The sequence below is a fragment of the Monodon monoceros genome, unplaced genomic scaffold (assembly GCF_005190385.1).
Source record: "Monodon monoceros isolate NGI ecotype Baffin Bay Population unplaced genomic scaffold, NGI_Narwhal_1 Super_Scaffold_11, whole genome shotgun sequence".
In the NCBI taxonomy this organism is placed as follows: Eukaryota; Metazoa; Chordata; class Mammalia; order Artiodactyla; family Monodontidae; genus Monodon; species Monodon monoceros.
In genome coordinates, this window is record NW_021703767.1 from 83,956,326 (window position 1) to 84,028,414 (window position 72,089).

The 72,089-nt window shown below is 37.5% G+C and overlaps 1 protein-coding gene across 2 annotated transcripts; it reads left to right on the top strand.

Moving 5' to 3' along the window:
- The first annotated feature begins 15,094 nt into the window (after positions 1–15,094).
- On the top strand, positions 15,095–45,485 carry DCUN1D1 (defective in cullin neddylation 1 domain containing 1). Of its 2 annotated transcripts, none has more exons than XM_029214852.1 (7): positions 15,095–15,398; positions 27,651–27,867; positions 29,093–29,261; positions 31,458–31,588; positions 41,307–41,389; positions 41,628–41,724; positions 43,084–45,485. In XM_029214852.1, exons 1-7 carry the CDS (start codon positions 15,396–15,398, stop codon positions 43,161–43,163), a joined length of 780 nt encoding a protein of 259 aa, XP_029070685.1. In that variant the 5' UTR covers positions 15,095–15,395; the 3' UTR covers positions 43,164–45,485. The 2 variants fall into 2 exon arrangements, with proteins under 2 accessions (XP_029070685.1, XP_029070686.1); XM_029214853.1 differs by lacking the exon at positions 15,095–15,398 and adding an exon at positions 16,255–16,675.
- Positions 45,486–72,089: the final 26,604 nt, after the last annotated feature.

The window sequence follows — 72,089 nt, forward strand, 5'->3', positions numbered from 1 at the left end:
ACCACACTGAGTAGCACGCCTCTGTGGCTCTCAGAAAGTGCTCCAGGTCCAGTAGGATGAGCAATAGCTGAGAACCTCTTAGAAATGCAAAGTCTCAGCCCCACCCTATACCTACTGAATCGGAAACTCTGGGGATGCAACCCAGCAATCTGTTTTAACAAGGTCTCCAGGTAAGATTTTGATACATCCTAAAATTCAACAACTACAGATCTAAAGTTATGCTTAGCTGCTTCTTACTGTTTCTGATGAGGAAATTATTGCATTTGAGATGAACCTTTGCATGTTTCTAATTTTATTCGTCTTGTGTACATTTAGACAGTTTAACTCCATTTGGGGTGGTATCTTGCTAGCACCATTGTAAAGGGTTCAGGAAACATTAGCAAGAAAGTCATCATGGAGTATTTTGGGGGAATTTGTTCTTTTTTATCTTTTTTTTTTTTTTGTCTGCACCGTGCATCATGTGGGATCTTAGTTCCCCGACCAGGGATTGAATCCGCGCCCCCTGCATTGGAAGCGTGGACAGTCTTAATCACCGGACTGCCAGGGAAGTCCCTGTTCCTTGTTATCTTTACACTTAATTTTTAAAGATCACTGAAGAAACCATTTTGTATTAATACAAGGTAATGGTTAAGATACCAATACAAATGCCCAAAGGGACCAAATAGCCAGATGACACCTGTAAGTGAAGTGATGGGTTCAGGGAGGAGCTTTGGCCTCAGAAAACAGCTGCTTCTCAGCTCCACCCAGTCAGTGCCAGGCTGTGCGGGAATGTGGGTCCAGAGTGGGTACATCTTCCAGCCGCTTAAAAGAAGTCAGAAAGCCAACTTTTCACGTGAAATCTCTTGATTTTTAAATGGTGGCAAACTATTCAGGTTTGTAAATATTCTGTGTGCCTAACAAGCTAGGCTTCTGTTAGTAACTCTACCTTGGAGAAACTAGTCCTAGTCCGGGAGGTGATAGGCTGGCCTTCTCCCTCTCTGTGCATCACTGAGACTTATGTCTGTCTCAGAAAGAAGAGAGAGCCAAGCCGAGGTCTATCCCCAGCTCTGTGGGTCCACAGCTGTGAAACCCCAGCTGAAACCACGTACCATTATCCTGTGCAAGGCCAGTCAATTCTTCCCTTTAAGTAGCTCTGAGCAGCCAAGGGCTAGTGCTCATGGAACTATTTGGAACATTCTAAATTGGGAAACGGACAGTTTTACATTGTGTAATCCATCTGGAAGCAAACAATACCTAATAGTCAGGACAGTGGTTCTAGGGGCAGATTCAGATTTTGTGGGTCCTGAAGATTATACCATTTGGGGCAACTCTAAGAAAAAAATGTGAAATTATGAATACAAAATTAGCTATGAAAGTACACAGAGGTCTTAACCAAAGGTGGGAAAATGTTTACTTTTGCAAATTTTACAGAAAGCAAATGTCCAGGCCCTGGAGCTTCCCAAGTGTCCTGGCACATCCCCTTCTGTCCTGGTGACCACTGAGGTGCAGGTAGGGGTTGGGATCAGGTCTGCAGGTGTTCTGCTGATGTTCTGTTTCTTAACCTTGGTGGGGATTCATTTTACAATAATTTATTAAGCTGTGCACTTATGTTTTTTGCACTCATGCATATTTCATAATTTAAAAAATCATTTGACCCTTTTCTAAGTCAGCAAAAATACTAATTTCAGGGACTTCCCTGGCGGTCCAGTGGTTAGGACTCCTAGCTTCCACTGCAAGGGACATGGGTTCCATCCCTGGTCAGGAACTAAGATCCCGCATTGGCCAAAAAAAGAAAACAAAAGAAAAAACTCATTTCATTGGGAAGTAGATCATCAACAAATATTTGTTGAATGAATGAACAATGAATGAGTGTTTTCAAATCTGTTCAGCCAATATATGTCAAGTGCCTAAATGTGTAAGGATCCCTGCTAGGTATTGTGTTATTAAATACTTTAGAGTATTTAATATTTAAGTAAAAAGTAAAATTTAATAAAAGAAATAAAATAATTATATTTTATTTTATTTCACCATTTTTAAAAAGTTAATCTGATTCTTTCACTATTGTTTTATATATAAATAACTAAAAATATAAATATTATATATATATATATAAGCCGGATACACACTTTTTTAATTTTTTAATATTTATTTACTTATCTATTTATTTATTTATTTTGGCTGTGCCAGGTCTTAGTTGCAGCACCCGGGATCTTCGCTGCAACATGTGGGATCTTTAGTTGCGGCATACGGGCTTCTTAGCTGTGGCATGCGGACTCTTAGTGGTAGCGTGTGAACTCTTTAGTGGCGGCCCACATGCGGGATCTAGTTCCCCAACCAGGGATTGAACCTAGGCCCCCTGCATTGGGAGTGCGAAGTCTTGCCCACTGGACTACCAGGGAAGTCCCTAAGCTGGATACACACTTTAAAACAAAGAAAATATATTTAAATTTAATACCATTTTTAGCTTTAAAATTTTTTAATTTACAATCATACAAGTTTTAAAAACTTTAGGTAGAGGGAACAGAAAAACGAAAGAAATTGTTATTTATTTAGCATATTCTAAAGGCCAGACATACAATATTTTAAAAATCATGCATAATTCCACCACACTAACATAACCACTATTATTACTTTATTGTATTTCCTTTCAGTCTTCTAGTTACAGGTACACTTTTTACATAGTTAAAATCATAATGTTCATAAAATTTCAATCCTGATTGTTTTTACCTAACACATCATAAGCATTTTCCATGTTGCTACATGGTCTTCATAATCCTAATTTTATTTTATTTTATTATTTTATTATTATTATTATTTTTGCGGTACGCGGGTCTCTCACTGTTGTGGCCTCTCCCGTTGCGGAGCACAGGCTCCAGACGCGCAGGCTTAGCGGCCATGGCTCACGGGCCCAGCTGCTCCGCGGCATGTGGGATCTTCCCGGACCAGGGCACAAACCCGTGTCCCCTGCATCGGCAGGTGGACTCTCAACCACTGCGCCACCAGGAAGCCCTATAATCCTAATTTTAAAAACATCATAATTATTTCTTAGTTATTCCTGGTAATTGAACAGAATATAATTTATATATCCATTTTCCTAATCTTAGACATTCAGATTATTTTAAGTTTTTGCTATTATAAAATGAAGCAGCACTTACTTTGATTTACAAAGCTTTCTTTTTTCCTATTAGGATCATATGCTTAAGAATATACATCCCTCATTTTTTTTTTTTCCTATAAACCCATATATTTGTCCACTCTAAAAAAGAACTAGCATTGGGGTGGAAGTGAGAGAGGGAAACAGGTGGGGAGATGATACAAAAAGGAAAATCCCTCATGCATAGATATTCAAAACTATTTACCTTGATTTAATCCAAGACAAACCTTCCATTTTTGTATTAAAATTCATAGAATGCATCTTTCTCCTATCAGGGATATTCTCTTACTTTTATTTGGTGACCTTGGACAGTATGCAAAAACTGACAGTTTCTCTCCAGAGACTCAGTTTCTCAGGTTGTCATATATTGTGATAGCCATCAAGAGATTTTTAGTAGCCAGATGTTTCAGGTTTGCGACTGCCCATGTTATATATGACATTTTCATTTCAATTTAATTCAAGAAATTGAGGCGCTATATTGTCCCTACTTCCTGTACCAAAAATCCGAACAGGTACTGTGAGGATTTTTTTCTGATTTGTGAATGTAGTTACATGGAAAGTCATAAAAAGCTCTTTTATTATGCATTTAATTAATTACCTTTACTTTGAAATCTGGGCATAAGTATCAGCAAAGCGCTCAGAAGCAGGTATAAACAAAACACAGTCTCTCTGCTCAAGGAGTTTATAATTTACTAGGAAATCAAGAACATAAACCTGAGTTAATTAACTTTCTAAGTAAAGTTTATGCTCTTCAGAAATGTGTAGATGCTCCAGGGAAATGTCGACATGAAATGGATACTTGAAGATATTAAGGAATTATTGTTAATTTTTTAGATGAGTTACTGGTATTGTGGGTTGTTTTTTTTTTTTCCTAAAGAAGAGATACTGAAATACGAATGAAATGTTTTAATAATATCTGAGATTTGCATCAAAATGATGCAGGCCATGGGAATGAGCTGGGTATGGACGAGAGAAGGCTGGCCTTGAGATGAAATTGTAGAAGTTGGGTGATGGGTATACGGGAGTTAATTATACCATTTGGTGTACTTTGTATATATTTGAGAACATTTAGAGTGAAAAATTATTACACCTTATTTAGTCTTCCTTTTATTGTGATATCAAAACACTAAATATGACTGGAGTCTCAATGATCCATCACACCATTTGGAACCCTCTCCACCTTTACCCCTGGCCAACCTGCTTGCACTTTCCTCCTGGACCTCTACCAGACCCCTATGGTTGGGTCTCAGTAGAGGCATCTACCTGGAAGGGAGATGTTGACAAAGCAGCTTGGTTAGTGAGAAACTTGACTCCTGCCTGAACTTTAAAATCTATGTTTATTTGGGAATAAAACAGAAATGATTCATCTTATGAGTTTCCTCAGGGCCAGTGAAATCCTGAATTCTCTCAGGTGAGTTTATTCATTCTGAGCTCTAATTGAAACCACAACATGGAAACCGGTTGGCTCTTCTCTTATATACTATGTCTATTAGAAGCAGTAACATCTGCCAGCACTTCAATTCCTGCCTTCCTTGGCATTGGGTTGAATTAATCAATAGAGTATATAACTAACACACACAAAAAGTCCAAATCAAAAATCTTCCAGCAAAACAAACATAAAATTTCAAAATAAAATCTTAATTTTCTGCAGTTTTTCAGGTAAGGAGAAAATGATTCATTTTTCTTTTGATTTGAATTGTTTTCAATTAAAATTGAAATTGGTAGTATAAACCTCGTACACCCTCAGAAACTACTGACATTCCTTTTCTTATATTCCCTCTTTGTTGACATTGTTCCCCTTAATTCATTGAATTACATCACTGTAATCATTCAAGTCACTGTTACTAAATAGAAAATCTGATGCCACTATTATTTGATTTTAGATTCATACTATACACAATGATCCCATCAGTGAGAAGGGAGTAAATTTTTAATATTTTGAAAGGTCAGTTTACAATATCTATTCTAATATCGATTACTATCTAGTTTAGTGGTTCCCAAGCTCTTTACCCTTTTAGATTTTCCTTAATTATTTCTATCAGCAAGGACTTTTGGTATTAAAACAATTTTCTCCTAAACAAATAACCACATGTATTTGTTAAGAAGTCATCAAGTAATTTCTCCACTTAAAAAAAAATTATTTATTTATTTATTATTTGGTTGCGTCGGGTCTTAGTTGCAGCAGGTGGGCTCCTTAGTTGCGGCATGTGGGCTCCTTTGTTGTGGCTCGCTGGTTCCTTAGTTGCAGCTCATGGGCTCCTTAGTTGCAGCAGGTGGTCTCCTTAGTTGAGGCTCGCTGACTCCTTAGTTGCAGCTCACCGGCTCCTTAATTGTAGCTTGCCAGCTCCTTAGTCGTGGCATGCGAACTCTTAGTTGCAGCATGCATATGGGATCGAGTTCCCGGACCAGGGATCGAACCCGGGCCCCCAGCATTGGGAGCACAGAGTCTTAACCACTGGGCCTCCAGGGAAGTCCCTCCACTTCTTTTTAAGTAATGAAAGAACGCATGCAGTTCATAATGAGCTTGGAGTAACATGTATTACTACCCCGAACTAAAACAGTCCCAGCTAAAAGGAAAGAATTTCAATCTTTTTAGCAGTAGAAAGCTTTTCTTTAGCTAAACCATTTCTGTTAGACTTCTTTACATATTGAAAATGGTCTGTGATCCTTATTGCTACCTTTCCAAACAGTAGTTGGGGTAATAGCTCTAATTAATAAAATTATATCATTCAAGGCTCCTATAAAAGAAACTTGGTAGCAAAAAAATAATGTACATTCTTGCAGATGACTTTTCTCCTTCTCATTGATAAGCATTATTACACATAAAATTGCATGAGCTAGTAAATAATTTTTTACTAGTATCCTTTCTCCCATTCTTTCTTTTCTGTGTTCTCTTGCTATAAGAACAATGTCCCTGGCTGTTGCCAGAGAGAAGAGGCATCCCAAAGCTTACAAGTGGACATGTGCCCGCCAGGCAGGCAAGTGGTGAAACAAGTGGTTTATATTGAAGCCCTTCATGTTCTTGCCATAGCTGAGGTATAGTTGATTTATAATATTATATTAGTCTCAGGTGTACAACATAGTGATTCAAAGTTTTTATAGATTATACTCCATTTAAATTATTATAAAACATTGGCTATATTTCCTGTGCTATATCCTTGTAGCTTATTTATTTTATACATAGTAGTTTGTACCTCTTAATCCCCTGCCCCTATATTGCCCCTCCCCCTCTTCCCTCTCCCCACTGGTAACCACTAGTTTGTTCTCTGTATCTGTGAGTCTGTTTCTATTTTGTTATATTCATTCATTTGTTTTATATTTTTTGTTTGTTTTTGTTTTTGGTTTTTTGTGCGGTATGCAGGCCTCTCACTGCTGCGGCCTCTCCCGCTGCGGAGCACAGACTCCGGACGCGCAGGCTCAGTGGCCATGGCTCACGTGCCCAGCCGCTCTGCAGCATGTGGGATCTTCCCGGACCGGGGCATGAACCCGTGTCCCCTGCATCGGCAGGCGGACTCCCAACCACTGTGCCACCAGGGAAGCCCCATTTGTTTTATTTTTTAGATTCCACATATCCGTGATAACATACAGTATTTGTCTTTCTCTGTCTGACTTATTTCACTAAGCATAATACCCTCCAGGTCTACCCATGTCGTTGCAAATGCAAAATTTCATTCTTTGTTATGGCTGAGTAGTATTCCATCGTGTGTGTGTGCGTGTGCGTGTGTGTGTGTGTGTATACAGACTCTTGCATCTTCTTTATCCACTCATCTGCTGATGGACACTTAGGTTGCTTCCGTATCTTGGCTATTGTAAATAACACTGCTGTGAACATTGGGGTGCATGTATCTTTTGGAATTAATGTGCTTTTTTTCTTTCACTATATACCCAGGAGTGGAATTGCTGTATCATGTGGTAGTTTTATGTTTAGTTTTTTGAGGAACCTCCATACTGTTTTCTACCATGGCTGTACCAATTTATAGTCCCATCAACAGTGTAGAAGTGTTCCCTTTTTTCCACATCCTCACCAACATTTATTTGTGGTCTTTTCTTGTCTAATCGACTTTTCACACAATACTCTGAGTTAGGTATTTTGGAGATAAAGGAGCTGGGGATCATATTAAGATATATGCCAACATCACCACCAAAATAAGTAGTAGACTCTTGTTCAAGCGAAGATCCAAGTAACTCGAAGCCCACGCTCTCCTGCTACACACAGCCTTGTGCCCGTAGTCCTGTTGGGTTTCCTAGATGCAGGACTTGTAGAACCTTCCCAAAGACCCTTTCTTCAACTCTCATAGCTTCCACATTGCCTGATCCTAAGTTCCTGGGGTGGGTGGGCAGTGATGCCGGGGCTGTTTGGTTCTTTCTTTATATTCCTAGTATTTCACACTGTGGCTGACACGTAGGTGTTCAATGAATGTTGAAATAAATGACTGAATGAGAACAATTATACTTCCTAGAATTTTGAGCAAAGCTCAGATTTGAAGTTGGAAGGGAACCAATAATTTATCTAATCCAAATTTGCCATTCTGAGGAATTGTGGCTCCAAGGAGACAGGTATAATTTGCCCAGTCATATGGAGATAGACTAGAACACCGTTGTCTTAGTCTGTGACTTTTTCATGTAACCCCTTGAAATTTTCATGAAATAGGCCTATTTCAAATGTTTAAAGTTGATGCCACTCCTCAGTTTGTAAGCTAAATAAGAGAAATACAAATGTAAAAAAAAAAGGGATCTGAACTTCATATAATGTAAAGAAAATATTCCAACTGCAGTATCTTCATATCTGACAATATTATTCATTATTTCTTTTGAGAAATCATCCATCTGAAAGACTGGAATCAAATCTTAGGCACTTCTCAGCCACAAGATCAACCAAACACATGAAACATCTGGCTCTGGGGGAAGTGGACTAAAGAGCCTGGGCTCTGAGCCATACACTTCACCCAAGGTATGTGGCCCTGTCACATCCGCCCAGCCTGAGCCAGGTGTTCTCTTACACATCTCACAGCTATGTTGTTACTCTGTAGCACTGTATCCTATCGATCAGGAATGAAAATAATCCCTTCCTCTCTCCTAACCCCTCCCTCCGGCTGTTCTTTCCAGCCAGACCTGATCTGCAAATTATGCTGTCACCAACACCTCCCTAGAGCTCACCCGTCAGGCCTGACCCTGGACCTTCATGCTTGCTTCCCCTCCACTCAACCGTTAACCCCCGTACCCTTCTTCCAGGTCAGACTACCAACAAAATTAAGGGACCTCTTCAAGTTCTCTAAAATTCATTATTTTGTTTCAAAGTGGTGATCTGTAGCCACATTTTCCTTTCTTTCACTTGTGGTCAATTAAGGGTGGCCAGGTCACATTTCATCTAAAAGAACTTTGCCCTGTCATCTCCTTTCCCAAATGTCCTGAAGGGTGTTTCCAGGTCTCCCACAACAGATTAACCCATTTGGGTTTCATCTTTAGATTCCTTCATTGACTTCCTCTTTCTGTATATTTATTTTCAAAATGATAATCTCACATTAACATTTTTTAATTGTTTTTCTCTTTCACAGTGCTGTAGGGCTAAACTGACCTTAATATTAACTTTTTTAGTTTTACAATATTTGCACAGAAACTCTCTCTTTCACCAAACACTTCTCTTGTCTCCAATCCCAAATAATTTCTTTGAAAAGAGTGACGTATCTTGAAAGAAATAGAAAAAAATGGCATTTACTTAGTGTGTAGCCCTGAGGAAAACACCTCAGAACTCTAAAGTGCTTGTGAAATGCATCTCAGTGTTTAATGTCTACTTTTGATTGAAAAATGCAGAAATTACATTTAATAGGATGACATATTCAGGGTCAGGCAGATTATTGGTGCTTGGTAGACATTTATTAATGCGTATAGGTGATTTTCCTAGTTTGCTATACACACTGAAAACATTTATCCCAGATATAGATGCATATTTAAAGAATAATTCTTGGGACTTCCCTGGCAGTCCAGTGGTTAAGACTCTGTGCTTCCAATGCAGGGGGTGTGGGTTTGATCTCTGGTCCGGGAACTAAGATCCTGCATGCCGCGTGGCATGGCCAAAAAATAATAATAATAATTCTTATTGCCTTCCTGCTAATTGTTTTCCTCCAATTGAACTGTGTTAGCTTCCCAAATGCTAAATATTTTTGTGCTACTCTTGGTTATATATTGATATTCCAGGTTTACTTTGGTTTTCATCTATTTCCCAGAAGTAAGAGTACTTATTACTCCCATTTGTTGGGCATCCACTGCAGGCCAGCCACTGCCTAAGCCAGTGCTGACCAATATAGTAGCCGTTCACCATATGTGCAACTGAGCACTTGAAATGTAACTAGTCCAAATTAAGATGACTTTAAGTGTAACATACACATCAGATTTCAAAGACTTACTATGAAAAAAAAGTAAAATATCTCAATAATATTTTCTATTGAGTACATGTTGAAATGCTGATATCTTGGCTATCTTGGATTAAATAAAATACTAAAAACAAAACAGGTGAAGCCTTTTTCTTTTTTAAAAAATTTCAATACTAGAAAAACTTAAATGTCATATGTGCCTCACGTTTGTGGCTTGCATTGTATTTGTCAGTGCGGTGCTAGCTTAGGTGCTTCATACTCTGCACAATGAATGAACGAGGGAATAAGTGAGACAAGCTCTGCTTTCCTGATATTCGAGGACAGCTCATAATAGTCTACCAGAAAGGAATCAAACAAACTTAGGGGTTGATAGAAACTTACTACAGTTCAGCCCAGTCTCTTCATGTTGAGAATACTGAGTCCCAGAGAAATCTGCATGCCTTATTAGCTATCCACTGAATAAAGACAGAAAAGCAAGGTTTTGATTCAGTTCCAGCTTTTCCTGTGTCATCCTCAGTGGAAAATGATGAGGACACCAAAAGTACCTAGGAACAAACGCCTGGGATTCTAGTTGATCATCTAGCCTGCTACCTGTAGAACTGTTTCAGTCATTATGATTTCAATGAATTCACTCCTTGCAACTGAGCAGAATTGTTCTAGACAGATACCTGGGCTGAGCCACAGTATCATGTAGGAAGGACCAAGCTGAGCCAGGCAGGGAGGTCCAAGATGGACCTCCTGGGACAGTAGGGCATTGTGACATCATCAGTGATGGTCTCAGACGGTTTCCCGTTGCTGGCCCTCCAGTCTCAGCTGTTACTGCAAATTCCGTTCCTCTACCATGAGTGTGGAGCAGCTAAAATCAACAGATTCACATGTACCTTGAGGTGAATATTCCCATTTTCCTATTTAGAAGGTGACCCACTGGAATACTGCTTTTATTGGCTCTTTTGTGTGAAGAGGACAATGGTGTCCAGTTTCCTAGGGACACTCCTTGAAGTTTATTCCCTTGTCCTGATTAAGGATTCCTTTACAAATGGTTCCGAATGTTGGGGAAAGAGTCTCAGGCAGTCATTTCTTTGGCTTCACTGGTAACATTTATCAGGGACAGGAGTGCCCAAAGCCTTCCACCTCTTCCCCTACTCCGGTGAGTTTGGTGTGAATTTGGGACCGCGGTTCTCACATTAGACATCCCTGTCCTTGAGGCCTAATCCTGTCTGCTGTACCTTTAAAAAGTTATAATTCTGGACTGATAAAATCTAAATGTCATGTTTCGCTCTAACTAAAATAGGTTGCATTGGTCAGTCTCATTTACTCTTACATATTTATAAATAGGCAAGCTTGAATTCAATAAGCACGTTTATGTAAATGTTGGGCAAAACTGAGTCCACCCAAGTTAAGTGTGGGAGGGTGGTGGCTGTGTGTCCCAGACTAGTGCCTTTGAACTGTAACTATGTCTACATAGTTACCCTGCAAGCTTAATTTTAGCTAGATGAACTACCAGAAATGTTAGCAATCTGTCTTTTCAGATTACTTATGCTCTTTCTCTTTGCTGAAAGATAGATTTTAAAAGTATGGAATCCTTGGTTTTACATGTTTCTTTAAACAGACTTGTAACAATTTTATCAGCAAATATATCTTAACATGAATTTTAAACATCTGAGGCAACAATTATTTTCAAATAGTTGCATGTTTTACCTAGAAAAATTATGCTATGTACAAATACTGTATACTTGTCTATGTATCTATAAGTATACAGTGACTATATATGTGTGTATGCGTTTTCTCTCTATATATATACACACACACATATGTGTGTGTATATATATACATATGTGTATCTATATATCGATATATTTTTTCATATCTATGTATAGATACAGATATCTATCTTGTGGGGGAAAGGGAGAATGATAGTGGATTTCAGCTAGATGTTTCTATCTTATTTTTCTTGTTATATTGAGATTGTCACTGCAGAAAATCTTTACAAATTCTCTACTTAAGAAACCTCAGGGCTTCCCTGGTGGTGCAGTGGTTGAGCATCCGCCTGCCGATGCAGGGGACACGGGTTCGTGCCCCGGTCCGGGAAGATCCCACATGCTGTGGAGCGGCTGGGCCTGTGAGCCATGGCCACTGAGCCTGCGCGTCCGGAGCCTGTACTCCGCAACGGGAGAGGCCACAACAGTGAGCGGCCCGCGCACCGCAAAAAAAAAAAAAAAAAGTAATCAGGACAATTTTAACAAGTATGTTTCTCTAACTCAATAACGATTGAGTAATAATTCTCCACTTCACATTCAGTACTGTAGCTTGGAAGTGCAGTAATGGGTACCGTTGCTACTACATTTACCATCTGACCATATGGTATAACATACATCTGCCAAGGACGAAAGACATTCCATTACAATAACAAACAATATAGGCACAGTCTTAAGGCAGGTAAGACATCAATTAGATAACTTCTTTCTTTTAATTTATCCAAGTATTACCACATAGCATATATATATATATATATATATATATATATATCTCCTATATGATGCTTGGCACTCATTTTTTAAAATATTTATTTATTTTTTTACTTTGGCTGCATCGGGTCTTAGTTGTGGCACACAGGAGCTTCATTGCGGCACGTGGGCTCTCTAGTTGTGGCCCTCGTGCTCAGTAGTTGCAGCACGTGGGCTTAGTTGCCCCCGCGGCATGTGGGATCTTAGTTCCTGACCAGGGATCAAACCCGCATCCCCTGCATTGGAAAGCGGATTCTTAACCACTGGACCACCAGGGAAGTCCCTCGGCACTCATTTTGACACTGAAAACTCAAAGATGTGTGCAACTGGGTCTCTGGCCTGGAGCAGTGCACAACCTGGCAGGGAAAGTCATGACGGCTAATAATTATCATAGGTCATAAGTGTAATAGAAGTGTATACAGGCAGTCACAGAAGTACAGAAGGAGAAACATACCTACCAGCTGGAATCCAGGTGATGAGGTCAGCAGATAATCACAGAGAAGATGGTCTTTGAGTTGAGTGTGAGGTCTTGGTAGGAAATACAGTGTGGTGGTTAAGAGAATAGAGTCTGTAGCCAGACTATCTGGGTTTAAGTACCAGCTCTACTACATATCAGCTGAGGAACATTTGGCATGTTATTTAACCTCCCCATTCTTCAGTTTCTTCCTTGGTAGAATGGGCATAATCATTGGTCATAGTTCATAGGTTGAAGTGAGGATTATGTGAGTTAGAATGTGTCATGGGTTTAAAACAGTGCCTGGTACATGGAAAGCCCTCAGTCAGTGTTAGCCAGTCCTCCAGGGATAGCAGAATGAGAAATGGCAGGCTTGGATTGTTAAAACTGAAATATGAGGTGTATTTGTGTGGGAGGTGGTGGAAAACAGCAAGGTGACTGGACAGATTATGGGGAGAGAGCCTTGTATGCCACACCAAAGAGGCTCATGTTTATGGAGCCCAAGGAGAGTTTTAAGGATGAAATTCAGATTTGTGTTATAGAAAGAGAACTCTGGAGCGGTGGGGAAAGAGTAGAGGCCAGAACATTGGTTAAGAGGCTGTTGACGAGAAGAGAGATAATATAGGCTTGGCTGAGGGATAGAGAATAGAATGCAAATGCAAAGTTATTTAGGTGGTAAAACTGATGAGGTTTGGTGAGCGATTAGATTACGGTGGATGAAGTAGTTGTGAATGACTCTTAGATTTCTGGCTTGGATGATCTGGTAAAAAGACAGGAGGAAAAGCAGGTTTGGGGATAAGGTTTTGGATTTGTCAAGATTGACAGGCCTGTGGAGTAACCAAAATTAGTGTGTAGGCCTGCCACTCAGGACCTTAGAAGTCAAGATTTAGGACTCCTCAAGACACAGGTAGTAGCTGACATTGTGCGAATGTGAGTGAGAGTGTGACACAGCTCATATACAGGAAGAGATTCAGGGATAGTTCTGGAAATCCCACGATTTAAGAGCCAAAGAGAGCTGAGCCAGCCAAGGAGAGCGGTCACAGAGGAAGGAGGAAACACAGAAGAAAGTGGATCATGGAAAATGATGGAGAGGGAATTTAAGGAAGAAGTGTTCTAATGCAGGAGATAGGTCAAGTAGAATGAGAACTAAGAGCTGTTCGCTGGAGTTGGCAATTAGGAAAAAGAGCTTAAAACCCATGAGGTATTACCTCAGTGAAGTATAACAGTATGGGGAAAGAGATACAGTGAATCCTCTTCATTAAGACCCTAGATGTTAGTTGATATTTCAGGTCAAATGCTAGGTGAATTCCTGGAGAACATCCATGGATGTGGTCCAGCTTCAGGCTTGCTCCACAAGGCAGATCTGGCCTGTCCTGACCAAGCTGTTTTCCCAGAGCCTAGCAAGGAGACTGGCACATTAATATGTATACACTGAAGGTTGTTGAGAAGAATGGATGTATGCTTAGTGGTGGCCCAGGATCTGTTCTGGTAGAGTCCCAGGAGCTCCTGATACATGGCTGCTCCAGGAAGTGTTAGGAGGCCCCCAGGAGCTGCCAAAGAAGTTCTGTTGCTTTGATAAGAATTTCAAAGCCATAAAGTTATAGGGTTGATCTGGCAGATTATGCCAGGGTTGGGGGGAAAAGGATGTTGCCGAGTACAGTGATAACAGGTGAGGGTGATAACGCTTCCACTCAGGTTGGCTCTGTTCTGAAACACAGATTTTTTGGCTCAGTCTTAGATGTGATTTTCTGATGTTTGCTTTATTACCTGTTTTTCTTATTTCCTTCCTTTGTGTGTGAAAGTGTCTCATCTCTTCAATTGGATAGTCAATTTCTTAAGGGCAGGGACCACTCCAAAGAGTCTTTTCTACTCCCTGCAGCACATACTTGTCCACTTGACCCTTAGCAGAGAATCCTGGTACCCTCAGCCTTAGCAGACTTAGAACCAAAATTAGGACAAGCCTGACATCAACCCTCGGTAAAAAAAGATGTTCGTTAGCACATACTTGTCCACTTGACCCTTAGCAGAGAATCCTGGTACCCTCAGCCTTAGCAGACTTAGAACCAAAATTAGGACAAGCCTGACATCAACCCTCGGTAAAAAAAGATGTTCGTTACTTCCCAAAACTTTACCCTAGGTAGGTTGAACTAAGTGGATATTTAGAGAAAGTGGTAGGCGCTGATATCTGCCACCAGTGTGGCATGAATGGGGCCCTGAATCCTCAGCCTTCCTCGCCTGGAACCCTAGGGCCATCCCACCAGTCTTCCTGTGGACACAGGTCTGGTTAGAGTCTGGGCCATGCCAAAGGGCATTCCAGCTCCCACATGGCTAGACTAAGGTCTCCTCTGGCATGTTCACGTGGGGGACCCGACGCAGTCCAGACACTGGACTGGGAGAAGAAAACACTTGGGGGTCGAGGTGTTTTTACTGTTTTCTTCCGGGTTTTTTTTTGGATATTTATGGGGAGGGGTGGTTTGGGACAGATCTAGCGCCGCAGTCCTAGCCCTTCCAGTCGCCCCCAGCTGCATAAGTTATCAGCCACAGCTCTTCCCCTCCTCGAGACAGTGTAGACACGACCCTGGCCATCGGACGGCGGAAGGAGCGCGTAGGAAGCGGAGGTGGTGTCGCCCGGGCCGGGCGCGGCGGGAGGATGTCGGCGCGCGCAGCGTGTGCGTCGCCCCCTGGCCCCCCCCCGCGCCCCCCGCCCGGGGGGACCCTCGCGCCCAGGGGAAGCCCCGCGCGGGGCGCCAGCCGCCCGCCCCAGTCCCTCCGCCTCCCGGAGGCCCGGGGCTGCCTCTTCGGGCCGCGCTGGGGCCGCCCCGCACTGCGCATGAGCGGGAGCCCGGCGAGCCCGTGAGAGGAGCCGCCGCCGCCGCCGCCGTCCATTCGCTGCGGAGCCGGAGGAGGAGGGGAGAGGCCTGGAGGACACCAACATGGTGAGGCACTGCGGCCGCCCGCCCCGCCGGCTGGGGGCCGGCGCAGCCGCGCACCCCCGCCCCGGCCGCCCTCCGCCCCGCGGCGACCCTGCCGCCCCGAGCTTCGGCCCGCGGCCTCCGTCCAGCTCCCCGGCGGGGCTCTCCTCCCCGCCTCTCCCTTCCTCCTTCGCCCCTTCCCGCCCGGGCGCCGCTGCTACGCGAGAGCCGAGGAGGCGGAGCGGAGCCGGGCCTAGTCGGGAGCCCCGGGTAGTTTGGGGCGCGGGGAGCGGCCGCGGGTGCCCCTTGCTGGGCCCGGCGTGGCTGGGGGGGTGTTGGGGCGGGGGGAGGGGATGGGGCAACGGCTCCGTCTCTGCCCGGCCCCCACGCCTGCTCCATTGTGTCTGGCCGGGGACCGGGGTCCGGGGTTCCGGGTGAGGAGCCTCCCCCCGCCCGGAGCCGGGGCTTCCCCCTCCGCTCCGCCGGGGAGAAGGAAAGACTTTCCCGGCTCTCCCCTCCCTCCTCCGCTCCGGCTCCAACACCCCTCAAGTCTCCAGGCAGTTTTGCTTGGGGCGGGGTAACAGCCCTGTTCCTTTCTCCATCACCTCTCGATGCGCCCCGTAGTCCTGGAAAATGGGAGTTTCACTGGCCAGTTGGTGGAGGTTATATTTACCTCTCTACTGAGAACATGGGAGACCGCTGAGCTTGGGGGACGTGGGGGGAGGGGGGAGTACGGAAGTGCAACCTGTTCTTATTTCATAAAATTAGGAGAAACAGACTTGCTACCTTTTGGGCACATATTTTATTTCCTTGGGGTGGGAGGAGTAATTGCTTTATTATGCCAGTTAAAAACCATTCGTGATGTTTAAAAAACAGTTTGTCAAGTTAGTCTCCTCTCCCTTTTTTGCTTGGAAAATGTCTTACAAGCTTGAAGACGTGGTATTCAAGTTATCTGTTTACATTTTGGTAATTATGTACCTGATTCTTGGACATTCTGTTTTTCAGAAGCTATGTTTAGTATTATAATCTGAGCATGAGTTGAATTCCATGCAGGTTACTGTATGAATAGACAGTAAAAATGATGTTCTTCTCTTTTTGCTCATGGGGAGCATAAAGGCCTCTTTGAGGAGGGTGTATGTGTGTGTCTGTTAAGGGAATGCCCCGGTGTCTTGTTTTTAGCTGGTCTTATTTCTGCTGAATGACACTTACCTAGTCTCAGCCTCCAACTTGGCAGAATTTTGGTGTCGCGCGTATGGATATGTGGTTTAGTTTGCCATATACTCAAGAACGTAGGTTCTGTGGTAAGTTCCATGAAAGTTTACCATTTGTATTTGTAAGAAAACTTTGCTATAAAGTACAGGTGATTGTTTAGATTGATGTTACAGTGTTTAAAGATCCACCAGGGCGGCTAAACAGTTTCCAATTTCTCAAGCATTTTGACGGTCATAGACATTACTCCTGAAGTTTCCAGACTCTTGGCTTGTAAGAGTATGCTTGAAGTAATGAAATGTAATTCCCCGGTAAACACTCTGTGAGAGCATTGAAATGTGTTCCGCTCATAATAGTCTCCAATCAGCATCATCCTCTGGAATCCAAAGTGTTGATAATGCTCGTTACTTGTTATGAATTCAGGAGTCATGTGGTTCATATGAGAGTTCAGCTTGTATTGGAGCTTGTAAGCTTCTGTCCTTTTACTACTATTAAATGAGCTAGTTTTGGAACTTAGCCATAACTATTTAATTACACTACTAATGACAAGATATCACTAATTTAAAACACTTTTTGTGGCTGAACTCAGAACATGTCACTATAATTGTCTTGGTATGCTCTTGTTAGTTTGGAAACTAAATTATCATGGGCCCTAATAGAAGTTAGGCCATAAGAATTTTCTAGTTAAGTTTTTCATTGTAAATTTATTTTACTTATAATTATTTCTTGATACAATTTTGGGGCTAATGTTTTTCAGTGTGTGTAATGCAGCCCATTTCTAGAGCACATGTTATATTGTCAATTCTGGGGCAAATTTAAATGACAGGATATCTGAACATGTTGTGTAAGAAAAAAAAATTGTTCATTTAACCTACCTGACACCCACGTAGAAAGACCAAAAATAACTCCAAAACTAGACAATATTCTGTTACCCCTGAAAATCTTTTTAAAAAGTGTTTGATTTTTGGCTTGTTTTCTTATTTGTAAGAGGACAGGATTTGATGATTTCCAAAGTTACATTCAGCTAAAAATTTTGATTTTAATTATTTTTCTTAGATGTGTGAGAAGTTTGTAGACTGTGTAACCTACTAGATTTTTATAGACTCACAGCATCATAGAATTTTTAGACCTGAAATGGCTTCAGAGATCATCTAATTTACTCCTCTTCCCTTTTACAGAAGAAGAAATTGAAGATCAAGGAGGTTTTGAGGTTCAAGTTTGCAAAATTGTTAGTTGCAGAACTGAAACTAACTTTTCCTGGTTTTACTATTTCCCCCAGTATTTGTGGTACATGTAATCTTTTAACTCACATGAAATCTAAAGAAATGGTTGAAAATTGGATTTGAAATTAATTTACTCATTTAAACAGAGGGAAACCCAAGTGTTATTAATGAAAATGTTAAATAACAAAATTCAAATTAATGGTGTTAATTTACTATGTTTTTAATGTTTTTTAAAAAAAATGTATGGACTTTGAAATTTAAGATTATATTTTCAACAAATATCAGAGTTTGCAAGTCCAGATTAATGTAGGCCTGTTGAAGGTTGTCTCTGTAGAACTCGTTTCACATTGTTTTGCATATACATAAGTAAATTAAGGGAGGGCCTTAATTAATTTTAATAATTATTTCTTAAATGCCTAATGTGCCAGGCACTGTTCTAGGCACTGAGGATATAGATATACATACATGTATTTTTATATAAATAAATACATATATATATATATATATATATATATATATATCCCCCCACTGAAAAAATAAAAATCCCTGCCCTGGTGAGGGTTACATTTTAGTAGGGAGAGACAAATAATAAACATAGCATATATTTTTCTTCCTTGCTATGTTAGAAGGTGTTAAGGGCTATGGGAGAAAAGCAGTGTCAGGGAGGAGAATTGGGAGTGTTGGGGCACAGTGGATTTGGGGTTGCAAAATGGTGTTTGCACCACTGATGAAGTGGGTTTTGAGCTGACTAGGAGATGAAGGAGTAAGCCATGCACAGATGTGGTCAGAGAGAGTTTGAGGAGCACTGAGTCCAGTGTGGCTGGGGTAACGTGGTGGGGGGAGGGGGGCATGTTGGGCGTTGGAGCAGATGAGGTCTGAGTGGTAAGGAGTGGAGATGGGCATGGGTGGCTATTGTAAGGATATTGTGTTTTTTTACTCCAAGAGAAATGGGAAGCCAGTGAAGGATTCTGAGTAGTATGATAGACCTTGTTTCTACTCTCTCATAGTGTCCTATTAAAATTATAGTATACATAATTATCTTCAAAGCAGTTTTTAAAGACAACTTATGCAGTTTCTGTGTGCAGAGTTTTGAATTCTGATTAAGATGACTGTCCAATATTCAATAAAAACTAGTTGAACATCAAGTTTACCTAGCCATGCTGGTTAATAAAAACAACACAACACAGTCTCTTTTGTAGATTGCTTTTGAGTATGTTCTTGTAGTTTGCATGTTTAATGACTGTATGCAGAAAACTGGGCCTTTGGGAAGGAAGAAGTACCTTAATCTTTACTGAGAACATAACGTCTGCTAGTCAGACAATTCACAACTCTTATATTATCTCCACCCCTGTTTGTGAGATAGGTATTGCTACCATCTTTTAACATACCTGAAAAAGAGGTTTAGTGTTTCTGAAGAGATTGCCAAGGTAAAGAGCTAGTATATGACAGAGCAGGGATTAGCAGCCTGGTCTCTGGTTCCACAGTTTATTTACTCCTCTTCTTTTTTTTTTTAAACACCCAGCAAGCACCCCTTCCGTATAGGTGTGGAACTTTTGATTGGTTTCACTCTGGTTTCTTCCTTATATTGAATAGTGACCTAGTTGTTCCCATATCAAATCAGATGATCTGATGTAAACATTTAATTGAAAAATTAGAACTTTTTTGGTACATATGGTAAAAAAAAAAAGTTGAAAGTAAAATTAACTTGTAGTTTTTTTGTTTTGTTTTTTAAGTTTTAAAAGAGCTGAGCTCATGTGAGTCAAGTGGCTCTTTTGATTTTGGCTTTGTAGTTTGGGTCAAGCATAATGAAAATCTGTGAGAAAGCCCCCTTTTAAATTTGAGTGTGTTGTTGTTCAAGTTGTGATAGTATTAGCCATGACATTTGATGAAGAGAGATAGTTCCAAATAGGATTCAGTTGCTTTGTGGACACAAACAAGCTCTTGAATAACCTGCTGACTATCTAGTTTACCTAGTCACTTTAGGTGTATACCCCCCACCTAAGAAAAAGCAAAAGCAGAAGGGGAAAATGCCACTGAAATGTCTTTCATCACTTTGTTGAATCCATTTTATATGATGAGTACCTAATCATTTAGAGTGATTAAACTGCTTATTTGCATTGTAAAATTTTAAGAGAGATTTACTTTTCAACAGTTCTTTGCTGAAGAATTCTATTGCATTATACTTTCGAATCCCTCAACACTGAATAGTGTTCAGCAACAGAGATTAAGTTGAAGTACGTGGCCCATTCCTTTGTTATAGGATATTTTTGTTTCAGTAAACATTTAAAGCACTTATTATACATAGGATTTTACTATTTCTAGATTTAGGGCTTGAGTAGATACCAAATCTTAGAATTAGGAAATTTCATTTTTCGAGGATCATTTATTCTCTTTATGAAACAAATATCCATGACTGTAGAATGCTAGTCATTATTATAAGTTCTTTAACTGTGGAACTTTAAAAATCTCATTTAATTCTTTTTTGTTGTTGTTTTGTTTTCACCTCAGTAATCTTTTAGTTAATTCAAGATTTCTTTAGAAAAGATGTTTATGGAGAGGAGGAGCAAATTTAAATTAGCTACCTTGACTACTTGTTAAATGTTCAAGCAATAAGTTTGGGAGAATCAGTTGAAAGACGATGGCTAACACAAGTATTTTAAGGAGGTTATTTCTATCCCATTATCAAAGATAATCAGGAATTAGCAAAAATAACTTTTTAATAGTCAAAACAGTCTGCTGTAAACCAGAATCAAAACATTTATTCCATTTACAGTGGTAGTCATGTTTTGAAAAATAATTCTGAGGATGGGGAGGAGAAAACCCTTTAAATTTTCATTAATGGAATATTTTTTTTAAAACTTTGAGGAAAATTATTTAAAAGCCTACAAAACCAGTTTGAATCTTACAGATATACTTCTGAAATATTTTTTCAGGTGAATTGCCATTATATCAATATAAAACATAATTGGGTACAACGATTACACAGTATAGTATATTATTCCACTTATGACTTAGAAGTAATGCAGCTCCTCTCAAAGAAGAGTTCGTTGTAACTGTCATTCAAAGCGCAGGAAGTGTAGGGATGAATGATAAGACCCACAGGCCTACCATGAGTAACTATTCTAAACTGCAGATTATAATTTACATGAATACTGAGGGTTTGGGTTTTTGTTTTTGTTTTGCTTAATATTTGAAATTGTATACATTTGCTTATGTTATCTGGCTATAACCTGTACATGTTTTTTTTTTTCCCCCTCTGGGTTTCAAGCCTTCTCATTGGAAAAGGAAACCCTGACTTTCAGTGCCCCTAATTTTCCACCTCTGTATAGTTAAAGCTATAGATTTTGGCCATCTTTTTAAAAATAGACTATGACAGGACTATAAACACATTTTTCCTTCCTGATGAATTACTTGTCTTAAAAATAACCAATCCACCTCTTATCCCCTCCCCCCTTCCCAAAAAACCCTGAAAGGAAGTTCTATCCTTAAATTAGTCTTTTAGTTAGTAAGGGAATGCTTAATTTGCAATTTTTAGTCAGAATACAAATTGTTTACATTTGAAAGGGAAAAGGTCAGTTGATTACTTATTTAACTTTTCCATAAAAATAGGTGAAGAAATATTGTTCACAATTCCCCTCTCTCCCCAGTGCACACAATAATTACTCAGTGGTTGCATTTTTGCCCTTTTTGTTTTTTCTCTTACTTGACAACAATGTAGAAGAAATGGAAAACTGCATGCCTTGGAGCCAGGCACCAGGGTTTCATTTCTGGCTCTGCTACTTTTTGGATAAGTCTGTTTAGATAAAATGAGCTCTGAGGCTTGGTCTCCTCATTGGTAAAACAGAATCAGTGATAACCACCTTGCAGAATTGTTAATAATTAAATACCTAGCACAGAGTTGGCACACAGTAGGAGCTCAAATAAACGTTAGCTGCCAGTGTTCTGATTATGGTGGTTGTTATTCTTCTTATTTACATAAAATTACTTTTTTCTCTGGAGTATATTCTTTGTGAACTTGTAAGGAGTCCTTACTATGTGCTAGTTACAGTTCTAAGAGTTTAACTTGAATTAGTTCAGATAACCTTCACACCCTATTTACAAATGAAGAAATTGAAGCACACAGAGATTAAGTAATTTTCCCGAAGTCACACAGCAATTAGGGGGCACAGGTGGAATTAAAATCCTGCCAGTTTGATTTGAGAGTCTGCACTCTTCATCTCTCTGCTGCAGGTGGAAGGGAAGAGAGTTTCTAGCTACTCCTACCTAGATTCTTAGCCTGGCTTTCTGGTAGAACTTTACCCCTAGGTGAAAGTCTTCTCTAGGAGTAGGTAGTCTGGTTAGTTGAATTGATTTTTCTTATACTTTTGACTTCAGACCTATAATCTGTGAGAAGGCCTTTTATAGATGAGTGGTTTGGGATATTGGTAACATTTGGCTATATCTGCTGCATACTATGTATCATATGTGGAAAGTATGATTTTCTGGACTTAAACCAGCTCTTCTAAATTTCAGATGAAGTTAAACTGTTAATCATATGGTAAACACATGAGAACAACATACAGAGCTTTTAATGAAAATTATGGGTGATCATTACAGTGTTTGATTTTTTAAACATTTTTTTTTGTGAGCTAGATTCATCAAATCCTGAGATAACTAGAATTGAGTTAGGAAATTAATTCCTTTAAAAATATAAAGGCCTTGGGGCTTCCCTGGTGGCGCAGTGGTTGAGAGTCTGCCTGCCGATGCAGGGGACACGGGTTCGTGCCCCGGTCCGGGAAGATCCCACATGCCGCAGAGCGGCTGGGCCCGTGAGCCATGGCCGCTGAGCCTGTGCATCCGGAGCCTGTGCTCCGCAACGGGAGAGGCCACAACAGTGAGAGGCCCGCGTACAGCCAAAAAAAAAAAAAAAATATATATATATATATATATATATATATATATATAAAGGCCTTGGTGTCTTTTTTTCTGGAGTTTAGACTGAATTTGAAACTTAAGGGTGAGAGATTGAAACTTAAGGGTGAGATTCTATTCAGAGTAATAGAAATAATGAATCTTAATTTTTTGCTTTTAAAAATGTTACCTGTTAAAATTATTTTTATTTAACTAGAAAATAATTTTCCATGTTTATTGTTTTTCTTGATGGAAATACTTAAAAGAGGAATTTTATAACTTTATGAGCTTTTTTTTTTTTTTTTTTAAGCCGTAGTTCCATTTATTATCCAGCAAACAGTAGGAGGACCAGAGGAGGGGCCCAGCCTCCACACCCTCCCATTATTGCCATGGATTGCTTCCCCAACCTCGAGGGCCTAGAGGCGCTTGGCCTAGGGGGCGGGTGGACCCAGCCCCGACTGCTGGGATGGAGCAGAGTCCAGATGGCCCTGGCCCTAGCACCAACTCATGAACCCTGACCCCAGGCCTGTCTACCGAGGGCCAGCAGAGCCCCTCTTGGAGCCAGGCCGACCAGACTCTGGGCTGCTGGATCCAGCTCCAGACAGGCTGGACTCTGAGTTCTGGACCCCAGGCTGGCTGGACCCTGGGATCCCAATTCCAGGTTCCAAGTGGGGTGGACTTAAGTCCCAGACTCCGGGCTAGGCCTGGGGTCTTCAGGGATGCAGCAGGTAGCTGCCTTCACGGCTGAGCTGGGCCGGGGGTGCCTTCTTGGGACAGGGGCCAGGGCTGGAGTTGGGACTGGATTTGGAGAGGGAGTCGATGTTGGCAGAGTGGGAGTGGCAGGCCCAGCAGAGAATGACCCAGAGCAGCAGCAGCAAGAAGCCTAGGAGGCCGTTGCAGATGATGGCGATGAGGGCCCCCTGGGAGATGGCTGCCCCCGTGCCATGATGGGCAGCATCCTCAGACAGGCACAGACTGAGAAGCTGCTTCCATGGCAAGGCCCATGTTGAGGCGGGACTCTGGTATAGCCGGCCTTCCAAGGAGGCTGTCCTGTCCACACACTCAATGATTCCCGGGCAGTGAAGATGTTCACCTGCAGTTCCGAGCCTAAGTTGAGCCCGGTGGGAGGTTCCCGGGCAGCGGGATGCTGGGCGCGACTGCTGCTTGGGAGCCTGCGGGTGGGGGGCGGGGCAGTGGGAGGCGGGCAGGGGTGACGTCCCCTCCCCCGGCCCTCCCCGTGGCCGCTCCCCGGGGCGCGCAGCATTATTTTTTTATTATAGAGTTTTTCTGAATCCCTATTCTTCTATCGCAGTAGACTTTGTAAGTTCAGTGGTCATACACTTGACTATATGATACTTGGCTACATCCAAAGTATTTGATTTTTTTTTTCCCAGATAAACTGTTATTTTAAATGTAACTCTTAAATTTCTTGAGTGGAAAACAATTGCAAACATGCTAGATTTAAGTATTAAACAATGTATATTGATAACCAAATTTTCTTTTATTTTGGAAAGATGAGTAAGTAGGTGCTTTTTACTGTTTAGATTATAGTAATAATAGTATTTCTAACTTTGGTAATCTTTGATGCAGTTATTAGCTTTCTATTACAAGAGACAGCATTTCTTTATCTCCCTCCTCCTCTTTCCTCCCTTCTTCCTTTCTCCTTCCCCCCGTTTTTGCTAGAATTATAAATAATCAGGGTATATTCTGTATTTTATACATTTTACATACTTAACCAATATTGAATTTCCTTGAAAATTTGATAATCTCCAGATAGTTTTCACGTTTGAGTCCTGAAGATTGTATTGCCTAATCTTATTTAATGACCACTCTAGTTCCTTTTAAATAAGTCTTAAATAGTATGTACTATATTTGAGTGCTGAATCATTGTAGTTGTCATATGTTTTTGCTCTTAGGAAGATACCCACTGGGTTTGTAGTAGAAACAAAGACAACCCATCTGTTATTTCTTCCACCTCAGTTTTCTATCCACCCTCTCATCCCCTATAAAATAATTCTTTGCTGGCTAGATACCCTTTTTCTCTTCCTTAAGTTGATAGAAATTTAAACCTTTGAGCTGTACTCAGAAAATCAGAACACCTTGCCTGGTGCCCTCTTGTGGCCTGGGAAAAGGGGGTGGGAGTGTTTTAGCTCTCCTAAATAGGCTTGGGAAAAGGGCAGGTCTGTGTAGCCCACTCCAACTTTCCTCTAGGACAGCCTTTGGGACTACAGAATTGAGTACATCCTCCGTAGTAGGAGAACAAGTGTTAAGATTTATTCTAGGCACAGAGAGCTGACAGAGAAATGGTCAGAGTACATTTTAAGTACAAGAAAGTGGAGGGTACTTATCAGACTTTGCAGAAATGGAATTGCTTATTACTACTTGGCCTAGCAGGAACTCAGACTATCAGTTCTCTGCGAGGTATCACTCATTAGCCTCTGTGGTGTTGGAAATGGGTAGCTGCAACCCTTTTTCTTAAAAAATATTGATATTGCCCCATGTACTGGAAATTTAAACCAGTTAAAATAGTTTCTATTTGCATATACATAGACATTATTGATTACATATACTTTTATTTCAAATAAGATACGAAATGGAGTTAAAGAATTCACTTACATAATTCTGTTATTAGTTTTTATGGATAAGACTGTTTTTTAATTTGGTCCCCCCGATTTTCTAATATTTTGCTTTCCAACAGGAAGTCATTAGTAGAGTGAACAACTCTTTTAGGCTTGCACAAGCGACTTAAGCTGTGTTTTTCCTCCCTCTCTTCAACAAAACCGATTCAAGCTTCAGGGGATAACACTGGATTTAATACTGTATGGTAAAACCCCCAATAATCCTGATTGTTTTGCTGCCTTTAACTTTTAGGAGAATGGAAAAAGGTTATACAGAGAAGTTATGTCAGGTTTAATTATAAAATAATTTACAGGTTGTGGCCTGTAGTTGTTATACTTCTAGGTTAATCTCCAGTACTTTGTACAGCATTATACAGTGGTCAGTGATGATCATAGTGACCCTTAGGTACTTCCCTGTTCTTCAAAGGATTAAAACATATGTCAGCGTACTATATCTCTTAGATACTGTATCTCTTATGTATACTATATCTCTTAGAAAAGTATACTAATTTAAAAAATAGCTCTCAGTAACAAAAGTTGAAATCCAAGTGGTTTCCTTTCAGTTAAACAGTATATTAAAATAAGACAGGTATCTTCCTTGGCATTTGATTTCATTGTGGGTTTGTTGCAATTGAATAACATCTTGAGGAGATACTTTTCAAGAGGGAAGACTCCTAGACATTTGAGAGATGTGTCCCATAATAAGATATGAGTTATCAGGTGTCCAGAAGTGGTAGAGTTATTTGTGAAATAACGGGAGGTTAGTGAATTTATAGTTTCTCAATTTTAATGGAGAACAGAGATTGAGATTTTAATCTTTAATCCTAAGCAATAACATATTTACAGAGAGAGAAGAGTATGGCTGACAGATTAGACTCCAGGGTATAAAAGATAGGGTTGGTTTTCATATCTGATTTTGCATAGTCTTATTTTTACTCTGTGGTAGGTAGAAATATTTATATCTTTGGTAGCCTTTTTCCTGAAAACCTAACAAGGTTTATAAATATGTACAGCAAGCAGTGTGATTTATGGAAAGATTACTAAGACCCAGATTCATGAGAGCTTTCTGTTCTTGTCCCATTTCTACTAATAGTAACCTGGGTGATTTTTTAAAATAAATTCCTTAACCTTTGGGGTCTGTTCTCTCATCTGTACAATCAGGTGGTTGAGGTTTGTGATCTGTCAGTTTGGGCCAGATCAAAAATGCTGGGGTTTTCAGATGTGCTGCTTAAACCACAGAACACTGTATCTATTAATGTGTGTCCTCCTCACATGCTTTTTTCCCCCTTCATTTGCAATAATAGCTCAGGAAGAACCCAAGTATTTTGCTGAGAGATGGTATTAGGACTTGCGAGAGGGAAGAGTAATACTGGGGAGGCTGAAATTTCACAGGAGACCAGCTTGGGTGAGAGGAGAAAACGAACATGGCCCTTGATACTGGGAGAGAGTGGAGGGCCTAATTGCCTTGCTGCATTTTGCTTAGGGCTTAGATGAGAAATGAATATGTGTCAATACAAGGCCAGTGAGAGAAGGTTATTACAGTAGGCCTGAGGGTTAGAGAGAACGTCTACTAGATTCAGGCTAAGGGAAAGAGATGATTCTTTCAGGGTGAAAAAGAGAGAATTCTGTTAAAAATTACCTTTGTTGGAAGGATGCGGGGGGTGCTTGTTCATATTTCGCTGCTTCTGATTTGACTGAAAATATGAGGAAATTCTGTGGATAATTATCTTGGTTCCTGGACATGCGAGGAGAAATGCAGAGTTCTCACATTCTGTTGCTTTCTCACATTGGTAAAAATAGCAAGAAAACAAGGGGGTAGGGTGGGGGTGAGGTTGGGGAGAATTGCACCCCATATTCTTTATAATGGGTTTTAGGACTGCAACAAATACCTGTTAATCTCATTGTTCCTCAGGGTCACTTGACTGTTGTGACTGGCTAAATAATGTCACCATTAGTGACATTAGTGGTGGTCTTCCTCACCACTCCTTACGCATCTCTTAGAGCTTTGTTGCTTGGTTAAGGTTTTGAGAGTAGCTCTCCTTCCCTTCGAGAGCCTTTGTACATGCTCACAGGACCCAATTTTAGGAGAAATGCAGGGTGGGTGAACTTCTGTTGCCTCTGTCCTAGTTTCTTTCCCCAAATGATACCAATTTTGTGTTTTAGATTTTTTAAAAATTTGTCTTTCTGATTAATAGATCGAAAATAAGTCTTGAACTAAACGTTTTAATATTTTATGAGGAAAAAGTACTGCTAAAAATGATTTAGTCAGCAGTATAGAAATACTTAGTCTTTTGTGATGTTACACAGAGTTTCAGTTGATTTTCTGGTTTCAATAGAACAAGTTGAAATCATCGCAGAAGGATAAAGTTCGTCAGTTTATGATCTTCACACAATCTAGTGAAAAAACAGCAGTAAGTTGTCTGTCTCAAAATGACTGGAAGTTAGATGTTGCAACAGACAATTTTTTCCAAAATCCTGAACTTTATATACGAGAGAGTGTAAAAGGATCATTGGACAGGAAGAAGTTAGAACAACTATACAATAGATACAAAGGTGAGTGTTTGCTTGTGACTTTAAATATTTTGAACGAGGTTTTCCAAATTTACATGCTTCCTGTGAGAAATCAAATGATACAGAGACCATTAATTGGGTGGATACAGAGCTCTTTAGATCTTAGAATTACTTTAAGAAATCTGAAAAATTATTTTCCTCTTTTCACTAAAATTTCTTCTTAGTGTCTTTATTTCCTCCCCCTTTATCCGCACCCCCCCCCCCCCCCGCCTTTCCTCCTTTGTGATCCAATTTGAGAACGGGGGCTGGGGGACTAGGTTTTTTCCCTCATTTTCTTATAAAACTCAGCTGAGCGGATTTTAAGAAAACCTGCCTAATAATTTTAATAACCTTTAAATAATTATAAAGTAATATACACTTAAAAAGTTAATGCAGAATAGATTGAATAAAGAAAATGTTAATAGTTTCTCCATCTTTTGCTTATTTATTCTCCTGAGGGAACCAATATTTAATAGCCTGGTGTCCAACTTTCTGTGTCTTTTATGTTTATGCAGAAATATATATGCAAAAAAAAATTTCAAAATTTTTCCAAAAGTGGAATTATATTTTATGCATAGCTCATGCCCCAAAAATCAAAGGCTGTGCAAATTTTTTATTCCTAGAGATGTTAGCAAATCACATTTGACAACAGTGTATGAGTGCCTCTTTCTTCTTGAATTTAAATTTTTGCTGTCTGAAAAGTAAATATTGATAGTTGGGGGTTTTCTTCTTTAATATGAACAACAGATGTTTGTATTGTGATTAAAATTGAATTGCAGAGTTTATGTTTTTTTCGATATTCTTTAAGAAGTGATTTCTGTAGTGAAATGAACTTTAAGAAAAAAAGAATTTCTGTGTATAATACTGTTTAGAATGCCTCTGTAAAATGTGGCTATGTTCAGTAAAAATCCTTTATCCCTATATAGGAATGTCTGATTTTCTGAATGTGTGTTAAGTATAGAACTTTTTTCATATGAATAAATGAGACTTAAAAATCAGGTGCCTATCTGGATATATATCTTGCTGTTAATTGTAAGAATGCTGTTTTAGGGGCAAAGTGGCTTTAAATATTACAGGGGGAAAATATCTCATAGAGCAGTATTGCTTCATATTTTTGGTCTATCGTGATCATTTAAAAAAATGGAATATAAAGCAATACCTTTCTCAGTTTCAGGAGTAGCACAGTAAAGTATGGCACTGATTTCATATTGCATTGTTGTTTTTGAAGATCCTCAAGATGAAAATAAAATTGGAATAGATGGTATACAGCAGTTCTGTGATGACCTGGCACTGGATCCGGCCAGCATTAGTGTGTTGATCATCGCGTGGAAGTTCAGAGCAGCAACACAGTGCGAGTTCTCCAAACAGGAGTTCATGGACGGCATGACAGAATTAGGGTGAGTGTATAATTACCGTAGGAAATTAGGTACGTTACTGTGAGAATTACTGTGGAACTGACATTCATGCCCCCAAACATTGGTATAGATAGAAATGGGCTAATATGCTAGTTCCTTCCCATGTCAAGTTATTTGTGTAGTTAGTACAACCTACTCTATTTGCATTATGCTTTTATCATTTGTTTCTAAGGGAGATTGACTAATGTTAAAATTACTATGCTTTAATATTTTACATGGGTAAGTGAAATGAGCAAGTTTTAAGTTATTTCCTAATGTGAGGCTGTGAACTCTGAATTTATAAACAAACTCCTAGAATTTAAAATCTTGGAGTTACTAATCACTTTTTGTTCTGCATAGACCTGGACAACTGATTAGCTAAATGTCTTGGTATAAATAGATTGAAAAGTCACAGGTAGCGGTTTTACCTGTGGCCTTTAGTTGCAGTATTTGATGAAGCTCCAGAAGTATTCAATTTGTGGATCGGTAACAGGCTGCCCTTTCTGTTTTTAGTGGGTGCTTTTGAATGATAATAGCTAAACACTTCTTGAACGTTTATTTTCTTTCAGGAACTATGCTAAATAAGTACTTCACCTACCACTTCACAACAACTTTGTGAGAGAAGTGGTGTTTATATCCGCATTTTAGAGATGAGGAAATGGAGGTACAGAGAAACTAGAGAGGTAGTATTAAAGCCAGGATTTGGGCTCAGGCATTTTGATTCTTGGGCCTGAGGGACATTGTAATCAGTCAGGGTCCAGGCAAGACACACAAACCATACCAGTAATTTGAGCAGGGTAAATTTAAAAAATTGTTTTATTGTGTAAATGGGGTAAAAGAAAACTCTAAGCATAACAAAGGTGGCAGTTGCAAGAAGCTGCCATCACCCCTGGAACGGAGGGAAGGAAACAAGGAAGGAGCCTAGACACTTAAGAGGATCCCCACAAGGCTGAGATTCCGACTGCAGAAAACAGTGCGTAGCTGCTGTAGGAGCACGCTGCTTGCCTTGCCTGCTTCTCTGGTGGAGAAGAAGCTCGCTAGGGGCCACTTGCTGCAGAGCCATGCAAGTTGCCTCCATTGGTGAACACTGCAGGGACCTCCCAACACGCTGAAACCCTTGCTCTCTGCAGAAAACAGACTGGGATAAGAAAAGTTCCTTCGTCCTCTTCCAGCCTTTCATCGCCCTCTCTTGGTAGAACCTAATAGTGAACCAGCTGGCAAGAAAAATGAAGTTTCACAATTTGTGGTCCACTGCAGATAGTCACAAAGTAGGGCAGAGAAGGGTGAGTTTAAAGCCGAGAGACAATAAATTAATAACTGGCCTAGCCACTGTGTTCTACAGCCAAAGCCTGCCTTATCCTGAACTTGCTGAAATGTTCTATGCCAGGACAGGTTTCATTAGAACTCTTTTTTTTTTTTTCCATTTAAAAGTGAGTTCATGTAAAATGTAATGAACTTCCAAATCAAAATTTTAATTTACAAACTAATCTGGGAGCTGTTATAAAGAGCATGGAAGGAACATAAAAGCAAAAATGATTTGAAGGAAAAAAAGTGGAATGCTTGGTTTGTGGAATCTATAACAGATTGAAGATTTCTACCTTATGGCTGTTATGTGGAAAGTAGGACTTGGTACTTGGACCCTTTCAGCTCCTTGGAAATTGAATGCTTTGCACATATAAAGTTTAATATTGATTTGAGGTAACTTCAGTTGGAGATGGTTGGAGATGATGTTTATTATGATACTTTGTATATATCAAGAAGTTTTCAAGAGGAATGCTTGTTTCCTCACCTAGTCAAGACAGTATGCTTTCAATTTGTTTGGAAGCTAGACATGTGATTTGTTACCATGTAAGGAATATCTGCTACAGTTTGAACTGATGACTGTAAAGCTGATTACTATACATTCTCATCTGTTCACTACAGCGGACTTCTACAATTTGGGTGTGTTGACAGTCCAGTGAATTACATAATTAAAAGTAATAGCCCATTTCTTTTAAAAATAGTAGTTATTTCTAACATTGAATCACCCCAGATCTTTTCTTCCTCCATCTAACCCCATACTTGTTTATGTAATGTAAAAAGATGAAAATTTAATGGAGTTTTTAAGAAGTTCTATGAAATATAAACTGTTGTAGGAATAAATGTTCTTAATATATAGTGAAAAAGTTTATCTTTTATAAACTTAATTTTACAATATAGATGTGACAGCATAGAAAAACTAAAGGCCCAGATACCCAAGATGGAACAAGAATTGAAAGAACCAGGACGATTTAAGGATTTTTACCAGTTTACTTTTAATTTTGCAAAGAATCCAGGACAAAAAGGATTAGGTAAGAATTTTTAAAAATTATATTTGGTGTTTCAGATATATTCAAATACATTGACAGCGTCACGTTTGTAATAGAAAGTTCTGTGTTTTGAGCATAAAGTCATTATCAGTTACTGAAAAATAACTGAGAAACAGTGAACTTCTAGTTAATCAGAAAATACCCTGCCTATTCAATAACAGTGTTACCCTGGATACTATATGTGAAACACTGATTTTTTTTTTTTTTTTAAGAACTACAATACAGAAAATAGTTGTTAAAATTCCACTGACATAGGTATGTATGTTTGATCGTTTATTTTTCAGAAGATATTATAGGATCTTAGGCTCATAAGTTTTTCACTATGTATCTGTTGAAATAGCATTGTAAGATTTCTGAGTCACAGAATGCCAGATAAATGTATTCTTTTTTGGTGTGAATTATTTGGAAACTATAAGAAAGAATAAAAAAATGATTGTCATTCATAATCTTATCCAGAAATAGCCACCGTTAACAGTTTAGATCAGTCAGTTTATACTGTAGAAACAACCACACATTTGCTTTGGGGATGGCTAAGGGAAGTGGAGGTAAAAGCTACAGTGTAATTTGCAGATTATTCAGAAAAAGTAGACAGTAGCACATAATGCAAAATAATAAATATGAGTGTGAGGGTTTTAGATAAAAGGAGAAATGAGTAAAAGCAGGAATGGTTGGGAAATGCTTCCTGGGCAAGAAGTGATGAGAACTAAAGGATTTGATATTTGCACAAGGGATGATGAAAAATGTTCCAGGGAGAGGATAGTTATTAACGAAGGTCTAAGACTTCAGAAATAAGCTTGGCTTCTTTGTGGAAGAGAGAAAATGATTTGATTTTAGTGGGAATGTTTGTTTGGAGCTTAAATTGGTGAGATAAGCCTTCTTTTAAAAACAGGACAGAAAGGCTTAAATTGGAATTTATGGGCAATGGGGATGCACTGAAGATGATGGTGGCAGTAACAGCCATTTAATGTGGGGTTTTGGTGTGCCTGGCAGTGTGCTAAATACTTTACATACACTGCCTCATTTAGTGTTTAACAACTTTATGAGTTATTCATTCTTTCATTCAGTAATTCACCAGCTGCCATGTGCCAGTCATAGAGTGCTAGACATTTTTTATCCTTATTTGGCAGATGAGGAAACTGAGGCACAGCAAGTTAAATAACTTACCCAAATGATGGAAGTGAGTTTTTGATTTTGAAGATACAGTAGTTGGAGAGGCTAATAGGGGCCTCTTGTACTAATCATTCTTTTTTAAAACATAATTCCTCCGTCATTTTGTTTGTTTATTTATTTTTGGCTGTGTTGGGTCTTCGTTTCTGTGCGAGGGCTCTCTCCAGTTGCGGCAAATGGGGGCCACCCTTCATCGCGGTGCGCGGGCCTCTCACTCTGGCGGCCCCTCTTGTTGTGGAGCACAGGCTCCAGACGCGCAGGCTGAGTAATTGTGGCTCACGGGCCTAGTCGCTCCACGGCATGTGGGATCCTCCCAGACCAGGGCTCGAACCCGTGTCCCCTGCATTGGCAGGCAGATTCTCAACCACTGCGCCACCAGGGAAGCCCCTGTACTAATCATTCTTTATATTTTAGATTAGAAAAAAAGCTTTGAGAAAAGGATTATGTGACTAGGAATTAGACTGGAAGAAGTGACTGAAAGCTAGTAGAAGGGATGAATATACAACATTTGTATTTGAGAATTGGCCTAAAGAGTGACTAAATGTGACTGAATTAAGACTTACAAAATACCTATTAAGCAAAATTCGAAATAATGAAGTCTCCTTTCCAATTAATTTAGGTTGCATCTTATTCTTACAGGAAAATTCTTCATTTTGCAGGCAAAGTAAGCTGGGATACCTAGTGTTAGTTTCTTTATCTTGTATCTGTGGCCACAAGTAAACTGGGCTAGTTTTTCTAGTCTCCTCTTTTCTTCCCACAAATAAAAACCAATTAACGGGGGCTTTCCTGGTGGCGCAGTGGTTGAGAGTCCGCCTGCCGATGCAGGGGACACGGGTTCATGCCCCGGTCCAGGAGGATCCCACATGCCACGGAGCGGCTGGGCCCGTGAGCCATGGCCGCTGAGCCTGCGTGTCCGGAACCTGTGCTCCGCAACGGGAGAGGCCACAACAGTGAGAGGCCTGCGTACCGCAAAAAACACAAAAAAACAATTAACGTCTTTGAACTTACATGTATATACTAAAAGAATTATTTCTTTGTGTTTAGAAATGTAGCACAATGTTTTGATACCATTAGAGAAAATGTTTTGAATCTCAAGTGTTGATTTAAAGGGGCTGAACCGATTCCTTAGTTATAACCCTACCCCTTACTAGAGCACAAAATAAATGATGTTTTTGGGTGACTATGTAGTCTTGATATTGAATCTTAGTTTTTATTATATTTGGTGAAGATAAAGCAAAATTAACATTTTTATAGCTGTTCGATATATCAATATGATGGTAAATTGGAATTTTAGATTACAGGAAAAGTTGAGAAAAATATTGTGCTGAAGAATTCGATTTTAAAATTATGTTTTATTCTATTATGTAGTAAGTATTGAGCTTAAGAAAAATGTAACATTGTTTAATGGGTATAGAGTTCCTGTTTTGTAAGACGAAGAGTTCTGGAGATTCATTGTACAACACCGTGAATGTAACTAACACTACTGAACTGTACACTGAAAAATGGTTAAGATGATACATTTTATGTGTATTTAACCACAATTTAGAAGTTGTTTTAAATAAAAGCCCTGAACCATAGAATATACAGCACAGAGTGAGCCCTGATGTAAAATACTGGACTTTAGTTAATAATATTGGCTTATCAGTTATAAGAAATATACCACACTAAAACAGTATCTTAAAAATAGTGGAAATGGGGGGAAGATGGGGTAAAGGTATATGGGAACTCTGTACTTTCTGCTCAGTTTTTCCATAAACCTAAAACTAAAAAAGTCTTAATTTAAAAAAAAGAAAAAATGTAATAAAAGACAAATCATAATTTCTCTTTTTGTTTTGCATTGGTATTGGATGTCAGGAAATGTAATGACTTGCTTAGTTGAAGAACTTAATTAAAAAGAAAACAGTTTTCTTGACAGCCTTTCTAAGGGTTCACAGCGCTCTTAAATTATAATATTTGGCAGAAAGGAATTAGGAGATCGTAGGAGAGGAGGTGAGGCCCAAACAAATTGGCAAAGAGCGACAGTGACAGCACTGCGGTTTATTTATAAATAGCTGTGCTAATTCTAATGAGAGCTGGTGTTTTCCATATTTTCTCATTTTCTATAACCTTATTTCTTGTGACACCAGGATAGGGTACTTCCTCTGTCACCATCTGCTTCAGTCACCTGCCATTTCTGATGGTCTTCTGAATCTTAAATTTGAAAGGAATTTCATAAGTCCTGTGTTAAATCTAACCTATGCAAAGTAGCACCTGTACCTGATGCTCATATGGCTTTTATGTTTGAATATACAGGGCGGGGATTGAACACACATTGTTTTAGAAAGTGGTCCATTCTTATCACAGAATACTCTTCCTTTGTCTTTATAACTTTTACCATTGTTCTTATTTGACCTTTGCTGCAGCACAAAGGAAGTCTAACCATTTTTTTTCTCATTTATCCCTTCTCCTTTTTTTCAGGTCAGCATTCCAAATTTTAACTGTTCTTCATTTGAGAAGACCTTTGTTATTCCGTTGCTGTCACCCCTAGATAACATTCCCAATTTCTCAGTTTCTCTCAAAATAGAGTTCTTAAAGCTGAACATAATACTCCAGAAGGAGGCTATTTAATGTAGAATACTGTGGATCTGTTATTTTTTGCGAGACTGTTCATTCTATTAATTTGTTCAAAAATTACATTTGTTTTTTACAGCCATGGTATTTTTAGGACCGTGCTGAACTTTCTTAAAGTCTGTAGGTAATTTTCTTATGAACTGTTGTGGTTCAGCTAGAATGTTATTACCTGTGCAGTTGATTTAAACATTTTTAACATTACTTGTTAAACATTCATTTAATATTCAGAAATAATTTTATAGAGTGTTTTTAATGTGTATTTTCATTTACGTAATCCCATTTGTTTCTCATAACAGCCCTTGGAGCTAAGTAAAAAACCTCTTTGTCATAAAAATGAGGAAACTCATGGTCAGAGAGCCTGAGTTATTAAGGTCACATAACTTTAGAGTTGGTAGAATTGGGACTCAACCTCAGATCTTCTGATTCCACATTTTATATTCTTTTTATTATATTATGTTGTGCTAACTATAGATATCTTTAGGTAAATTAAGACTTTGTGAATAGCATTTTAAATCCCCATTCATCCTCCCTAGTGAGTTGGCAACATTTTGTTCCCCTTAGGGATGGTTTTTGGATCCAGTCTCAATTCATTTCCATATTCATCTGTCACTCAATTGATCATCTTTTATGAAACACATTGCCCTTGTTGATTCAGTTTGAAAGAATGACACTGGGATTACCTCTGTTTGCATTTTTAATTTTATTATAAGGGCTTAAGGATTCATTCTGCAAGTATCTCAATTTTAGGTAATACTATTATTAAGACTTGCTTGTGTCTTTTTTTCTGTGTTATCCTTCTGTTTATTCTAACTGCTGTTGTTGCTTCTTGTTACATTATTATTGACTTTGTTCTCTTTCCAATACTGCTTCAGAATCTATAATAATAATTTTTAAAATTATTAAAAATAAACAATAGTAATAGTAAGGACACGTTATTTACCAGGCACTGTTCCAGTGTTTTAGGTGTATTCACTCGTTTAATTATTACAACAACCCTGTGAGGGTAGATACTGTTATCTTTTTTTAAACTGAATTACCAAGAGGTGAACTTAGTTGCCGGAGGCTACTTAATTAGTGGTGGAGTTGAGATTTAAGAAGCTAAACTACTATATTAAACCACTTCTCTCTAGCTGGGCTATTCGTTTGTCACTCAGACATTTCTAACTAAAGGGCAGCTTTCCTTCCTCTCCTCTCCTCTCCTCTCCTCTCCTCCCCTCCCCTCCCCTCCGCTCCCCTCCCCTCCCCTCCCCTCCTCTCCTTTCTGTTTGTGTGTGTGTGTGTGTGTGTGTGTGTGTGTGTGGCCGTACCGTGCGGCTTATGGGATTTTAGTTCCCTGACCAGGGATTGAACCTGGGGCCCTGGCAGTGAAAGTGCTGAATCCTAACCACTGGACCACCAGGGAATTCCCTAAAGGGCAGTTTTTCATATGCTTGTGGCAATTGACATTTTATCCCTGTACAACTTAATCTTATGTGTTTCAGCTCCTAATAATGACTTATTAATCTTTTTGAATATTCCTGTTTCATCCAAAAACATTTATTGGCTGGTTACTCTGAGAGCATAGAGTTAGGAACATCTTAAGTCTGTCTGGGTGAGTTTGCAAAGTCTTCAGAAAGATTATAATTTTTGAGCCTTGAAGAATGAATATATGTTTTCAAAGCCAAAAGAAAAAGAAGCCATCTCTAATGTGGAGAGATTAGCAAGTTCAGTTGCTTAGAGGTGAGAGACATAGCACCTTTGAGAAACTGCAAGTAAGTTCATTTGACTAGAAATGGAGATTTTTATCTGAAGGCAGTAGGAAATATTGCAGATTTAAAAAAAGTTAATAGACTTTATTTTTTGAACTGCTTTAGATTTACAGCAAAATTGAGCAGAAGGTACAGAGATTTCCCAACTACTCCCTTCCCCCACACTACATAGCTTCTCCCATTATCAAATCCCCACCAGAATGGTACATTTGTTGCAGTTGTACCTACATTGACACATCATTATCATCCAAAGTTCAACTTCACAGTAGGGTTCACTCTTTTTTTCTTTTTTAAATTTTATTGAAATATAGTTGATGTACAATGTTGTGTTAGTTTCTGGTGTATAGCAAAGTAATTCAGTTATATATATATGGGATACATATAAGATTCTTTTCCATTATAGGTTATTACAAGATATTGAGTATAGTTCCCTGTGCTATACAGTTGGTCCTTGTTGGTTCTCTACTCCATATATAGTAGTGTGTATATCTTAATCCCATACTCCTAATTTATCCCTCCCCTAGGGTTCACTGTTAATGTTGTACATTCTATGAGTTTGGACAAATGTATAATGACATGTATCCACCATAATAGCTTCATACAGAGAAGTTTCACTCTCCCTAATAAACCTCTGTGCTCTGCCTGTTCATCCTTTCCTCCCTCCTAACCCCTGGCAACCACTGATCTTTTTACTCTCTCCATAGCTTTGCCTTTTCCAGAATGTCATATAGTTGGAATCATGCAGTATGTAGCCTTTGCAGATTGACTTCTTCACTTAATAACATTATTATGCATTTGTTTTCCTCCGTATCTTTTCATGGCTTGAAAGCTCATTTCATTTTGGCACTGAATAATTTTCCTTCATCTGGATGTACCACAGTTTATATATCTGTCTACCTACTAAAGGACATCTTGGTTGCTTCTAAGTTTTGGCAGTTATGACTTCTGTAAACATCCATGTGCAGGTTTCTGTGTGGATGTGAGTTTTCAGTTCATTTGGGAAAATACCCAGGAGTGTGATTGCTGGATCACGTGGTAAGCGTATGTTTAGTTTTGTAAGAAACTGCCAAACTGTTCCAAAGTGGCTGTACTATTTTGCATTCCCACCAGCAATGAATGAGAGCTCCTGTTGCTTCACATCCTCGCCAGCATTTGGTGTTGTCAGTGTTTTGGATTTTGGCCCTTCCAAAAGGTGTGTAGTGGTATCTCATTGTTGTTTTAATCATTGAAGAATTTTAACATGGAAGTGAAACCAAATTTATATGCCTGAAAGGTCCATCTGAAAGCAGTGTAGTCCTTTAAAAGGTGTGGAGGCAGAACTAGAGGAAGAGAAATTGGTTATGAAGCTGTTGCAGTGATTTAGCTAGACATGAAGAGGACCCTAGCATAGGCCCTAGCAAGGGATGGAGAAAAGAGAGAGATTTAAAAGGTGCTTAGAAGCCAAAATGAGAAAGCTTTGATTGAAAGTGTGATGAGGAAGTTAGTCTTAACCCCCATTTGGGGATATTTGGAAATGTGGGGGGGTATTTTTGGTATTGTTATAACGACTGAGGGCTTCTACTGGGATTAGGGGTCTGCTAAATGACCTGCAGTGCATAGGACTTCATTTCCTTACAATGAAAAATTGTGTTTCATTGAGAAATACTGTAGGGTGATGACATTCATTGAGAGAAAAGAAAATGGTAGGTCTATAGTTCAGTTTGAGCCCTGTTGAATTTGAGTTGTTTGTGGATATCCAGTTGAAGATGTCCTTAGGCAATTAGATGTAAGAATCTAGAATATAGAAAGAGCAGTTTCAGATTTAGGACTTGTTAGAGATGGTTTGAGCATATAACTTGAAGAAAGGTAAAGGTTTGAAAAATCTACTGAGAGAAGTAGAGGTGGTTATTGCTGACGTACAGAGTTATAGAACATCAACATTTAAAGGACAAATGGAGGAAGAGGAGCAGTAAAAGAAAATAAGGCCAGAGAGGACAGAGGAAAATCAATAGAGTGATACCATTAAAGCTGAGAGAAGCGACAGTTCCATCCAGAAGGTGTACTCAGTTTTGTCAAATACGGCAGAGAGCCAAGTAAATTAAGGACTTAAAGGTTTATTTGGCAACCAGAAGGGCTTGGTGACCCTTCAGAAATTACTTTCAGTGGGGTGAGTGACGGAGGTGGACACTAGTTTATAGAACTAAAATGTGTGGTAGGTGAGGAAATTGGACAATGAATGTAGATTACAAAAAGTTCTTTTAACTACCTGAACTTTCAAACATCATATATGTACACTCCTATTCTTGTAAGATTCTTAGGTTAGTATATCAGCTGAGAAATGGGCCTTTATAGGTGTCTCATGGTTTACAGTTATTTGAATATTTCATTGTTTCTCATCCTTATTTTCTAAAAATTAATTGAAAAGGGAAAAAAATGCTAACACTAGTAATAAGCTTAGTTCTCATAAATTTAATGCATTTGAAGTGAAGAAGGATATCATTAAGCATGCTAATAACAGCAAATCCTACTATACATGCTAATAAGAGCGATCTTACTGCACTTAAGCTAGACAATTATATGTTTGGTTGGTAAAGAAAAGAATAAAATTGAAGAACCTGGAAGGAATATTTGGTATAGAGCTTTAAAGACTGCAAAGATTGAAAAGGAATTGTGATTAGTTAGGGATTGTTGTCATATTTCTAGTTCTCTTAAAACATGGGGATCTGAACTTGACTTTCAGACATGTTTTCATGAGCACATTAAAAATAAAAGTAGAAGACTCCATGTACTCTCCCAAGATGATCTGTGAAGGGAAGGAGAAAGAGGGTAGCTTGTAAGGGAATGGAGAGATACAAGAAAGATTTATTAAAGATAGGTGATAACTTGAGCGTGTTCCTTTGTGGAGGGGAAAGCTGGAAGACAGGGCAAAGTTGAAGATACAGGGAGAGAAGAAAATTAATCAGTAGACCAGATTCCTTGAAAAGGCAGGATGGCATATTGGATCCATAATAATGGTGTTAGGGGCTTAACCTTGGATGGGAGAAGAGGCACCTTTTCCAAGGAAACTTGTTCATTCAGCAGTTTCTGAATGCCTACTGTGTGTTTCAGTCTGCTAGTTTGGGGATATGTAGTCCCTATCCTTGAAGAGGTTAGGGTCTAGTGAAGATGGGGGATTTTTTGCCTTATGTCCTATATGTTTTTTTTCAGGTAGGATGTGAGCCTTTTTGGAGTCTTTCCTAGTCTTTCATGATTCCTCAGATTATCCAGAGTAGTTTGGAGATCATATCTAAAAGGACTTTTAAGTTACTTGGGGTGTAATTTTTCCTGACCTGGAAATGTAAATTTACTCATAAAAGCTTGACCTAACTACTTTAGTTCTTTGAAAGAGATCATAGTTCTTTCTCTCTGTTGTTATGACAGATATAGTTTTTTGTCATGTGGTAATATTGCTTCTTTATCCTTATCGGCTCCAAAACCAGTTAAATAGTCATTTATATCCTCTTCATCAAACTTTTAAAAAGACAAATCTTAGTTTATTATTAATTTTAAATTTTTAATATTCTTAATGGTCTCCTTGAGGATCAGTCAGCCAACAACTTGGAGCGTAAGATTGGTTAGGATTGTGGGTAGTAATTCTTTGCATTACAGCTTATAGGTGTACCTCAGTGATTTACAGCTGGGGGCAGTTTTGCCTCCCAGGGGACCTTTGTTAATATGTGGAGATACTTTTGGTTGTCACCACTGGGGATGGGGCAGGACTGCTACTGGCATCTAGTGGATAGAGGCCAGGGATGCTGCTAGTGCTGTAATGCACAGGACAGCTTCCCACAACAAAAAATTATCTGCCCCAAAATGTCAAAAGTGCTGAGGTCAAGAAATACTGGTGTACATTAATATTTGAACACTTATGAGCTAGTCAAACATGCTTACCTACGTTATCTTATTTAAACTTCAGAAACCCCTTATGAGGTAAGTGATATCCTTCTTGCCCTGAAGGCACCATTCATTTGTGATGGAAGCAGGATACAAAGCTTGGACTTAACTCTATAGGAAATTTTTATTATGTAAGTATTCAGGACACAAGCCTTTTTTTTTTTTTTTTTTTAAAGGCTATCTTTTGTCTTACCTGGTGTTTTTTTTTTCAGGGACAAATATTCCTGACATTTGAAGTATATAATTTATTTTTAATATTACAGATCTAGAAATGGCCATTGCCTACTGGAATTTAGTGCTTAATGGAAGATTTAAATTCTTAGACTTATGGAATAAATTTTTGTTGGTAAGTTCATATTTTCTGCAGTTTGGTGTTTTCTCTAAACTTTTGCTTTGTTTGAAGATAAATTAACATTTTAAAGCATAACTAACTCATTTCAGAGCATGTAATGGACATAGAATGAAAAATTTGATTTCCAGAATTTTATTACATAGGTTGTTTTGCATTCTTGTATTTGGCATCATCTGGACTGTTTTTTTGAAACTCTTTTTAGTGATTTGGATGCTTCTTTTTTTTTTAATAGGAACATCATAAACGATCAATACCGAAAGATACTTGGAATCTTCTTTTAGACTTCAGTACAATGATTGCAGATGACATGTCTAATTATGATGAAGAAGGTAATGAACATTTTGCTCTATCAGTTTTTTGAAAAATTTGTCTTCTTTTATCACACACTCTTGAACTTCTTGTCTACTTCTGTTTTTCTTGGAGTTAATTTCCTTCTTCTGAGCTTTTATTTGTGCTCTTCTGAATGTATGAAATGCCTTCATCCTCTTTACCAATCTGCATTGTTTCCTTAAATACCAATTCTGTGTATTCATGTCTTCCAGAAAGGCATGAGTACTTTTCATCCATGTTTTAGATTTTCAGTTTACTTTAGGAACCTATTCTTTTCTTAATGTGCTTTTATAGTACTTGTATATGTATTTTTTGTTGTTGTCTGTTTGTTTTGTCTGTGAACTTGATTGTAAACTCCTTAAGTTTAGTGACCTTGTCCAAATGGAAACGGACTTTAGTTTCCTACTGTAGTACTCTTGGCATTCAGTAAATATTCACTGATTGAATGCTTTTCTGCTGTTTCTTCATGTATGTATAAGGATGATTTTGCCATCCACTATCAGGACATGTGCTTTTGTTTTTCTGGAACTGGCAGTGATTTACATTCGTTTCTTCATGCATACTTACCTAGTTCCCCTTAAGAATTAGCAGGATTTTTTTTTTTTGATATTGTTGAATAGGCAGAGGTATTTTTTGAAAAATTTCTAGTAACCTTGGTCTCCTTAAAAGTGTCCTGGAACTACTTAATGTAACCAAAGATAGTGTTATTTCCTTATCTTTGTTTTCATTGTCATGTATTGTCTTCTTTAAGAAGTGAGAAATGACTGATAATTGATAATTGTGCTTTCTGTTAGACCTTACACAAAAGTGAAGAACTTCCTGATTTGGAGGTTGGCATAGAGAAGAGGCATGTATAGAGGCATGCATATATGTAATTTAAAATCCTTTAGTAATTTATTATCATGAAATAGGTTAGAGTTTGATCCTTGCTGTTAATTTCCTTTGTAAGATTGCCACAAAGTGCAAAAAAAGATTAACTCCAACCTACTGTGCTTTCAGCAGCACTGGCAGCATGTCATCATATCAAGGTCAGATTTGACCAACTTACTTCAGTGGCCTGGCTTCAGTGGCCTTCAGAAAACCATAATATTATTAGTTACCAGAAGGGTTATTTTTTTATCATTCAAGGAATTATCAAGTATTGGAATAATAGAGAAGAGAGAAAGGAATACTCTAGGTAGAAACTCTAAAGAGCTAGAAATTTGGAAGTCCTATCAGTGGGAATACTTATAATGACATACTTTAACAATTATGGGGAAGATATTTTTAAAAAAATAAAGGATTCTATTAAAATGTTAGCCTTATTTCTGCTTTTCTTTCTTTCCTTTCTCCCATCCCTGCCCCCCCCCCCCCCACAGGAGCATGGCCTGTTCTTATTGATGACTTTGTGGAATTTGCACGCCCTCAAATTGCTGGGACAAAAAGTACAACAGTGTAGCACTAAAGGAACCTTCTAGAATGTACATAGTCTGTACAATAAATACAATGGAAAATTGCACAGTCAATTTCTGCTGGCTGGACTGAACTGAAGATCAATCCTCACAATTCAGACTGAGGGTTGAGACAAAACTTTAAGGATACATCTTGGACCATATCGTATTTCATTCTTCTAATGGTGGTTTGGGCTTGTCTTCTAGTCTGGGCCGCTCTAAACATTTATTATTCCAACATTGTGGATTTCATCTTATATCTGTGGACCATCCTAGTTTATTCTCCCATAAGTCTTAGAAGCTTTATGGTGATTCTTTTGAAGTTTCCATTCTTGCATAAAGCACAATGCTGTCTTCATCAGAAAACAGTTTGGCATAAGAATTAAACATGTGAACATCACAATTTATAAAAACTTCTTAAATATATGCTTTGGGCTAGTTGCAAAGACTATGCTGATAGCACTTCCAGTGAGAGTGATATATTTAAGTGCACCAGATCTGGAATGGTGTTTTGGTATGGGGGGATTTTTTTTTTTCCTGGCAAATCACATGTATTGTTAACGTGAGTAGAGTATCTGTTGAAAAAAAAGTCAAAATAACCAACGTGAAAAATTTTTAGGATAACTTGGTGTGCCTACCCAAAATTTTACTGTGTTTTAGACCCTCGATTTCAGAAGGTTCCACAGAACTAGTCTGCACTTATCTTACCCATGTTTATATATAGTTGTCTTACAGGGGGGTTTATTTAGAAAAACATCTGCATAATGTTAGATTCTACTCCTGTCTACATTATGCACTCCATAATTGGATTTCATTATGATTTTGAAACGCTTATATGCCTGTCAAGTAAGTTAAACTATTTAATTTGTTTTGAATGTTTTAGATTGCTACATAATACAATATTCTAAATTTAGGCATGAGGGTTTATTTTTGTTTTTGGGGGCTTTTTGGTCAGCACACTATGGAACACAAATGAAATTCTCTTAATTTATAAGAAGATAGTAGGAATTAAATTTTGAAAATGGTTGTAATGAGCCATAAAGTTCAATTCTTATAATATAGGTACTGCTCTTTCAGACAAATAGTCCATTTTTGATGACTTCTTATTTTGTTGAAGTTGCTTTAACTGCTAATCACTGTGGTTGCCAAATATTTCAGGAGCAAAGATTTTCAAGCAGGCATGCACTTGATGCAAAGTACCAATCTGGCTTCTATTTTCGTAAATTATTTAATTTTTACTGTTCTTTGTTTCACTCAGATTAGCTCAATTTTCACATCAAAGCAGAACTCTGTCTTGTATTTTTTTTTTTTTCTTCATTACAAGACCCATGAACTGCTTTCATGCTGAAAATGCTCATTTCTTTGTTCACTTCTTGACCTGTGAAGAAGGGTTTATTGCTTTCTTAAACATTTCTATAAGGCAGGTTAAAAAATGTAAAATTTCTGATATTGGATGACTGGTTTTTAGCAGGAGTAGATTTTGCTTGGTGTATCCAGGCACTCTAAGTTCTAATGTTGAAATTATCAAAGGTATGTACTTCAGAATAGCAGTACATTATAAGGTATATGTGGAAATGATTTTAAGAAACAATGATATATTAAAACTACTTTTTATTTACGATTTTGAAATTGACTAGAAAGCTTTCCCCATAGATATTAATATTCTAATCATAACTTTAATTCAAGAATATGATTCTATCAAAAGAAAATTTTGAAAATTTCTATTCAGGTTACTGGAATTGGTTATTAAAAAAAGAAAAGAAAAAAGAAGAATCCTGCTGCTTTCAGTATTTCCTGATTTCATATTTGTAAATATTAAGAGGAACTTCAATTATGAAAAATTTTTAAAAGATATATATATATAAATGTACTATTTTGTTTCCTGTCTTGAAGATTTTGAGTTATGGTATTGTTTTTGAATTGATTAATTAATTCCGGTATGCTGTGTTTTGAAATGAGATCCGATTAGCTTTTTTTCCCCAATATAAATTGTTTTTCATAAAAGTCTGATATTGATTCGTGGCCTAGTGCCTTGGGTTTTACAGACTTTTCCTTTTAAATGCAAGACCTTTTCAACAAAATAGTGTTTGTCATCAGTTTGGTACTAAACATTTATAATTACTATGTAATTATAAACAGAAAAATACATAAAGCTTTGAATATAATCATGTAGCATAAAAGTTAAGGTTGTTAACTCTATGATGGCATCTTAGAATTAAACAATACTATTAATAGGGCTGAAAAGAGAAGACTGATTTAATGTGGTGTGGTTATTCTGAGGATACATGTCTGGTTACAGGGAATATTTTGTACTAAAAAATGCTTACACATAATGGCCATGTGTGTGTGAGTGTGTGTGAAAGAGAGAGATTGACAGGTTGAAAGAGACACACATGCTCACACACACACACACACGCACACACACACACACACACACACAACTTGAATTGCTTTAATTCATTAGTGTTTCAGTCTTCATTCTGGTAAACTCCCCATGCTGATTCTTTGTTTTAAACTGAACCACAGGTACAGTTTCCTTTTTGCCAAATGTCAAAACAGGTACACATTTTACAATGTAATGCTTTTTAAATAGTAAAGTGTATAAAATTAGAAGTGCCCACATATAAAAATACTTGAGATCAAGATTATCTTTAGTGACGATCATCTGCATATCTCTGTAAGTTCAATTGTGTTTCTTACATCCCTGTCATATTACCAACAGAGGCAATAAAAGCTTCAGTGAAATTGCCATGACTAAATCTTTTCACATATTATTTCAGTGTAATACTTTTAAAGACTAAAATATACCGGAAAACTTTTCCAGAAAGGATAATTATTTATGGAGAGAGCATTATAATGGCAAGTTTTGGGGAGAAAAGACATGCCAAGTCTTGTTTACTACATTTAAAATGTTTACAACTATACTGGGCTGCTTTATTTAATTAACAGTACTGTAGTTGTGTAATACGGCTTTGTAAGTATGTGTTCTTCATTAGACTTTTAAAAAGTTTTAATGAGAGAAAGAAAACTTAATAAAATAACATGGGAAATCTTTTATATAATATGCTTACTGGGGAATTCTTATTTAAGCAAGGTATACTATTTTTTTTCCTCAGAAAGATTTAAGTGAATGAAGTGTTCATCTATTTTTTATTTGACGATAATCAAGAGGTTTGAGTAGTTGTAGCCAGTTTAATGTGCACTTTGCTTAGATTTTTAAAAACATGTTACAATGAAGACTACGTATTGTAAACCTTCTGTAACTTTTACGTATGAATGACAGAAGAAAGTTAAACCTAATGAAAGAATTTTGGAATAAAAGAAAGTGGTGCTGGGGAAATTTATTATAGTTCACGAAGTATGCCTTTGTAAACCTGAATCAACTTTTAGCAAGAATTAATTTATGGAGTTCTAAATGTTAAATTGTGTATATTTAATAGAAAATACTTACTTGACACCTCAGCAGTTTTCTTTAAATGTTACTTTATACTTTTAACAATATGATTTATATTGCATACATAGATGTTTTGATAAGATTTTATCAAATTTGATAATGTAATGATAAAATGTTTTTAAAATGTGAACTATTTAACATATAACTTAATATCTGAGGACGCAATACCTGAATTGTGATTTCTACATAATGTGATAATTAGGGTTCCAATTATGGCTCATCATTTAATTGATTATAAACGAGTATATTTCTAAACTCTTTACTTGCCTCCATTTTTACAATCATATAGCAATAATTTCTATTTTTATTTTATAAAAATGTGGTGAAGTTATATATCATGATACCTTTACCTTTGATTTCTGAAGGGGAAGGGGTTTATATTTTGTAGTTGATAAATTTGAAAATTCCTAATAGTACAAATCCCCTTTTCCAGGTTTACCCTTACTATTTGTCCCTATTTTGGTTGAATATTTGCTTGATTTGTACCTGATTCTGGAGGCAGATAGTCCTGTTTTTTTTTTTTTTTTCTTAATTCATAATACAGTTACATAAATGGTTTTACCAGAGCATTCTTGCCATCTATTTTCTTTACTGCCTGTTGGGTAATTGGCATTTCTTACTGACAAACTCATTTATTTGACACTTTTCCACTAGGCTCAGTGTTTTGTGTTAATGTGGCTTTTGACTTCTCTTTTGTTGGTCTTTTTTTAATCTGTCATAATAAGGAAATTATGATAAAATGTGCACAGCCTTTCTAGTAAATGGAATTCCCAAAAAGTAATGTCTTCATTTATGGAGCTTTAAAGACAAATTATTTGGGGAATCATTTTATAATTAATCCATTTAAAAAATTGAGTTCCTAATATATTTTTAATCAAGTTTATCCAAGTTTTTCTTAAAAGTATTGCTTATGTATTTTCAGCTTACCTTTTCTGTATTTGTGCTGTGCAGAAGTCAGTGTAGCTTGTAACTTAAAGCATTTGTTTTCAAGCCATACCTTGAGGCTGCTGTATTTATGAGTTTGGAAGCTTTCTATTTTATCTCTTGTAGGTTATTGGCGTTTCATATGAGATTTGGTTTGGGGGAAAAATGTTTGGTTAAAACAATGTTTGTTTTAATGACTGGCTTATAGGGAACATAACCTCTTTGGCAGATTTTTTAGTGGAATGGGAAGAGATGGAGTCAGAATCCATCAAATAAGTTTAAAACAATAATTTTTAACCAAAATAGTGAAAACAAAGCTTGATTTGAAACTTCATTGTTTCAAAGTTTGGAAACTTAACAGACGGCAGCATGTGAGTAACTTAATGAACAAAGCAAAGAAAAAAAGGATAATATTCATTTTATATTTAGAATGTATATATGTATTTAGGTAGATGTTTAATATAACTAAATTTTTATTTCAGGTTATGAAGTATTTTAAGAAAACATTGGATCTAATGGAAAACTTGAGCGGTGCCAAATGAGATTTTTATGGAAACGAACGCTGTAGGGCATAAGTTTAGGGGAAAACAAAATGGCTAAGGGGAAATACTAAGGAAAGCTCTAGACAGTGATTTTTGTCACATGACACAGAGCTTAAAGAGCAATATTTGATCAGTAAGGTTTAGAGATGTGTGTACTTGGAATCCTTTGAAAATAGCCAGTTTAGTTTTCAATATTCTTAATCCTGAGAGTATGTTAGAATTAAATATATTGAAATTATATGAAATGAAAGCCAGAGCTTTAAAATAGTCATTCTTATTGTGATGGTACTCAACAACAACTTTATTGAGCTATAATTTACACACCGTAAAATCCACCCATTGTAAGTGTATAATTCAGTGGTTTTAGTAAATTCATGGAGTTGCAAAACCATCATCACAGTCCAGTTTTAGAAAATTTCCATCAGCCCATAAAAGTTGCCCTCCTGGTCCTTTGCAGTTAGTTCCTGTTCCTACCCCAAGCCCCAGGTAGCCACACTAATCTGTTTCTATAAATTTTCCCTGTCTAGAAATTACCTGTGAATAGAACCATACAGTTTGAAGACTTTTGTATCTGGCTTATTTCCCTTGGCATAATGTTTCTGAGGTTCATCCGTGTTACAGCATATACCTGTACTTTAGTTCTTTTAGTTGCTATATAGTATTCCATTGTATGGATATACTACATTTTGTTTATTCATTCACCAGTCGGACATTTGGATTGTTTACATTTTTGGTTATGAATAGTAACTCTGTGAACATTCCCCGTTATTTGTCATTGTGTGGACATATACTTTCATTTCTTTTAGGTAGATTCCTAGGAGTGTAATTGTCGGGTTGTTTGGAAATTTTGTTTGACTTTCTAAACTGCCAAACTGTTTTCCAAAGTGGCTGTACCATTTAAAAATATTCCTATCACAATGCATAAGGGTTGCAGCTTCTCTAAATCCTTGTGAATGTTTATTATTATTACTATTATTATTGTCATTCTGGTGGATGTGTATCTTAAGTGTGCAAGTTATATATATATATCTAGCTATCCTAATTGACATGTCTGTAGGATGTGCAATTTGGGTAAGTACTGGGTTGGCCAAAACGTTCGTTTGGGTTTCCCATACGATGTAATGGAAAATCCCCAATGAACGTTTTGGCCAACCCAACATAAGGTGGTCTGAGAGATTGCTGTAAAATTACTTGCAATGTACTTATACTTACTTGAAGGCAGTATTTTCTGTAACCAGTGAGGGTAGTTGTTATACCCTTCCAGTGGGAGTTCCAGTCCCTTAGTGAACTCTGGTGAGGAGATAAACTGTGTAGGTAAAGAGTGATGCTGATGGCTGTTGCTTTGTGCTATTGTGTGTACGGTGATATAACTACCCAGTTAGCCTGTGACTGGTGGTAATACTTGAAACGTTGTATACGTAATTTGTACAGATATGTCAGTCTCATTATTAATTTTCTCAGAGCTCTTTTGAGAAATTAATTTCTTAAGTTTGTAAAACTTTAGTTGATTCTGTTTAGTTGCTGCCAGCCACCTGTGCTCTTAATACATAGTGGACATTGGCGTAGTGTTTATTTTATTTTTAATGCTAAATTTCAGAATATACAAAATAGTATGATGAACTTACTTCAACGTAATCAATTCATGGCCGATCTTGATTTATCTATATGCCACCCATCTTCCCAACTCTGATTTATTTTGAAGCAAATCCCAGGTAGCAAATAGTTTCATTTGTAAATATTTCAGTTATGTATGTCTGAAAGAAAAAGCTCTTAAAGATAACCACAATACTGTTATCACACTTAAATGTTAACAATTTATTAGTAATTATTCAGTTAGCATTTAAAATTGTCTCATAATTAATTTTCCAGTTCAAGTCAGGTTTCAAATAAGGTCCATATGTTGTATATATCTCTGAATTTCTTTTAACTTATGGATCCCCGTACCTGCCTCTCCTCAGCTCGGAATTCATTTGTTTGAAAATGTAGTGGTTGCTTTAAATTTTTAAACTTCTATGCAATTATATTTAAGGTGACATTTGATGTACTTAATCAAAAAATACTGTTAACTTGAAAATATTTTGGAAGTTAATGAAGTGTGGTCTAGAAAGCCACAATAATTGTATCAACAGACATTACCTTAACTTTAAAATATAAGGGGACTTGTATCCAGAATATATAAAAAACTCTTACAACTTAAGAATAGAAAGACAACACAATTTACAAATGAGCAAAGTATTTGAATAAACCTTTCTCCAAAACGTATATACAAATGGCTAATGAGCACATGAAAAAATGCTCAACCTCATTAGTCATTAGGGAAATGAAAATCAAAACCACAGTGAGTTATCACTTCACACCTTCAAGGATTACTTTAATAAAAATGGACAAGTATTGAAGAGCATGTAGATGAATAGGAACCCTTGTACATTGGTGAGAATGTAACATGGTGCAGCAGCTGTGGAACACGGTTTGGCTGTTCCTCAAAAAGTTAAACATAGAGTTAACATATGACTCAGCAATCCCACTCCTACAAATAGACTTGAAAACATATTCATATTCCAGTCCCTGGTAACCACTATCTTAATTTGTGTGTCTATGAATTTGATTATTTTAGGTACTTCATGTAAATGAAATCACACAGTATTTATCTTTTTTGTGATTGGCTTGTTTCACTTAGCATAATGTCCTCAAGCTTCACCCTTGTTGCAGAATGTGACAGGAATTCATTCCCTTTAAAGGCTGAATAATATTCCATTGTAAGTATATATCACATTTTATTTTGCTTATCCATTTATCTGTCAGTGGACATTTGGCTATTGTGAACAGTGCTGCTGTGAACATACATGTGCAAGTATCTCTTTGAGATCGTTTCAGTTCTTTAGGTTACATACCCAGAAGTGCTGTTGCTGGATCCTATGGCAGTTCTAGTTTAAATTTTTTGTGGAACTTCTATACTGTTTTCCACAGCAGTCACACCATTTTACAATCCTACCAACAGTGCACAAGGGTTCCAGTTTCTCCACATCTTCATCATTACTTATTTCCTCCCTCCCTCCCTTCCTTCCCTTTTTTTTTTTTTTATACTAGACATCCTAATGGATATGAGGTAATATCTCATTGTGGTTTTGAATTGCATTTCTCTGGTTAGTGATATTGAGCATCTTTTCACATGCTTGTTGGTCATTTGTATATCATCTTTGGAAAGATGACTATTCAAGTCTTTTGCCCATTTTTGAATTGGGTTATTTGATTTTTTTGGTGTTGAGTTGTAGGAGTTCTTTTGATATTCTAGATATTAAGCATTTGGCCTTATGTTATTAAGTCCAATGTGTCTATATTGATTTTCTGTCTGGATGATTTCTGTCTGGATGATTGATGAAAATGGGATATTGAAGTCCCCTACCATTATTATATTGCTGTCTATTTCTCTCTTTAGATTTCTTCTTTTATTTTGCTTTATATTAAAACAAAATAAGGGTTTGTGTGTATGTGTATGGGATCTTGGATTTTCAACATGAAAGATAATATCTGCAAACATGATTTTTCTTCTTTCCAATTTCAATGATTTTAAATTCTTTTTCTTTCCTAATTGCTCTGACTAGGACTTCAAAAAACATGTAGAATAGAAGTGGCAAGAGTGGGCATCCTTGTCTTGTTCCTGATCTTAGAGGAAAAGCTTTGCATCTTTTACCACTGAAGTATAATGTTAGCAGTGGGATTTTCCTATATGGTCTTTATTATGCTGAGGTAGTTTCCTTCTATTCCTGATTTGTTGATTTTTTCTTGCGGGGGGGGGGTGTCAGGAAAGGGTGTTGAGTCTTATCAAATGCTTTTCTGCATCAATTAATATGATCATGTGGTTTTTGTCCTTCACTCTGTTAATGTGGTATATTAGAATGATTGATTTTCATGTGTTGAACCATCCTTGCATTCCAGGAATAACTCCCACTTTGTCATGTTGTATAATTCCTACTGGAACTCTCCACAGAATGTAATCACTAAATGTTATACCTCTTTAAGTCTCTTTATTATTGTTGGGTGTCTGTTGCAGCAGTATGGCCGTATCTAACTACTACATGCACTGAATGTGAAAGTTTTCGAAGGGAAACAAGAAAAATTATTGAATTGGATCCTCAGGTACTTTTTACTTCCAGGCTCATTAACAAATCTGTAACTTGCTTAGAGACATGAGGAAGAGAAAGTTTAGCTCACTGGTTCACAAACTTTAGTGTATCTAAGTTTTTTAGTTTACTTATTTTTAAGGTAACCACCTTAGTCCTACTTCTGGAGATTCTGAATTGGTTCAGCAGGGCCAGAGCTCCAAAAGAAAAGGAGCCGCCCATGTGATCTAGATCTAGCAGAGAACAGTACTTCGAAGTCCCTGAGTCACGAATGAACTTGGCAAGTTTGAGGAATGGAAGGTAAGGCAGTGAGGTGGCACAGTGGCTGAGGAGCAGAGTGCCATGAGATGAGAAGAGGCAGGCAGGAGGCACATCACGTATGATTTTGTGAACTAACACAAGGGGTCTGAATTCCTACGTGCAATGAGACACCTTTGGAGATTTTAAAACGGAAGAAAAAATTTTTGAGTTTTGCTTTTAAAAGATGACTGGCTGCTGTGTGGAGAATCGTTTCCAGGGAGTTAGGAGGTTGCTGTCTAGACTAGAGGTGATGCTCCTTTGAACTAGTGTGACAGTGATAGAAGAGAGGTTGGCAGACTAGGGATATATTTTAAAGGTGGCATCAAATAATTTAATGATGGATTGTATGTTGGGGGGAGGGAAGGAAATATGTCTAGTTGGAACAATTGTGTGGATGATGGTGTCATTTATCATAATGGGAAACAGATTAGAAATGGGGGGGGATCAAGTATTCTGTTAGACGTGAATGTTTCTTATTCTCTCAAACAAGTAAAAATAAGTGATGCCCCAAAGTATAGCCAGATAGTTTTAGTGCCTCCAATCTGGGTGCTATTAGCATTTTTGGGTAGGACAATTCTGCATCGGAGCTGTACATTTTACCACAGGAAACAAAAAACTGCCCCCCCCCAATGTGATGGTCTAAATTGCACACATATTTTTAAATGCCAGGTAGGGTAGTTCTACTACAGGTTGTACCTCTGGTGTACCTTTGGTCGTGCAAGGGGTCTTTACACCCTTACATGTGTCTTTTCTCAGGCGATGGACACTAAAAAATACAACTTATACTGTGAATTCTGTTAAAATTTTTTATATTAAAGTTCTTATAAAAGATTTTGCATTATGAACTGGCACCGTAGTCCACTCTACTTTGTGCAGGCCAGTTCATTCTATTATTCTCATTCTTAATTATCCTTCGTATGCCACCACTGTGAATCCACAATTAATTTTACATTTTTACTAACAAGAAATTTAAAATATTGGAAAATGTACCATATAAAAATCACAATCTAGTGATACTTGTTAGTTTTTGAGAAAGTACAGATCTGGAAATAATGAAGCATGTTGGAAATGGTAAAATTAGATAAATGTAAAATGCTTAAAATTTTTTATTTAATATAATTCTGTTTAAAGCAAAAAGTGTTTAGTTGGGCTTATAAGATGTAAAAGTAAAATACATGACAATAGTACAAAAGATTGGATGAGGAATAAATGGAATTTTACTGTTGGAAGATTCTTATAAATGAAGTGGTATAATAAATACAGACTGGTTCAATGTAAGGATGACATATTATAAGTCATAGGAGTTACCACTGAAAACAGGTATAAGCAAAAAGCCAAACTAGGAGATTGAATGCTAAAAAGTAATCCAAACGAAGGCAGAAAAGGAATAAGAAAGGCACAAGAAGAGGTGGAATAGAGAAGAAAGAGCAAGATGGAAAGTTTAAATACAAATATATCAGTAATCATATTGAACATCAATGGGCTTAAACATTCCAATTAAAAGAGGCTGTTGGAACAGATAAAAAGCAAGGCCCAAGTAGAGGCTTTTGTTGTTGTATACAAGAGTCATGCTTTAAATATAAAGACACAGATGGGCTAGAAGTAAAAGGATAGAAAAAGATGTACTATGTAAACAAGCATAAGAAAAGTAGTGTGGCTGTGTTAATATAAGGTATAAAAAAAGGACATTTCACATTGATAAAAGGATCAATTTCATCAAAATGTAATCCTAAATGTGTATGTACCTAATGTACCTTCAAAATGTATGAAGCAAAAAATGACAGAAATGGGAAAATCCACAATTACTGTTGGAGATTTTACTACTCATTTAATAATTGATAGACTTGATCAAAAGCTACACACACACACACACACGTATACACACACACATATGAATATAGATTTGAAAATCACAACTAATTGATGTTTATAGAACATATTCAGCAACTGTAGAATACTAATTCTATAGCTGTTACATGCTACACATTCTATAGTGCACTTGGTGGAATTTCAACTGGGATTACATTGAATGTATAGATCAATTTAGGAAGAACTGAAATCTTGACAATATTGAGTCTTCCTATCCATGAACATAGAATAACTCTATTTAGATCTTTGATATCATTCATTAGATCCTCATACAGATTGTATGCATATTTTGTTAGATTTACACCTAATATTATTTTTGAGGTCCTAATGTAAATGGTATTGTGTTTTTAATTTCAAGTCTCACTTGCTCATTGCTGGTAAATAAAAAAGGTTGACTTTTGTATGTTAACCTTTAACCTACAAAGTTGTTATAATCAATTATTAGTTCCAGGAGTTGGTTTTTTTTTTTTTTTTGGTCAATTCTTTTGGATTTTCTTCATAGATGATCATGTCATCTGTGAACAAAGGCAGTTTTATTTTTTTCTTGTCTTGTTGCATTACCTGGAACTTCCAGTGTAATGTTGAAAGGAGTAGTGGGAGGAGATATCTTTGTCTTGTACCTGATCTTAGTAGGAAAGCTTTGATTTTGCACTGTTAAGTATGTTAGCTGTAGGTTTTTGTAGATATTCTTTATCAAGTTGAGGAAATTCCTCTCTATTCCTAGTTTACTGGGTGTTGGATTTTGTCAAGTGCTTTTTCTGCATCTGTTGATAGGATCATGTAATTTTTCTTCTTTAGCCTTTTTTGTTTGTTTTTTATTTTTTTGGGTGTGAGGCACAGCTTTCAGGATCTTAGTTCCCTGACCAGGGATCAAATCCGTGCCCCCTGCAGTGGAAGCACGAGTCCTAACTACTGAACTGCCAGGGAATTCCCTAGCCTGTTGATGTGACATTAATTGGTTTTTTTCTTTCAGTTTTATTAAGATATAATTTACATAGAACACTATATAAGTTGAAGGTGTACAGCATAATGGCCTGACTTTGACTTCATTAATTGATTTTCAAATGTTGAATGAGCCTTGCATACCTGGGATAAATTGGATTTGATTTACTGATTTTATATATATATATATATATATATATATATATATATATATATACACACACACACACACACGTACACACACATACATATTTGTTTTACCATTTTTATAAACTTATTTGAACAAATTTGACATATAACGTGTAAATTTAAGGTGCACAGTGTTACTTTGATACATTTATATATTGTAATATAATTGTTATAGTGATTTATCACATTACATAATTTTAGTACAATATTATTATCTATGTTCATTATACTGTGCGTTAGATCTCTTTGGCTTATGACTACGTGCTACAAGCTTGTATCCTTAAACACCATCAGTCTTATCCTGCTGTCCCCCAATCCCCTAATAACTACCATTTTACTCTTTTTCTTAAAAAACAGGTTTGACTTTTAGATTCTATGTATAAGTGATATTGTATAATGTCTTCCTCTGTCTGACTTATCTCACTTAGCACAATAAGCTCAAGATCCATTGAAGTTGTTGCAAGTGGCAGGATATCCTTTCTCATGGCTGAATAATATTCCATTGTGTATATGTACCATATCTTTTTTTATCCATTCATCCATTGATGGGCATTTGGGTTGTTTCCATATCTTTGCTATTGTGAATGATGCTGCATTTAACAAGGAAGTGCATTTTTCTTGTCAGAATCCTGTTTTCATTTCTTTTGGGTATATACCAAGAAGTGGAATTGCTGGATCAAATGTTAGATCTATTTTTAATTTTTTAAGGAAACTCCATACTGTTTTCCATAGTGGTTGGACCTATTTACATCCCCATCAACAATGTATTAGGGTTTCCTTTTTACCACACCCTCACTAGCACCTTTTTTCTCTTGTCTTCTTGATGATAGCTATTCTGACGTGTGACATGATGTCTTACTGTGGTTTTGATTTCCATTTCCCTGATGACTAGTGACGTTAAACATCTTTTCATGTGCTTGTTGACTATTTTGATGTCCTATTTGGAAAAATGTGTATTTAATTCTGCCCATTTGTTAATTAGATTTTTGTTACTTTTTTAACATCTTTATTGGAGTATAATTGCTTTACAATATTGTGTTAGTTTCTCCTGTATAACAAAGTGAATCAGCTATATGTATACATATATCCCCATATCCCCTCCCTCTTGCATCTCCCACCCTCACTGTCCCACCCTCCCTAACCCACCCTTCTGGGTGGTCAGAAAGCACCAAGCTGATCTCCCCATACAATGCAATTGCTTTCCACTAGCTATCTGTTTTACATTTGGTAGTGTATATATGTCAATGTTACTCTCTCACTTTGTCCCAGCTTACCCTTCCCCCTCCCCGTGTCCTCAAGTCCATTCTCTATGTGTTTTTTTTTTTTTTTTTTGTGGTACGCGGGCCTCTCACTGTTGTGGCCTTCTCCTGTTGCGGAGCACAGGCTCCGGACGCGTAGACTCAGCGGCCATGGCTCACGGGCCTAGCTGCTCTGCAGCATGTGGGATCTTCCTGGACCAGGGCATGAACCCGTGTCCCCTGCATCGGCAGGCGGACTCTCAACCACTGCACCACCAGGGAAGCCCCCATTCTCTTATGTTTGTGTGTTTATTCCTGTCCTGCCCCTAGGTTCTTCAGAACTTTTTTTTTTTTTAGATTCCATATATATGTGTTAGCATATGGTATATGTTTTTCTCTTTCTGACTTACTTCACTCTGTATGACAGACTCTAGGTCCATTCAGCTCACTACAAATAACTCAATTTCGTTTCTTTTTATGGCTGAGTAATATTCCATTGTATATATATGCGATTTTTGTTATTGTTGTTAAGTTGTATGATCCCTTTATATATTTTGGATATTAACCCCTTATCTGATATATGGTTTGCAATTTTTTCTCCCATTCTGTTATTTTTTCATTTTGTTCTTTTTGCTGTGCAGAAGATTTTGAGTTAGATGTACTCCCATGTGTTGATTTTTGCTTTTATTGTTTGTGCTTTTGCTGTCATTATCCCGAAAATTATTGCCAAGACAAATATTGATGAACATCTTCTCTACATTTTCTTCTAGGAGTTTTATGGTATCAAGTCTGATGTTTAAGTCTTTGATCCATTTCGAGTTTATTATTATTATTATTTTGCCCACATGGCATGTGGGTTCTTAGTTCCCTGACCAGGGATCAAACACCTGCCACCTGCAGTGGAAGCACGGAGTCTTTTTTTTTTTTTTTTAAATATTTATTTATTTAGGCTGTTCTGGGTATTAGCTGTGGCACATGGGATCTTCGTTGCGCCATGTGGGATGTTTAGTTGCAGCATGTGGGATCTTTTAGTTGCAGCATGCGGACTTCATAGTTGTGGCATGTGGACTCTTAGTTGCAGCATGCATTTGGGATCTAGCTCCCTGACCAGGGGAAAAACCCAGGCCCCCTGCATTGGGAGCATGAAGTCTTACCCACTGGACCACCAGGGAAGTCCCAGAAGTGCGGAGTCTTAACCATTCGACTGCCAGGGAAGTCCCTCAAATTTGTTTGTTTGTTTTTGAGTGATGTGAGATAGGGGACTAATTTCATTGCTCTACATGTGTTTCTCCAGTTTTCTCAGCACCATTTGTTGAAAAGACTATCCTTTCCACATTTGGTGTTCTTGGCTCCTTTGTGGAATACTACTTGACCATATATGCTGAGGTTTAATTCTGGGCTCTCTATTCTGTTCCATTGGTTGATGTGTCTTTTTTTGTGCCAGTATATATATAGCATACTGCTTTTATTACTATGGCTTTTAATATAGTTTGAAACCTGGAAGCATGATACCTCTGGCTTTTTTCTTTTTTTTTTTTTTCATTATTGCTTGGCTATTTAGGGTCTTTTGTGTTCTTACATAAATTCTAGGATGATTTCTTCTATTTCTGTAAAGAATATCATTGATATTTTGATGGGGATTGCATTAAATCTGTAGATGTATTTGGGTGTTATGGCCATTTTAACAATATTCTTCCAATCCATGAACATGGGATGTCTTTCTATTTGTTTCTTTTTGCAAAGTCTTGTAGTTTTTCATTGTACAGATCTTTCTTGGTTAACTTTATTCCTAAGTGTTTTATTTTTTTCGATGTTATTGTAAATGAGATAGTTTTCTTTCTTTTTTAGATGTTTCATCATAAGTGTAAAGGAATCCAACTGATTTTTGTATGTTAATTTTGTATTGTCACTTTACTGAAATTGTTAATATCAACAATTTTTTGACTGACTCTTTGGGATTTTCTATATGTAAATTCATATCATCAGCAAATGATGACAATTTTACTTCTTCCTTTCTGATTTGGATGCCTTTCATTCCTTTTTTTTTTTTTTTTTTTTTTTTTTTCGGTACGCAGTCCTCTCACTGTTGTGGCCTCTCCCGTTGCGGAGCACAGGCTCCAGACGCGCAGGCTTAGTGGCCATGGCTCACGGGCCTAGCTGCTCCATGGCATGTGGGATCATCCTGGACTGGGGCACGAACCCATGTCCCCTGCATCAGCAGGTGGGACTCCCAACCACTGCACCACCAGGGAAGCCCCATTACTTTGTTTTGCTTAATTGCTCTAGCTAGTATAGTAATTCCATTATGATATTGAATAGAAGTGGTGAGAATGGGCATCCTTGCCTTGTTCCTGATCTTAGAGGAAACGCTTTCAATTTTTCTCCATTGGGTATAATAATATTAGCTGTGGGTTTGTCATATATGGCCTTAATTAAGTTCCTTCTATACCCAATCTGTTAAGGGCTTTTTTTCTTTTCAATCAGAATTATTGATCTTTTCTTTTGTTATCCTTATCTGGTTTTGCTATCAAGGTTATGCTGATTTTGTAGAATGAGTTTGGAAGTGTTTCTATTCCTTGATATTTTCGAATTTTGAGGAAGATTGGTGTTAATTCTTCTTTAAATGTTTGGTAGCAATCTCCAGAAGCCATTTGGTCCTGGAGTTTTCTGTGTTAGGAGTTTGTTGATTACTAATTCAATCTCTTTACTTACTATTGGTCTGTTCAGATATTCTGTTTCTTCCTGCTTCAGTCTTGGTAGGTTTGTGTTTCTAGAAATATATCTATTTTGTCTAGGTTATGTAATTTGTAGCACATAATTGTTCATAATAGTGTCTTGTGATCCTCTGTATCTCTGCAATATCAGCTGTCACATCTCCTTTCGTTTCTAATTTTATTTGTCTTTTTTTTCTTAGTCTAGCTAAAGTTTTGTTAATATTTGTTATCTTTTCAGAGAACCAGCCCTTAGTTTTGCTTATTCTTTCTATTGTTTTTCTGGTCTCTATTTTGTTTTCGTTCACTCTAATCTGTATTATTTCCTTCTGCTAACTTTGGGCTTGATTTGTTCTTTTTCTGGTACGTTTAAGTTAGGTTATTTATTTGATATCTCTCTAATTTCTTTTTTTTAACATAAATTTATTATTTTATTTTAGTTTTAAAATTTTTGGCTGCGTTGGGTCTTCGTTGCTGTGTGCAGGCTTTCTCTAGTTGTGACGAGTGGGGGCTACTCTTCATTGTGGTGCACAGGCTTCTCATTGCAGTGGCTTCTCTTGTTGCAGTGCATGGGCTCTAGGCACATGGGCTTCAGTAGGTGTGGCGTGTGGGCTCAGTAGTTGTGGCTCACGGGCTCTAGAGCACAGGCTCAGTAGTTGTGGCACACGGGCTTAGTTGCTCCGCGGCATGTGGGATCTTCCTGGACCAGGGCTCGAAACCATGTGCCCTGCGTTGGCAGGTGGGTTCTTAACCACTGTGCCACCAGGGAAGCCCTCTAATTTCTTAATATGTATTTATTGCTATAAACTTTCCTCTCTGTTTTTGCTGTATCCCACCATATTGATAGGTTGTATTTTCCATTTTCATTTGTTTTGAGTTTTTTGTTTTTTGTTTTTTTTGGCTGCTCCACATGTTTTGTGGGATCTTAGTTCCCCCACCAGGGATTGAACCTGCACCCTTGGCAGTGAAAGTGTGAAGTCCTAACCACTGGACCACCAGGGAATTCCCAGAGGTAATTTTATATTTCCCTTTTGATTTCTTCTTTGACCCATTGTGCTGTTTAGTTTCCACACATTTGTAGGTCTTCTTTCTTTCTTTTTGTTGATTTTTAGTTTCATACCCTTTTGGTCAGAAAAGGTAGCTGGTATGATTTCAATTTTCTTAAATTTGCTAAGATTCGTGTTCTATTATATGATCTATTCTGGAGAATGTTCCACATGCACCTGAAAAGAATGTGTATTCTGCTGCTGCTGCATAGAGTGTTATGTATATGACTGTTAAGTCAATTTATTCTAATGTGTGGTTCAATTCCAACATTTTCTTATTGATTTTCTGCCTGGACAATTTATTCATTGCTGACAGTGGGATATTGACCTTCCCTACTATTATTGTATTGTTGTCTACTTCTCCCTTAAAGTGTTAGTATTTGCTTAATATGTTTGGTTACTTGGGTGTTGAGAGCATATGCATTTATGATTGCTATATATTCTTGATGTATGGACTCTTTTATCGTTATATAATAACCTTCTTTGACTTTTGATACCACATTTGGCTTGAAGTCTATTTTGTTTCATATAAGTATAGTTTCACCATCTTTTGGTTTCCATTTGCTTAGAATATATTTTTCCATCCTTTTACCTTAAGGCTATTAGTGTCTTTAGAGCTGAAATAAGTCTCCTGTAAGCAGTATACAGTTGAGTCTTTTTTTTCAATCCATACAGTCTGTGCCTCATGATTGGTGAATTCAATCCATTTACACTTAGGGAGATTATTGATATGTAAGGATGTACTACTGCCATTTTATCTTTTGCCTTCTGGTTATTTTGTCTCTTCATTGTTTCTTTTTCCTTCTGTTTCTACTTTTGTAAGTTGGCAATTTTCCATGGTGATTTGCTCACTCTTTTATATGTTTGTGTCTCTGCTCTAGCTTTTTGCTTTGTGGTTACCATGAGGTTTACATAAAACATCTCATAGATACAATAGTCCTTTTCCTGCTGATAGCACTTTATTTCCATTTGTCTAAATATGTTCCATCCTTTTACTCTTCCCCTTTTGTATTTTTGATTTCACAAATTATCTTTTTATGCTGTGATTTTTGTTACCGAGTTTTAGTAGCTATAGTTATTTTAAATGTTCTTCCTCTTTTAACCTTTATGCTTTTAACCTTTAATATACTATTCTAGAAAATTTACAGTTTTCCAATTCTGACTATCACCTTAATCACTTTTGTGTACTTTTGTCTTTTCATTTTACCTTGAAGAGCTCTGATCAACGTTTCTTTTAAGGCAGGTATAGTGGTGGTAAACTCCCTCAGGTTTTGTTTGTCTGGGAAAGCTCTTATTTCTCCTTTCTATCTGAAGGATAACTTTGCTGGATAGGGTATTTTTTTTTTATTGAAGTATAGTTGATTTACAATGTTGTGATAGTTTCTGCTATACAGCAAAGTGAATCAGTTATACATATATCCACTCTTTTTTAGATTCTTTTCCCATATAGGTTATTACAGAGAATTAAGTAGAGTTCCCTGTGCTATACAGTAGGTCCTTATTAGTTATCTGTTTTATATATAGTAGTGTGTATGTGTCAATCTGGGTAGGGTATTCTTGACTGACAATTTTTATCTTTCAATACTTTGAATATGTCATCCCACTCTCTCCTGGTGTGTAGAATTCCTGTTGAGAAATCTGCTGATTGCATAATAGGGGTTCCTTTGTAGGTTGCTATCCTTTTCACTGGATGCTTTTAAAATTCTTTATCACTGACTTTTGACAGTTTTAATGTGTCTTGGAGAAGGTCTTTTTCATTGAGATAAAGTGTTCTATTAGCTTCGTGGACCTGTATATCCAGTTCCTTCCCCAGGTTAGGAAGGTCTCAGCTATTATTTCCTTAAATATGCTCTCAGCTCCTTTCTCTCTCTCTTCTCCTTATGGTATACCCATAAATCTTATGTTGGCTCTTCTAATGGAGTCTGAAAATTCTCATGGGGTTTCTTCACTTTTAAAAAATCTTAGTTCTCTCTCCTTTTCCACCTGAAACTTCTATATTGCTATCCTTGAGCTCACTTATTCTTTCTTCCATCTGACCTGCTCTATTTCCAATGCTTTTTAATGCATTCTTCATCTCATTTATTGAGTTCTTGAGCCCCGGAATTTGTTTTGTTCTTTTTTAGAATTTCAGTCCCTTTGGTAGATCATTGTATTACCTTTCTGAGTTATCTTGTAGCTTGTTGAATTTCTTCATAACAACTATTTTGAATTCTTTATCAGTTAGATCACAATATTCCACATCTTTGGGTTCGGTTCCTGTAAAACTGTCATTTTCTTTTTGTGCTACTGTAATACCATGATTTTTTCAATAGTATTTGATGAAAAGTGCCTTTGCCACTGCATCTGAAGTAGAGAACACCTTTCTTATCAAAACTTTGTTTACTTTGATTCTAACAGTTCAACAGGTTGGTAATTAGGAAACTTCCTTTTGTTTTTTTTTTCAGAATGTGGCACTATACCACAAGTTTTTGATTTCTCTTCCCAAAGCTGACTCACCACTAAGGAGGTTGGGAATGTGCACATTAAAAAAAAAAAAAAAACGCTGGCAGAAATAAAAGGGTGGAAAATGGCAATGGCAGAGCTGGGGGAGGTATATGCTTGGCACCTGGGGCTTTGGGGTGCCTACAGCCTGGTACGGGGATCCTTGAATGTGTGTGGGGAGTGTCTCAGGTTTGTGGGCAGTCCTCTTGCCAGAATCCCGGGCAGACAGCAGGAAATGCATCCTTTCAGTTCTCTTTGCTGTCTTTTTATTTTTTTATTTTAATTTTATTGGAGTATAGTTGATTTACAATGTTGTGTTACTTTCAGGTGTATAGCAAAGTGAATCAGTTACACATATGTTCGTTCTTTTTCAGATTCTTTTCTCATATGGGTTATCACAGAATATTGACTAGAGTTCCCTGTGCTATATGGTAGGTCCTCATTGTTATCTATCTTATATATAGTAGTGTGTGTATATTCATCCCAAGCTCCTGATTTATCCCTCCCCCCGCCATTTCCCCTTTGGTAACCATAAGTTTGTTTTTGAAATCTGTGAGTCTGTTTCTATTTTGTAAATAAGTTCATTTATATCATTTTAAAATTAGATTCTACATATGAGTGATATCATATGATATTTGTCTTTGACTTACTTCACTTAGTATGATAATCTCTAGGTCCATCCATGTTGCTGCCAATGGCATTATTATTATTTTTTTATGGCTGAGTAATATCCCATGGTATATATGTATCACATCTTCTTTATCCATTCCTCTGTAGCTGGGCATTTAGGTTCTCTTTGCCTTCTTCTTTTTCCTTTCTGTCCTCTCAGTCACTGCAACCTCTCCTCAGAGAGAGCAATGGGTCCTTCCAGCTCCAGCATGCATGGCCAGCGAGACCCCCACTCACTACTTTTACCCTCCATCTCCATTGCCCAAATGGCATGCTGGCCCACTGCTGCTCCTGCTGCCACCAATGTACTGGGTCCTCAGCTTCCTCTGAGGTTCCAGTCCACCCACATTCGGGTGCAAGGTGGATGGATCTCTCAGGTAGCCTGGTGTGCTGTGTAGAGGTACTTTTTCTGGATTATGGATGTCCAGTTAGATGTAAATCAAAGGGGAGAGGAGATGCTGCCACGAGGCTGACATCACCCCTCCTGATTTGCTAAAACTTATTGAGGATTTTACATCTATGTTCATGAGAGATATTGGTATGTAGTTTTCTTTTTTCTATAATGTGTATAATGTCTTTATCTGGCATTGGTATTAGGGTAATGCTGGGCTCAAAGAATGTTTTAGGAAGTATTTCCCCTGCTTCTATTTTCTAAAGTAGATTGCAGAGAATTGGTGTAATTTCCTCCTTAAATGTTTGGTAGAATTTACAGGTGAAACCATCTGACCTTGCTGCTGTTTTAGAAGCTTATTAATGTTTGATTCACTTTCTTTAGTAGATATGGGCCTATTCAGATTGTTTGTCTCTTCTTATGTATTAGGCAATTGTGTCTTTTTTTTTCTTTTAACATCTTCATTGGAGTATAATTGCTTTAAAATGTTGTGTTAGTTTCTGCTGTATAACAAAGTGAATCAGCTATATGTATACATATATCCCCGTATCCCCTCCCTCTGCGTCTCCCTCCCTTTACCACCCTTCCAGGTGGTCACAAAGCACCAAGCTGATCTCCCTGCGCTATGAAGCTGCTTCCCACTAGCTATCTATTTTACATTTGGTAGTGTATATATGTCAATGCTACACTCTCACTTCATCCCAGCTTCCCCCCCTCACCCGTGACCTCAAATCCGTTCTCTATGTCTGTGTCTTTATTCCTGTCCTGCCCCTAGGTTCATCAGAACCATTTTTTTTTGAAGATTCCATATATATGTGTTAGCATACAGTATTTGTTTTCCTCTTTCTGACTTACTTCACTCTGTATGACAGACACTAGGTCTATCCACCTCATTACAAATAACTCAATTTGGTTTCTTTTTCTGGCTGAGTAATATTCCATTGTATATACGTGTCACATCTTCTATATCCATTCACCTGTCAGTGGATGCTTAGGTTGCTTCCATGTCATGGCTATTGTAAATAGAGCTGCAATGAACATTGTCTCTTTTTGAATTATGGTTTTAACAGGGTATATGCCCAGTAGTGGGATTGCTGGGTCATATGGTAGTTCTATTTTTAGTTTTTAACCTCCATACTGTTCTCCATAGTGGTTGTATCAATTTACATTTCCACTAACAGTGAAAGACGGTTCCCTTTTCTCCACAACCTCTCCAGCATTTATTGTTTGTAGATGTTTTGATGATGGCCATTCTGACCAGTGTGAGGTGATTGATACTTCACTGTAGTTTTGAGTTGCATTTCTCTAATGATTAGTGGTGTTGAGCACCCTTTCATGTGTTTGTTGGCAATCTGTATATCTTCTTTGGAGAAATGTCTATGTAGGTCTTCTGCCCATTTTCGGATTGGGTTGTTTGGTTTTTTTGATATTGAGCCACATGAGCTGCTTGTATATTTTGGTGACTAATCCTTTGTCAGTAGCTTCATTTACAAATATTTTCTCCCATTCTGAGGGTTGTTTTTTCATCTTATTTATAGTTTCCTTTGCTGTGCAAAAGCTTTTAAGTGTCATTAGGTCCCATTTGTTTATTTCCATTTCTCTAGGAGGTGGGTCAAAAAGGATCTTGCTGTGATTTATGTCGTAGAGTGTTCTGCCTATGCTTTCCTCTAAGAGTTTTATAGTGTCTGGCCTTACATTTAGGTCTTTAATCCATTTTGAATTTATTTTTGTGTATGGTGTTAGGGAGTGTTCTAATTTCGTACTTTTACATGTAGCTGTCTAGTTTCCCCAGCACCACTTATTGAAGAGGCTGTTTTTTCTCCATTGTACATTCTTGTCTCCTTTATCAACGATAAGGTGACCATGTGTGGGTTTATCTCTGTCCTTTCTATCCTGTTCCATTGATCTCTATTTCTGTTTTTGTGCCAGTACCATACTGTCTTGATTACTGTAGCTTTGTAGTATAGTCTGAAGTCAGGTTGCCTAATTCCTCCAGCTCCATTTTTGTTTCTCAAGATTGCTTTGGCTATTCGGGGTCTTTTGTGTTTCCATACAAATTGTGCAAGTTTTTGTTCTAGTTCTGTGAAAAATGCCATTGGTAGTTTGATAGGGATTGCACTGAATCTCTAGATTGCTTTGGGTAGTAAAGTCATTTTCACAACATTGATTCTTCCAATCCAAGAACATGGTATATCTCTCCATCTGTTTCTATCATCTTTAATTTCTTTCATCAGTGTCTTATAGTTTTCTGCATACAGGTCTTTTGACTCCTTAGGAAGGTTTATTGCTAGGTATTTTATTCTTTTTGTTGCAATGGTGAATGAGATTGTTTCCTTAATTTCTCTTTCAGATTTTTCGTTGTTAGTGTATAGGAATGCAAGAGATTTCTGTGCATTAATTTTGTATCCTGCTACTTTACCAAATTCATTGATTAGCTCTAGTAGTTTTCTGGTAGCATCTCTAGGATTCTCTATGTATAGTATCATGTCATCTGCAAACAGTGACAGTTTTACTTCTTTTCCAATTTGGATTCCTTTTATTTCTTTTCTGTCTCTGATTGCTGTGGCTAAAACGTCCAAAACTATGTTGAATAATAGTGGTGAGAGTGGGCAAACTTGTCCTGTTCCTGATCTTAGTGGAAATGATTTCATTTTTTTCACCATTGAGAATGATGTTGGCTGTGGGTTTGTCATATATGGCCTTTATTATGTTGAGGTAGGTTCCCTCTGTGCCTACTCTGGAGAGTTTTTATCATAAATGGGTGTTGAATTTTGTCAAAAGCTTTTTCTGCATCGATTGAAATTATCATATAGTTTTTATCCTTCAATTTGTTAATATGGAGTATCATGTTGATTGATTTGTGTATATTGAACAATCCTTGCATCCCTGGGATAAATCCCACTTGATCATGGTGTATGATCCTGTTAATTTGCTGTTGGATTCTGTTTGGTAGTATTTTGTTGAGTATTTTTGCATCTATGTTCATCAGTGATATTGGCCTTTAGTTTTCTTTTTTTGTGACATCTTTGTCTGGTTTTGGTATCAGGGTGATGGTGGCCTCATAGAACAAGTTTGGGAGCGTTCCTCTGCTACATTTTGGAAGAATTTGGGAATGATAGGTGTTAGCTCTTCTCTAAATGTTTGGTAGAATTCGCCTGTGAATCCATATCTGGTCCTGGGCTTTTGTTTGTTGGAAGATTTTTAATCACAGTTTCAAATTCAGTGCTTGTGATTGGTCTGTTCATATTTTCTATTTCTTCCTGGTTCAGTCTCGGAAGATTGTGCTTTTCTAAGAATTTGTTTCTTCCAGGTTGTCCATTTTACTGGCATATAGTTGCTTGTAGTAATCTCTCATGGTCCTTTGTATTTCTGCAGTGTCAGTTGTTATTTCTCCTTTTACATTTCTAATTCTGTTGATTTGAGTCTTCTACCTTTTTTTCCTGATGAGTTTGGCTAATTGTTTATCAATTTTGTTTATCTTCTCAAAGAATCAGGTTTTAGTTTTTTGATCTTTGCTATCGTTTTCTTCATTTCTTTTTCATTTATTTCTGATCTGATCTTTATTTCTTTCCTTCTTTTTTTTTTTTTTTTTTTTTGCGGTACACAGGCCTCTCACCGCTGTGGCCTCTCCCGTTGCGGAGCACAGGCTCCAGACACACAGGCTCAGTGGCATGTGGGATCTTCCCGGACCGGGGCACGAACCCGTGTCCCCTGCATCGGCAGGCGTACTCTCAACCACTGCGCTGCCAGGGAAGCCCTTCTGCTAACTTTTTGTTGTTGTTTTTGTTGTTCTTCTTTCTCTAATTGCTTTAGCTGTAAATTTAGGTTGCTTACTTGAGATTTTTCTTGTTTACTGAGGTAGGATTGTATTGCTATAAACTTCCCTCTTAGAACTGCTTTTGCTGCATTCCATCGATTTTGGGTCATTGTGTTTTCATTGTCATCTTTTTCTAGGTATTTTTTTATTTCCTCTTTGGTTTCTTTAGTGTGATCTCTTGGTTATTTAGTAGTGTACTGTTTAGCCTCCATGTGTTTGTATATTTTACAGGTTTTTTTCCTGTAATGGATATCTAGTCTCAGAGCGTTTTGGTCGGAAAAGATACTTGATACGATTTCAATTTTCTTAAATTTACTGAGGCTTGATTTGTGACACGAGATATGATCTATTTTGGAGAATGTTCCATGAGCACTTGAGAAGAAAGTGTATTCTGTTGTTTTTGGATGGAAATGTCCTATAATATCCATTAAGTCCATCTTGTCTAATGTGTCATTTAAAGCTTGTGTTTCCTTATTTATTTTCATTTTGGATGATCTGTCCATTGGTGAAAGTGGGGTGTTAAAGTCCCCTTCTATGATTGTGTTACTGTCGATTTCCCCTTTAATGGCTGTTAGCATTTGTCTTATGTATTGAGGTGCTCCTATGTTGGGTGCATAAATATTTACAGTTGTTATATTTTGATCATTGTGTAGTATCCTTCTTTGTCTCTTGTAATAGTCTTTATTTTAAAGTCTATTATTTCTAATATGAGAATTGCTACTCCAGCTTTCTTTTGATTTCCATTTGCATGGAATATCTTTTTCTATCCCCTCACTTTCAGTCCGTATGTGTCCCTAGGTCTGAAGTGGGTCTCTTGTAGACAGCATATATACAGGTCTTGTTTCTGTATCCATTCAGCCAGTCTATGTCTTTTGGTTGGAGCATTTAATCCATTTACATTTAAGGTAATTATCAGTATGTATGTTCCTATTGCCACTTTCTTAATTGTTTTGGGTTTGTTATTGTAGGTCTTTTCCTTCTCTTGTGCTTCCTGCCTAGAGAAGTTCCTTTAGCATTTGTTGTAAAGCTGGTTTGGTGGTGCTGAATTCTCGTAACTTTTGGTTGTCTGTAAAGGTTTTAATTTCTCCATTGAATCTGAATTAGATCCTTGCTGGGTAGAGTAATATTGGTTGCAAGTGTTTTCCTTTCATCTCTTTAAATATGTCCTGCTGCTCCCTTCTGGCTTGCAGAGTGTTTGCTGGAAGATCGGCTGTTAACCTTGTGGGGATTTCCTTGTATGTTATTTATTGCTTTTTCCTGCTGCTTTTAATCTTTTTTCTTTGTATTTAATTTTTGATAGTTTGATGAACATGTGTCTTGGTGTGTTTCTCTTTGGGTTCATCCTGTATGGGACTCTCTGTGCTTCCTGGACTTGATTGACTATTTTCTTTCCATATTAGGGAAGTTTTCAATTATAATCTCTTCAAATATTTTCTCAGACACTTTCTTTTCTTCTTCTTCTTCTGGGACCCCCATAATTTGAATGTTGGTGCGTTTAATGTTGTCCCAGAGGTCTCTGAGACTGTCTTCAATTCTTTTCATTCTTTTTTCTTTATTCAGTTCTGTGGTAGTCATTTCCACTATTTTATCTTCCAGGTCACTTATCCGTTCTTCTATTGATTCCTTCTAGAGAATTTTTAATTTCATTTATTGTGTTGTACATCATTGGTTTTTTTTGCTCTTTAGTTCTTCTGGGTCCTTGTTAAACGTTTCTTTATATTTTCTCCACTCTATTTCCAAGATTTTGGATCATATTTACTATCATTACTCTGAATTCTTTTTCAGGTAGACTGCCTATTTCTTCTTCATTTGTTTGGTCTGGTGTGATTTTACCTTGCTCCTTCATCTGCTGCATATTTCTTTCTTCTCATTTTGTTTAACTTACTGTTTGGGGTCTCCTTTTCGCAGGCTGCTGGTTCATAGTTCCCTTGTTTTTGCTGTCTGCCCCCAGTGGATGTGGTTGGTTCAGTGGCTTGTGTAGGCTTCCTGGTGGAGGGGACTGGTGCCTGTGTTCTGGTGGGTGGGGCTGGATCTTGTCTTTCTGGTGGGCAGGGCAGGTCTGTGAACTTAGTATGATTTTAGGCAGCCTCTCTGATAATGGGTGGGGTTGTGTTCCTGTCTTTCTAATTGTTTGGCATGGGGTATCCAGCACTGGAGCTCGCTGGCCATTGGGTGGAGCTGGGTCTTACCGCTGAGATGGAGATCTTTGGGAGAGCTCTCAACGATTGATATTACGTGGGGCTGGGAGGTCTCTGGTGGTCCACCATGTCCTGAACTTGGCTCTCCCACCTCAGAGGCTCAGGCCTGACACCAGTCTGGAGCACTAAGACCCTGTCAGCCACATGGCCAGGTACGTGGGGATTTTCTTGCCTTTTGGGAAGTCTGAGGTCTTCTGCCAGCGTTCAGTAGGTGTTCTGTAGGAGTTGTTTCACATGTAGATGTATTTATGATGTATTTGTGGGGAGGAAGGTGATCTCCATGTCTTACTCCTCTGCCATCTTGTAGGTTCCCTGACAATTGTGTATTTAAAGGAATTGGTCTGTTTATTCTAGGTAATCACATTTGTGGCCACAGAGTTGTTCAGAATCTTCCTTTATTATCCTTTTAATGTCTTTGGGATCTGTAGTGATGTCTCCTCTTTCAGTTCTGATATTAGTATTTGTTTCCCTTCCTTTTTTCCTCAGTTAGCCTGGCTAGAGATTTATCAATTTTATTGCTTCCTTCAAAGAACCAGGTTTTGGTTTCACTCATTTTATCTATTGATATCCTGTTTTCAATTTAATTTCTGCTGTAGTTCTATGTCTTTTCTTCTGCTGACTTTGGATATAATTTGCCCTTCTCTTTCTGGTTTCCTAAAGTGGACATTTAATTATTAATTTTGTATCTTTTCTAATATATACATTTAATGTTATAAATTTCCTTCTAAACACTGCTTTTGCTGCATCCCACAAATTTTGGTAAGTTGTGTTTTCATTTAGTTCAAAATATTTAAAAAATTTCTCTTTGAGATTTCTTCGATTGACCCTTGTGTTTTTTAGAAGTATTGCTTAATCTCCATGTATTTTAGAATTTTCCAGTTATCTTCTTGTTACTTATTTCTAGTTTAATTGTACTGTGGTCTGAGAGCAGATATTGCATAATTTCTATTCTTTTAAAGGTGTGTTTTATGTCCCAGATGTGGTCTATCTTGGTGAATGTTTAATGTGAGCTTGAGAAGACTTTGTATTCTGTTGTTGGATAAAGCAGTCTGTCTATAGATGTCCATTTTATCCAGTTGATTGATGACGTTGCTTAGTCCAATTATATCCTGATTTTTGGCTTGGATCTGTCCACTTCTGATCAGGGTTGTTGAAATCTCCAAGTCTGACAGTGAATTTATGTATTTCTATTAGTTGTTTTTGCTTCACATAGTTTGATGCTGTTTTGAGGCACATACACATTAAATTTGTTATATCTTCTTTTATATCTTCATAAAGTTGTTGTATCTTCCCTTTGTCGTTATCTAGTGCCGTTATTACTGATAATGTTCCTTGCTTTGAAATCTGCTCTTCTTGAAAACTATATAGCTGCTCTTGCTTTCTTTCGATTAGCATTAGTGTGGTGTACTTCTCCCTATCCATTTATTTTTTTTTTTTAAAGATTTTTCAGTGTGGACCAGGACCATTTTTAAAATCTTTATTGAATTTGTTACAATATTGCTTTTATGTTTTGTTTTTTTGGCCCCAAGGCATATGGGATCTTAGCTCCATGACCAGGGATCAAACCTGCACCCCCTGCATTGGAAGGCAAAGTCTTAACCGCTGGACCACTGGGAAGTCCCTCCATCCATTTGCATTTAATCTATATGTCTTTATATTTAAAATGGGTTTCTTGTAGATAACATATTGTTTGTTTGGTCATGTTTTTAGATCCACTCTAATGATCTCTATTTTTAAATAGGTACATTTAAATAACATTCTGATTAAATAACATTACTGATACATTTCTATTACTATCTATCATATGCATTACTGTTTCTATTTGTTGCTCTTGTTCTATTTTTGTCTTTGATTCTTTTTCTGGCTTTTGTAGTTTTAATAGCATTTTCTATGATTCCATTTCTCTCCTTTCTTAGCATATTAGTTATACTTTATTTCCCACCTTGTTTTTAGTGGGTGCCCTAGAATTCGTATATACAATTATAGCTAATCCAATTCTGTCAAATAACACATCACAGGTAGTGTACCTTATAGTAATAAAA

Coding starts and splice junctions, on each gene's coding strand:
- DCUN1D1 (XM_029214852.1), top strand. Junction 41,390..41,627: donor TATGGAATAAATTTTTGTTG/GTAAGTTCATAT, acceptor TTTTTTTAATAG/GAACATCATAAACGATCAAT. Junction 41,725..43,083: donor GTCTAATTATGATGAAGAAG/GTAATGAACATT, acceptor CCCCCCCCACAG/GAGCATGGCCTGTTCTTATT.